The sequence below is a fragment of the Hibiscus syriacus genome, unplaced genomic scaffold (genome assembly GCF_006381635.1).
Source record: "Hibiscus syriacus cultivar Baekdansim isolate YM2019G1 unplaced genomic scaffold, ASM638163v2 tig00117046_pilon, whole genome shotgun sequence".
Lineage (NCBI taxonomy): Eukaryota > Viridiplantae > Streptophyta > Magnoliopsida > Malvales > Malvaceae > Hibiscus > Hibiscus syriacus.
Window position 1 is genome coordinate 66,213 of NW_024063536.1, and position 68,034 is coordinate 134,246.

The window sequence follows — 68,034 nt, forward strand, 5'->3', positions numbered from 1 at the left end:
TTTCCCAGCAAGGACATTTTGAATAAGCATAAAACAACATGTCTTACTCTAACAAGAAATATCTCAAACCCCTAAGCCACATTCGTATTTCAGAAAACAAATTTGATTCGAATTAACTCTAATGCCCTTAGCAGAGGTATCCTCCCCCTTCTAAAAGAACTGCATACACAATTGCTCAATTATTCGAATAACACCTTTGGGAAGAATCAATTGCTTGAACCAAAAATTTGTAATACTCAACAAAACCTCCTTAACTAACTGAAGACTACCCCCAAAACTAAGCATCATATGAGATCAACCACTAAGTTTATCCTTAATTTTTCTCCAATAAAGGCAATCAATCTTTCTTAGTTCCCAGTTACCAAAGACACCCCAAGTGCCTTACAGGAAACACTTCCCTTTTAAACCCCGTAGCAGCTCGAATGCCTTCAAGAATCCTATCTTCCAACCCACAAACAAAGAACTCGGTCTTCTCAGCATTCACCTTCAAACTAGACATACTATAGAATTTCTCCAGCACACTCTTCACCCATTGATACCTCTGTAAAAAGACTATGTTTTCTGTCTTTTACTTAAGTTATTGTGTGTCTAAAAGTCGTTGTCATAGCATTTTAGTTGCATTTAGGTCATATTTGCATATGGTGGATAAGTTTTGCCTAGGCAAGATTTATTTGGATTAACTGATGCTACTGAGGAGGAAGGTTCTTTATTGGCTTTGTTGATGGAGGACATAACTAAGGAAGAATTTATTTGCCGAGACAAAACTGTTTCCCAGGGCTAGAGGAATATAAGAAGACGACAGTGAGAAATAGATTTTTCTTGCCGAGATAAGATTTATCTTACAGATCTGACGTGGCTCAACAACTGATGACGTCATTTGCCTAGCTTCATCCTCACGTGCAATCATGCCCTCATCAATAAAATTAACGACTTCCAACCGCTATGCAATTCATAAAATAGGCAAGTCAATAAGGGTATTTAGGGAATTTCTAAGGACAGAAAACCCTAGAAATTCCCACTATAAATACCTCATTATAGCCGCCCAAAAGAGATAATCAAGGAGATGATTTACCCTAGGCTTGGAGTAAGCGGATGCAACGCCTTATTTTCCATCGTTTTCCCACTCGACCGTCCTCGGTGCCCTCCATAGTCGGGTTTCATCGGAGCAGTGGTCAGACCCCCGAGAGAGGTTGGCCGCTGGAGAAGGCGTGGTGGTGGTAAGAATGTCATGACAGAGCTCTGTTTGGGAGTGTTTCTTTCTTTTTTCTTAATTTCCAATTTGCTTAAAGGGCTTGTACTGAATGTTTAACTTTTGGATGATATTTGTCGCACCATGAGCTGCTTTACTTGGTGTTGGTTATTGTTTTGATGAAACGTTATTTGGATGTTAATGAATGATGAAGTTTGCTCATGTTTAATGTTTAATGTTGTTTTGTTCATTGTTTTTATATTTTGCCTTGACATTGTAAGAGCTTTTGAGAGATTGACTGGTGCCTCGCCAAAATATTCCTAGACTTTGTAAGAGCTTTTGAGAGATTGTCATTTTTCTAGGAATAGATACCTAATATCGAGAGAGTTAGGGTAGATCTACGTGAAAAATGAAACTAATCTAGGATGGTGAGGTTCTAAGCTGCCTTAGAGATAAAGGGAGGGTTTTATTCGACTAAAAGGGTTAACTACTTGAGTAGGATAGACAACGACTACAGTTTACTCTAAGGGGTATTTCCACAACAACAGTTTGACAAACCAAGGGTTATCGTTCACGCCGAGTAGTATTGCTATAGAAACCGATCTTGAATACTCCAGTAATCCTGTCGGGCAACCTAAGCATAACAAACTAAGTCATTCTAGACATAGAAACATTTCTGGCCATAGCAAAACCAACCTAAGTGTTCTATAAAAAGTCTGATTGTGTAAGGTTTTTCTGAATATATTGAACTCAACACTTTTATTTTTCTTGACAATTTTTAGTTGTTTACTTTTGCAAATTTTCCTTGCCTCGACCAAACTTTTCTGCACAACATACTTCACAATATTTCTTGCCTTTACAGTACTTTTCCATTTATATCCTCTGATACTAATTGTTTTCTGTTTCGACAAGAATTTCAAGACCATCTCATGACATCTAGTTCCAACTATAGTAAAACATCAATAATTCCCACCAATCCCTGAGAAGACGATAACTCTACTTACTACTATATTACTTGCATTGATTTGTACACTTGCACGAATTTTTCTTGCCTTATCATATATATTCACAAGCGATCAAGTTTTTGGATCTGTTGCCGGGGATTGGCAACGGGAGGAATTTTGATAATTTCTGCTATAGCAAATTTTTATTTTCTTGTCATATTTTCTTTCTTTAGTTTAACTCATTTATTTTCTTTATTTTCTTTTGATGGTTTTTGTCGTTGCATGAATCTGAGATCTGCTGGTAAATCATTAGAACCGTTCGACTCTGAGATTGAACAATCATTCAAACAAAGGCGACGTAATCAGCGTGTCAGAGATTATATGAACGACTGCAGTATCAAGCTAACAATAATATGGAAGATCAGACATATCCGATGTAGCGGTAAATAATTGTTGTCAACTGTTTTTAGTAGAAACATAGTTAAGCTTTACATATCCACCATTCACCTTTCAGAGATAAAATGTTTATCGATCTCTACATGCTTCGTTTGATCATGATGAATTGGATTTTTTGCAATACTTATGGGAGACTTGCTATCATTTTGAAGTTTAAAATATTTGTTGTCACACAACTCAAGCTCAACTAACAACCTTTGTAACTAGATTCCTTTACAAATTCCAAGTGTTATCGCCCGAAACTTTTTTTCCGCGCTACTTTAAGAAACCACAACTTGTTTTTTTAATCCTTCAAGTTATAAGATTTCCCAAAACAAATGTACAATAACCTATGGTATACCTTCCATCAATCAATTCTCCTGTCCAACTTAAATCTGAATAAATTTTCATTCTATCCTAATTTTTCATGAAAATTAATCTATGTCTCAGTTTCATTTTAAAGTATCTTAGGATTCGATTCAAAACCTATAAATGTTCTTCTCTTAGGTCATTGATGTATTAACTTACTATTTTGATAGGAAAATCTATATCAGGTCTAGTAAGCGATGAATAGATTAATTTACCTACTAGCCTTTGGTGTCGTTATTTGTTCAGAGAACTTCCCATTTCCTCCCTTCTTAGTTTTAGATTTACTTTCATGATAGTTTCTATTGGCTTGTATTCTTTCATTCATGTTTTATAACAGATTTAGGATATACTTCCTTTGATTAATGATTATCCCCTCTTTCGATCTTGCAACTTCCATACGTAAGAAGTATCACAAAGCACCTAAATTTTTAGTCTCAAACTCACTCATCAGTAAATTCTTCAAATCTTTCTATCTCCATAGAATCATCAATTGTTAAGATGATATCATCCACGTAAACAACGAACATTTTCTTTTTCTTATTGGATGTCATTTTTACAAACAGAGTGTGATCATATTGAAATTGCTTGCAACCATCCTATATGATCATCTTTGTGAACCTGTCAAACCAGACCCTTAAGGACTGCTTAAGACCATACAAGGACTTTAGTAATTTGTATATTTGTCAATTTCATATACCACTCTTCAAATTTGGTGGAATTCCATATAAACATCATCCTCCAAATTCCCGTTTAGGAAAATATTTTTGATGTCAAGTTGATGGAAAACCCAATCTTGATTGACCAACAATGATAGTTATACCCTTACAGTGTCTAGTTTCGCCACATGAGCAAAGGTTTCTTAATAATGCACTCAATAAGATTCAATGAACCCTTTAGCTCCAGACTTGCCTTGTATAATTCAATACTACAATATATCTTATGCTTCACCGTAAACACCCTTTTACAATCAATCGATTTCTTATATTTAGGGAGATAAACTATAACCCCAAGTATTATTATTTTTCACTTCTTTCAGTTCTTTTTCTACCATTTTTTTTTCACTTAGGATCCCTTAATTCTTATTCAAGTTTCTACAATAATAACACTGTCTACATTAGTTGTAAAATTATTAAAACAATACATTAGCTTTCCAAATGCAACAAATTTATTAATCGGATGATTTGTGAATCTCTTTACTCCCTTCCTCTATGCAATTGACAAATCATTATTATCAATCAGGGCATTTAATTTAGTGGGAAAAATGATCACCTTCTTCATTTTTTGAGGAAGTCGGGCTTTATTTCGACTCTTCACAGTGTTCATGTTGTGTGGGAGTCTCGAGAATCAGTCTTTGCCTTCTTTTGTAAATAAGAAATTTGATTTTTTTTGATGGAGAAACCTGCAGTAAATTTGGCATTTTTTCTGGCTGTTTCGATAAGTTTTCGAGTTCTGCTTGGTTTGGTTCTTCTGACTAGTTTGGTGTGTTTGGTTCAGCTGACTTATTTGGTTAGTTTGGTTCAGCTTGATGTTTGACTATGAATGGATGGTGGTCGAATAACAACAGCTATAAAGTAGACTAAAAAACTAAAATAGATAAAGACTTCCCTTGAATTATAGATTTGAGCGATAAAAGTATTTTTTTAAGTAAAGTAACATCCAACCAAACAAAATATTTTTTTAGTACTCAGACAATAACATTTGAATCTATCTTGAGTTGAAGAATACCTAAGAAACACACACTGAACTGCTCTAGAATCCAACTTAGACGTGGATTTATCATGGTTATAAACAAACACAATGCAACCAAAGATTTGAAAAGGTAATAAAGAAGGCATATATTTAAAATTTGGAAAATGCTGAAAAAAATATCTCGTGGACGTTGAAACTGTAAAGGTTTACTGTGCTTTTGGTTATCAAATACGTATAAGTTAAAAAGGCCTCCCAAAAATACTTATGAACATTTGTAGAAAATATAAGTAACCTCAAGAATATGCTTATTTTTCCACTCAGTTATCCCATTTTGTTTAGGGGAATTGACACAAAAAGTAAGATGAACAATGCCCTTTTCCTTAAAGAATGACCCAAGATGTTGGTAAAATACTCACTACCATTGCCAGAATGAAATATCTTAATAGAACTTTGAAATTGGGTGTTGACCATTGAAAAAATGAAACCGTACAAAGATATCACTAGCCTTAGACTTAGTTTTCATGAGAAAGGCCAATGTAGTGCGAGTGTGATCATCAATGCATGAAATGAACCATCAAAACCCATGCAAAGTTACTACCCTAGACGAACCCCAAATATCACTATAAATCATGGCAAACAGTTTGGAGGATTTGTTTGGAGACGGGTGATAGACACTTTTGGTTTATTTAGTAATATGACAAATATCACATGAGAAAGTTTTTGGACTTTTATTGATAAACAAGTGTGGGAATAATTTTTTAAGATAAAAGAAACTAGGATGTCCTAAATGAAAATGCAACAACACAATATCTATGTAAGGTTCAATTAAGGATGATGTTACATGAGCAAAATGTGATAAGGAATCAATATAAGCTTGAGGTTGAAATGGCATATTTGTTGTAAGCATGTAAAGACCCCAGAAGCTTAGCTATGTCAATCACTTTCTCTGAGCTCGAATCCTGAAATTTACAATAATCAAAGTTAAATTGGGTAGTACAGTGTAAATTAACAGACAACTTACAAACATAAATAAGATTGTAAAAGAGATTAGGAACATAGATAACATATTCTAAAAGGATATTTGGGTTTATCTAAACTGATCCATGGCCTACAATACTAGAACAAGAACCGCCTGCTATTCATATATGAGAAGTAGACTATGCTGCTTGAAAAGTCTGAAAAAGCCAAAGATCACCTGTCATATGATCACTTCCCCAAAATCCACAATCCACGTAGGAGTTTCAATTTTGTTAGCTGAAGTAGCAAGGGAAATTCTACCTTAAGGAGTCGAAGAAACATGCATTGATTTAGAGGTAATATTCAACTGTCCAAATAATTATTGTAACTCCTCGATCTGTTTCTTACTAAATGAGCTATCGTGCAGGCCATTATTCGAGGCAAGATGCCCTTGTAACGCTCTGAATCCCGGGTTAGAAGTATTGGGCTAACCTGAGATGGGCCTTGGTTTAATTCCTTAACTTGTAGGAAGCCTTGAACCAAATTAAAGAAGATTTGAGCGTGAGGTAAGCCCAACAGAGATTAAAAAAGGGTGTTTTTAGTTTGTAACCAAAATCAGGATGACCAAAAGAGCAATTACACCATTGAGGATTTCAAAAGCTGAAAACCATTTTATGTACAATGATCTCATATCTGATTTCTTTCTCTCTCTCTTTTCTTCATCTTTGTATTTTCTCTCAAACTCCTATATCTTCTTCATCTTCTTCCTCAACTCTCTAAGTAAAGGTGAGAGCTTTAGTTACCTTCAGGTATTTTCCAACAACATCAAGGTAAGAAACAAATTCAATACTCCCCGATCTTTCTTTTAAGTTCTCAAACCACTCATTTCACCATAGTTATAAAAAATGGGATTTAGAAGGGTTTAATAAATTAGATGGTTCCAATTCGTTTTTCAGATATTTCTAACCTTAGGAAATGTTTTAAAACCCTCTTAAACCCTAACAAAAATAGTAATGCTTGCAATTGGTTTTGCTTACTGTAAGAGGTTGGAGAAGGCTCTAAAGCTAGGGGAAGGAAAAGCATACTTTGGGCTAAGTCTTTGACGTTTCCAGCAGCTTAGCATCAAAGGTAACTCACTTTTGACTCAATTATACCATGTGTAAGTCATTTAGATGAAATGTAGTAGGTTGCATGAGCTTGAAGAACTCTCATGGTAGATTTCATGTTTTAGAGTTATAAATATGTTTAAAGTCCTATTTATGCTCATTTGTATCTATATAAAACATTAATAATGTTTGGGGACCTCACTAAGGTCTTTGAGATGGAAGAATATGAATTTTTGCACCTATTTTTATGGTCTTTGCAGGTTGAGTTTTGATACTAGAAGGATAGTATCGAAACTTGTTCTTCTTCTCAGCAAACTCATGAGTTTGTAGGCAAGACTATCGATACTTTGAGTCATAGTTTCGAAACTCTCAGAAAGTATCAAAATTAGACGGTCCAAAATGTTTAAAAGTATCAATACCTTTATAAAATGTCAAAACTTTTGCAGGAGTATCGATACTCTTGGGCTAATAGAGATACTTTCAGTCTGTTTTGGGGAAAAAGGACAATTTTTAAGGGACTTAGACTCAAGGTACCCCAACACTTCAGTATATCCTCAAATAAGGCTTCAAGCGAGAAGAATAATAAATATAAAAATAGTAGAAACAAAATATAGCTAGGTTTACATAAAAATAGTGTTGTTTGATGCTCGGGAAATAATCAGGACACCCAAGTTCCTTTTAGCATAAATATGACAGTCAGTGGATCGAAGTCAGTTCCACTGCACTTCAGCAGCCGACTGAGCACCAGATGCCCCAAGACTCGATGGAATAAGTCGATGGGTGCACGCTTCTGATGTAGAATTTTGGATCTCAGCCAGGAGTACCCGATGGTGCTTCGGTAGTGCTAGAGGGGTGCATGAGCTCTGAGATGGTGCATGATCTCCGAGATGCAGAATCCCTCAGCCGCACCATGATGCCAGCCACAGATTAACAACCTAGTAGTTGTATACTCATACATGTGCCACTTTCCATTTCATATAGTGAACGCATATAATATAATATAGTTTTTCATGAGGCATTGAGCTCGTAAGATCGACGTTCGGAATGTGATTTCATGCGCATGTTCTTAGGGGTAGATTATGGGGAGCTATCGTCATTAGATATTCTAGTACAGTAGATCAGATTTCCAGAGACCTTTCAAAGTAGGTCTTGAGTCACCTTTAGAGGGCATGTACTGTTATGGACTCATATTATGTTTTCAATTGTAACTCTTTTTGGAACTCAGTATTTTGTATTATTTTTGTGGATGTATTTTGGGAGCTCCCCATTATTTGTAAACCCAATTTATTACTATGTTTTTATATTACATTATGGATGTCTAAAATTCAGAGGTTTACAAGCAGTTTTAAAATAAATTTTTTGGGTCACCATTTCAGTAGTCCCGTGTAACATTGTAATCCATAGATCTTTGGGTCTAACTAGACTAGGGTGTTACATCCCTTAAGAATCACAATGTTGATTCGACTTCGAAGATTTCACATCGGCTGATTTTCCATGCAACTTCCAACAAAAGTCTCGCACATGGCCACCTTCTATAGTAATCACACCGAGGTTTTCCCTTCTTTGGGTAAGAATTATGTTGAAAATGTGTTTAATGCTGACCCTTCAGCCGCCATATGATCATGAAGCATAATATGGCGTCAACTTTCTTCCCTTCAAAGTTTAGAAAAAACCTCCCGGATCGAAAGAAGAGGTTTAATACCCAACACTCTCCTCCGGACTTCATCGAAATCTTTATTCAAACTAGATAAAAATTGAAATATACGACGCTTCTCAAGAACTTGTTTTATCAACCTAACATCATCTCCACACCGCTAGTCATAAGATTAAAACAAATCAATAAGTTGCCATAACTAAGACATGAGGTTAAATTATTGAGCGACAGTTAAACCGTTCTGTTTGAGGTTCTTAACCTGACTTTCAATCCCAAACAGAGCTGTCGAATTCTCCACATTCGAATAAGTGTCCTTCGCAACACTCCAAATTTCAACAGTCGTATTGTATATCATAAAGTTCTCCCCCACTTCAGGAAGCACAGAGTTTATCATCCTTGACATAATCATGGTATTTTCACTAAGCCATTTTGAATACTCTGAATCTGTAGCAGCTGGAATTGACATAGTTTCCAAAAGCAAATGTTGTTTGCGTCGGCCAGTGATATAAAACCGAACAGACTAGGACCATGGAATATAGTTGTTGCATTTAATCAGTGACAAGTAATAGAGGTAGAGGATGTATCGGTTAGGGTTGTTAGTGAGGGATGAATGATAACATCATAAATAGCCTCAGAGTCATCTTTGGCAAGGGTTGCAAATAGGATCGATAACCTAAATTGATACCATATAGAAAATAGGACTATAGTAAAGTGAGAATAGAAAATAAAGGTAAGGTAAATTGAAAAACTTCACTGTCGTGTGTTACATTGATCAAGTTACAAGTTTAATAATTTACACAGTAGGTAAGAGTAAATATTTAATCTAAACTAAACTACCCCTTATAGTTTTCATTATCTACATAATCTACTAAGAGTTAGTGTCCCACTAAACTACTAACATATATACAAGCTAAACTACTTATCGAATAACTTAGAATTTGAAAATAGTTTAGGATGATATGGTTCAAATTTAGTCAAACAAATTAGACTTAAAATGAAGGACAAATTAAAGGAATAATGAAATCATACAAAATCAAAGGATTAACTTAAAAATATATATAAAACAGAAATTAAATATACATAGACATATTCTACAAGGTTTAGGAGTACAAGGTTCAAATTTGATAAAATATTTTGAAAGAATAAGAAAATTAAAAACCGTATCGCAAATCTATATATATATGTATGTATATATGAGTTTTGGTTGGATCAAAGTAAAAGAAAGAGAAAACAATGTTCCGAGGAAAAGAACTATCAAAAGCCATTTTCTTAAAAAAAATGCTTTTCTATTTTCTTAAATTAGATATTAATTTTATTTAAGATGTTATATCATCAACATAAATGGGAGCTATTAACGAAGTGATCATTTTGTTATATTTTGATAACATTAATGACCATATTATAACTTTTGTTACTTTAATGATTAAATAAAAAAACTTATACAAACATCAACGACTATTGTTATAGTTTAGCCGATAATTTTATATATCCACCCGTACTATTCCAAACCTAAACTTTAAAAAATTCAATAATAAATTTAGATTTCTAGCAAAAATTCCAAGTTGGGTACAGTTTAATTACTACAAGTTTTTTTTTCTTTTTTAATTTTAAATTGTTCTCTAATGAATGATGGAGATCAAACAGTGGATATTTAAATCAGACTTAATTTGGTGACTTATGTCATAAAATAATTTAGTAGTTAAAGGGTTGTTTTCATTATTTTCATAAAAATGACCAATAATTCATAGTTAATTAAATAAACAATAACAAAACCAATGATTTACTGCCTTTATTACTATGGGTCGCCCGCAAACTTTAATCTACTTTTTGTAACTATGACCCTCGGCCACAAGTGTAACAATCAGTGTCTCATCCAATTTTGTTATGATAGTGTGTACTAATTTCTTTTATTCAAATTAATAATTATGTTTAATACGTCAAAATGTAAATTCAAAATTTAATTTAGTTAATTCATTCTCTTATGTTTAGTTAACCAAAGAATGTTATTATTTGAACCCATAAAGTAACCTCAATAATAAAACGAGATTGTTTTCTCCCTAAAGATCTTGAGTTTGAACAGCTATATTTACAAAATATGTGTACGTTTTAAGAAAATTTTGAACGTATTTAAATACACATTAATTTTGTTCTAACTTTTTAGTTAGGCACAACTATATCATGAGAAAGTTAATTATGGTGATATTATAATAATAATTTCTTGTACAACAGTTTCTCAAACATAAGGGCAAAACCATGCATATATGATCATACATAAAAAAAAAGGCATTATTATTTTGAACATGCCACAACTTTAAATACATTGGCAAGGTCTCTTTCTAGCTACTCATCTCCTCTTTCAAAACGAAGCTTCATGCAATGGAGGCCTTTGGGAGAAGCCAAGGACAACCAAAAACAGCTAAAATTGTCCTAATAGTAATCTTTGTCACCTTAGTTTTCCTCACAATAATCCCTGCATTTTACCCTCTCCTAGGGTATCCTCTGTACCTCTTAAAGGCTTCATCCCCCAAGCCCTCGCCCGCCACCGCATACGACTCCCGAGAAGCCGAACTCCGTTCTTCGATAAGGATATCCGAAGGAGAGGACTGTGACATATTCTCAGGCGAATGGGTACCGAATCACAACGCGCCGTACTACACCAACACGACGTGTTGGGCGATACACGAGCATCAGAATTGCATGAAATACGGAAGGCCCGACACGGAGTTCATGAAATGGAAATGGAAACCTGATGGGTGTGAGCTCCCTGTTATGAACCCAGCTCAGTTCCTGGAAGTCGTTAGGGGAAAATCTTTGGCCTTTGTGGGTGACTCTGTGGGTAGAAACCAGATGCAGTCCTTGATATGCCTCCTTTCAAGAGTAAGTCACATTTGTTTTCCATCTATATATTTTTTACTACTTCACTCAACATATGTGATAATTACATATTATGGATTTAAACTTATAAACTTTATAATCACTTTATTTAAAAAGAAATAATTACGAAATATAGAGATAAATTCAAAAATACGTTTGAGTGTTAGTATACAAACCAATATAGTTCGTGAATTCTTAAAAAAAAAGTAATTTGTAGATGGATTGATACAAATCAAATATTAGGATAAACACAACCAATAAAATAAATAATAATAAAAAATTGAATTTTAAGATAGATATTTATATGCCTAAACAAAGGTTGGGTCCACTACTGCGGTAATATTATTGCACGGAAAATAAACCCCGGACAAACAATATACATACACTATTGCTTCATATAAGTTGATAAAAAAATTAATTAAAGGAATTGTAATGGGTTTTTTGTTTATAATGATTTTAAATCTTCATGTATTATTATTGAATTAAAAATACGATATTTAGCTCTAATTTTCCTGCTTGCACATATTTGCATGTATGCTTGTGAAGCAAAATTGCTAAAATGATTAACATATAGTTGTTGAAATTCTATCCTTAGATTTAATATTAGAGTTGATGCATCAAATATATATATATTTATGATTTTTTTTATATTTTAGGTGGTCCTAAAACATGTATCCAATCAATTTTAGTAAGTAGCAATGTTAGTTTACCTAAGCCAATATGTAAAATCAAAGCTTAGGTGAAATTAGGGGGTGGAATCTTTAGCAACCCAGTTCAATTATTAGTTCGCATAATTAAAAAGCATCATAAGTTTTATGTAAAGATATGACAGCTCGAAAATAAAATAAAAAGCTGAAAATATTGGGTTTTATAATATTATAATAATTTCAAACTATTCATACAGGGAAAAAATCATATTCTTTAAAATTATTCAGCTAGATACTAACAAAAACATAATGCCAAAAGAAGAAAAAAGGTGAACAAGCTAATAATTAAGACAATTTGATTTATATTCATTTTAATATTAATTACTTTTTTAGAAATAAAATGTTATGCAAATATAATATATTAATTTATATATATTTATATTGTATTTGTGCCACGAAAATAAAAGATAATGACACTATAAATTGAAAAATCGAAAATTCATTTTTTTAATAAAATGTAGTAAGACTAAAATGAAGTTATTTAAAAACAATGATGGAATTTTTAAAATAATTTTATTGTCTTCATCTCTAATAATTATTAAGATGCTGGCTGCTATCTAAATGTAGACATTTCATCTAATTGTATTTTTATGTCAAGTTTTACTTATGTTAACAAAAATGGCGAATTTGATACTTGATGGCACTAAAATCTATCATATTCCTTCCACGATGTAATATTTTTAAACATTTTTCTATTTTAAAAAAATAATAATAAATAATAAAGATTTGATAAGATTTCTTTTATTATGTGAATAAATTTAATTAAAATTCCAAAAATGAAATACTAATTATCATTTTTTGTATAAAATAAATTATGATAGAATGAATATAGTACATTAAATTTAAAGAATAGATTTATAATTAATATTTAAAATATTTAATTTAATTAATCGATTAATAAATTAGATATAAAAATTATATCAAAAATAAAAATGATAGGATAAAGAAAATAATAAGAATGGAGATGTTTCTTTAATGACATGAATACGCTAGGTTTGATATTGAATGATTAAATATTTGCTTTTGAATAATTATCACTACAAAACGATTCCCATCATGGCCAGTGGTCACAAAATAATTTAATAATTATTAAAAAAAAAGCAAAAAACCGAATAAAAATAAGTTTTCAAATTTATAAAATAAATTCTATATACATTTTAATTGAAATATTTTATAAATTAATTATATACAATTGAAGAATTCTCTGTTAGATTTCGTCTCTCAGTCATTCAAAATCTAAGGTTAGTTAAATTCTAATGGTAAACTGAACTATAAATTTTATTTGTTAATTCTCCTTTCAGTCTGTTGGATTAATAATAATAATAATAATAATAATAATAATAATAATATTATTATTATTATTATTATTATTATTATTATTATTATTATTATTATTATTATTAGTATTAGTATTATTATTATTAGTATTATTATTGAAGTTGACGTATTTGCATACAGTTATAGGTAACATGGGCTCGTTTGTCTGGTATAAACTTGCTCATAGATTTTTAATATGTTTTGTCGCCAAAACATTAAATTATTTGGTCTAAATTCTATCTGTATCCGATAATGTTTTGCTTTGATCCACACCATAGGTTGCTTTGTTATTCATCATCGACTCTTCCCAGTACTTACTGGATAACTGGATAAGGTTTAAACCACTAAAAATCTTTTGCTATTAAAGACTAATACAATATTGGAATAATATTTTTTTAATATTTATATTATTAAACTTAAATGAAATTATTATTAAATAATAAGTTATTGTTTCAGGTTGAATATCCAATAGATGTTTCGCAAACACCAGACGAGAGATTCAAACAATGGAAATACGTGACTTACAATTTCACCGTTGCATACTTTTGGACACCACATTTGGTGAAATCAGAAGAAAGAGAGGACAACAGCGGTCCGACGCAGACCGGACTTTTTAATCTCTATCTCGACGAATTCGACGAACGATGGACAACCCAGATCGAAGAATTCAACTACTTAATCATCTCCGGTGGCCATTGGTTTTATCGTCCGTCGGTTTTCTACGAAAATCATCGGATCGTGGGTTGCCATTACTGTCTTATTGAAAATGTCACGGACTTTACCAAGTTCTATGGGTATCGAAAGGCTTTCAGGCCGCTTTTAAAGCTATTAACAACTTGGAAAACTACAAAGGCATAACGATTTTAAGAACATTCGCACCACCACACTTCGAGAATGGATTGTGGAACAAAGGTGGGAATTGTGTGAGAACGAAGCCGTTCCGAAGCAACGAGACCGCATTGGATGGTGATAACATGGAGTTTTATATGATTCAAATCGAGGAATTCAAAACCGCCGAAAGAGAAGGTAGAAAGAAAGGGAAGAAGTATCGGTTAATGGATACGACGCAAGCGTCGTTGTTGAGACCGGACGGTCATCCGAGCCGATACGGACATTGGGCACATGAAAACGTGACATTGTACAACGATTGTGTGCATTGGTGCTTGCCTGGTCCGATTGATACTTGGAACGATTTCTTGTTTCAAATGTTGAAGATGGAAGGAGTAAGATCACATAAGGAGATGCTTTTGAGAGGTGACAGAAGAATGAGATTCTAATAAATATTTTAAGTTTGTTTTGCCTTTTAATGTTTATTATTTGTTTCTAATTGTTTATTGTATGGTTAGTACTTTTGTTATTGATAATTCATGTAAGTTGGGTCGAAATTTTAGTAAGAACAATTAGAATTTCTAAGAGTGTTCTTAGAATTTCTAAGAGTGAATTAGAGTATGTTGATAATGCTCAATTGAGTATCGGATAATGCTCATTCAACTAGCATTGTAAATATGCTCAAAATTGTCATTTCTTGATAATGCTCAATGTTGATAAAGATAATGCTCATTCAACTAGCATTGTAAATATGCTCAAAATTGTCATTTCTTGATAATGCTCAATTTTGATAATGATAATGCTCATTCAACTAGCATTGTAAATATGCTCAAAATTGTCATTTCTTGATAATGCTCAATTTTGATAATGATAATGCTCAAATTAGGTTATTCCATTAGTATTGGAAATGACAATTTTGCCCTCACTATTTAGCCTATAAATAGTGAGCAATTTCATTCATTTTGATATATCTCAAGCAAACATATGCTTTGAAATACTCCTATCTTTTGAGTGTTGTTTGAGTTGATTGTTGTTTGAGTTGAGTGTTGTTTGAGTTGAGAGAAGAGCAATACCACCAAGTTCACTCCAGTTTTCGGGTGTACGAATTCTTGGAGAGTCGTGTTAACCTCGGGGAACGGTCCACCTACTGTAGCGATTATAAACATCGGGGCGATTTCGTTTCTAAGGCAGTGGTTTTATCACGACACGGTTTATCAATATGTTTCTTTTAAATTAATATTTATTTTTCCTGTCAGTGCTAACGGTGTTATTTTGCAGTCCATATTTCCAACAATTTAGAAACGAATTCCTTTATACTGCAACCATGACAACATCTTTGAGCAAACTGATTCTCGATTTTACCAAGCTTGATGCACTTGATGGAAAGAATTATAGAAGATGGTCCCAAAGAATCCTGATATTCTTCGAGCAGCTTGATCTTGACTACATGCTGCTCAAGCCACCAGCTATCATGCCGCCAACCCCAGCTACCGGTAATGATGCGTATACGGTCCTGAATGATGATGCCTTAGCAACTGCAGTCATGCACTCTCTACCTACGAGAAATACGAGAAAGACAACAAAACGGTGCGAGGACATCTGCTCAGTCACATGTCAAATAAATTATTTGATATGTTCCTTAGAGAAAGGAGCGCCAAGGCAATATGGGAAACTCTAGAGAAAAAGTATGGTGCGGACAATGCGGGATCAAAAAGTACGTTGTCGGTGAATGGCTTAAATTCCAGATGACAGACGACAAGCCGATAATGGATCAAGTCCATGACTATGAGAACTTAGTCGCTAACATCATTGCCGAAGGGATGCAAATATGTGAGGTATTGCAAGCCAATATTCTCATTGAGAAGCTGCCCAAGTCCTGATCCGACTATCGCAATTCTCTTAAGCATAAGAAGAGAGAAATTTTACTTGAAGAGTTGGTGGGCCATATGAAGATTGAAGAAGCCAATTGTTTAAAAGATAAGGTTACTAATTCTCTGAGTAATTTATCTTTTAAAGCTAACTTGGTTGAGTCTAGATTCAAGAAACGAGGGGATCAAGATAAGAAGACAAAACCTCAGAAGGCTACCAACTTCAAGAAGTCAGAAAGGCCAAACCTAAAGGAAAGACATTCAAGTGCTATGTTTGTGGTTTAGCCGGCCACAAAGCTTACCAATGCAAACACCACTCAGACCGCCAGAATGACAACAAGCGCAAATGCATGTTGTAGAAGAAGATGATGAAATCATTGCTGCGGTGGTCTCAGAAGTTAATCTGGTGGAAAATAGTTCGGAATGGGTAGTTGACACTGGCGCTTCGAAGCATTCTGCGCAAGGAAGGAGTTTTTCACTGAATTCGAGGATGGGAACACAGGTGAACGTGTGTACATGAGGAACTCTAACAGCTCTGAAGTGCTAGGCAAAGGCAAGGTTTTACTCAAGCTGACTTCTGGTAAAACTCTGGCTTTAAATAATGTTCTGTATGTACATGCCTTGCGTAGAAATTTGATAAGTGGTGGGCTTCTGAATAAGGCAGGCATTAAGTTAGTTTTTGAGGCAGATAAACTTATACTTTCCTAAAATGGTGATTATGTTGGGAAAGGGTTTTTAAGCAATGGTTTATTTGTCATAGAAACTCAATTTAATGAAAATAAAGCTATCACTTCTACTTAAATTGTTGAATCCATTGATATGTGGCATGCTAGATTAGGACACGTGAATATTCATGCTTTAAAGAAATTGATGAATATGAATGTTCTGCCTAAACTAGACACAACTAGCTTTAACAAATGTGAGATTTGTGTATAAGCTAAGCATACTAGATCTCACTTTAAGACTATTTCTAATAGAAAGACTGAGCTGTTAGAACTCATTCATACTGATCTAACAGATTTTAGAAACACTGAAAGTAAAGGAGGAAAACACTTCTATATACCGTTTGTAGATGATTATTCAAGATATACAAAAGTTTACCTCCTAAGAACTATAATGAAGCTGAAAATTTCTTTCTTATTTATAAGGAAGAAGTTGAAAATCAGTTAGATAAGAGAATCAAATGGGTTAGATCTGATAGAGGTGGTGAATATGGAACTAATTTCTTAAAAGATATTTGTGAAAATAATGACATCATTCATGAAACTTCAGCCCCCTATTTTCCTCAACAAAATGGTATAGTCGAAAGGAAAAATAGAACTTTAAAAGAGATGATGAATTCTTTACTAATAAGTTCAGGGTTATCATATAATATGTGGGGGAAACCATTCTATCGGCAACTCATATCTTGGACCGAGCTCCTCATAAGAAATTAGATTATACCCTATATGAATTGTGGAAATGATACACTCCTAATTTACAATACCTGAAAGTGTAGGTGTGTCTGGACAAAGTGGGTTTGCCGACTTTAAGAAGTCCATCATCGGACCTAAAACCGTTGATGCAGTGTTTATAGGGTGTGCTACGAATAGTGTTGCATACAAATTCATGTTTTTACAAGATTATTCTATTTGTGAGTCAAGAGATGTTGTTTTCTTTGAAAATACTTTTCCTTTAAAGGAACCGAGACAAATAGAATATATTTCATCAACTTCTTCTAGTAATCCTGCTAGGTCTTCTGAACAAATTATTTTTGAGCCTAGAGGAAGTAAAAGGCAAAGAGTTGGAACCTCTTTTGGACCAGACTTTATTACTTCCTTTATTTCTGAGATAAATGATTTAGACTCCATTTCAGATCCTATAGCTGAAATTTTTCTGTTAGATGAGGATCCTAAAACTTTTGAAGAAGCTATAAGATCTATCGATGCAAGTTTCTGGAAAAGCGCTATTAATGATGAACTAGAATCGATAATGTCTAATCATACTTTGGAATTATTTGACTTGCCTAAGGGATTTAAACCAATCTGCAATAAATGGGTCTTCCGGAAGAAACTGAGGCTAGATGGTTTGATTTAGTGGTACAAGGTAAGGTTAGTCGTCAAAGGGTTCACTCAAAGGTTTGGTTTAGATTACTTTGATACATACTCTCCCGTTACGAAAATCTCAACTATTCGTGCATTATTTGCGCTAGCCTCTATTCATAAGTTGTTGGTACATCAAATGGATGTTAAGACTGCATTTTTGAATGAGGATTTAGATGAGGAGATTTATATGGAGCAGTCACTAGGTTTTAAAGGACCTGGTATGGAAGGCAAAGTCTGTAGACTTAAAAAGTCACTTTATGGGCTTAAGTAGGCTCCTAAACAGTGGTATGAGAAATTCCATAAAAATATTCTTAGTTTTGGTTTTGTTGTGAATGGTTCGGATGTTTGTGTGTATTTGAAGATGTTTGGCACTAAATGTGTCATCATAAGCTATATGTTGATGACATGTTGATTTTCAGTTATAACATTGAGTCCATTAACAACGTAAAAAATTTCTTGACCACAAAGTTTGAGATGACAGATTTGGGAGAAGTCGATGTAATTTTAGGAGTCAAAGTTATCAAAACTGAAAATGGATTTTCTTTAAATCAAACACATTATATAGAGAAAGTGCTAAAGAAATTTGACAGTTTTGATGTCGTCCCTGTTCAAACTCCTTGTGACCTAACATACATCTCTTTAAGAATAAAGGAAGTAGTGTTTTCCAAACTGAATATGCTAAATTAATCGGAAGCTTAATGTTCTTAATGAACTATACTCGACCTGATATTGCTTATGCTGTGAGTAGACTGAGTAGATATACTCATAATCCAAGTAGTGAACACTGGATTGCTCTTAAACGCTTACTGAAGTATCTTAAGGGTACTTTGGATTGGAAACTTGAGTTTGTTGGCTTTCCTGCGGTACTGGAAGGATATTGTGATGCCAACTGGGTTTCTGATAATGATGAGGTAAGCTCCACGAGCGGGTATGTTTTTACTTTAGGTGGAGCTGCAATCTCGTGGAAATCATTAAAGCAGTCTTGTATTGCTATTTCTACCATGGAGTTAGAGTTTATAGCTCTTGACCTAGCTGGGCAAGAAGCCGAGTGGCTCAGAAGCTTGTTAGCAGATATTCCATTGTGGGGAAGACCGACTCCTCCGATTTCTTTATTGTGTGATTCACAAGCTGTAATATGTGTGGCTAAAAACCAAGCTTACAATGGTAAGAAAATACACATTCGCATAAGACATGAATCAGTTAGACACTTAATAAAGAATGGAGTGCTCTCTTTAGAGTATGTGAAGTCGGAAAGGAACCCGGCAGATCCACTTACCAAGGGTTAAGTAGGAAGCTGGTCTTAGATTCGTCGAGGGGGATGTGTCTAAAGCCCATTGGTTGAGGAATTCATGGTGGATACCCAACTTAGTTATCTAAGTTCCATGTGGTCAAACGAAACCTAGAAAGACTCATAGTGCACATTCCTACTGCCTATCCCTATGATGAATAATGTGCATGCCCAGGATAAGCTTAATTGCTCTTAATAAATTCATAGCCCATGCTTTGGGTGGTCTTAGTGAGAAAGATTTGATGAATTTACCGATTTTGGTTGAATATTTATTCTTAATAAGTTCATAACCCAGAGTTGAGTGGGTATTTCTAATCGCGAAAGACTAGATGAACTTACCACTTGAGAGGATGAGTTTTCTTAAACTCTTAATGAATTCAAACCCAAGAGAATGGGAGTTCCTAGTGAGAAGGACATATTGAATTCACCGAATTATGAGGTTGAATATTTATTCTTAATGATTTCTTATCCCAGAGTTTGGGTGGTTCATTTTTAATGAACTTGAAGAAAGTCACCATACCCTTTATGTGGTTGAGCTATTATAAAAGCTCTTAATTATTTCATAGCTCAGTTTGAGTGGTTTATGTTGAGATAAACTTGATAAAATAACCCACGTAAGTGAGAAGGATTAGCCACCTTCTATGAAAAACATTGGGCCATTTTTCTAGTATACTTATTAGAATCCTGAGGAAAAAGGGCTAAACATATATACGCTTTTGTATATACTCTTTGTAGACACATCGAGGACTTTGGTGGATGAAGGGGTTAGTTGTGTGTTATGAGTTTACCCCCATCTTAGAAAGTTCAAGACTAGTTTCACTTATATAAGAGAAGGATTGTTCATCATCATTATGTACTAGTTCCAGATACGTTCACTAGTGCTTAAGCAACTAATCTCGCTATTGCTCTTCTCATGTTCTAACTTCATTGCTCTCATCTTTACGAAATAATTCTTTCGTATTAGTAGGGTAATGTTGATAATGCTCAATTGAGTATTGGATAATGCTCATTCAACTAGCATTGTAAATATGCTCAAAATTGTCATTTCTTGATAATGCTCAATGTTGATAAATATAATGATCATTCAACTAGCATTATAAATATGCTCAAAATTGTCATTTCTTGATAATGCTCAATTTTGATAATGATAATGCTCAAATTAGGTTATTCCACTAGTATTGGAAATGATAATTTTGCCCTCACTATTCAGCCTATAAATAGTGAGCAATTTCATTCATTTTGATATATCCCAAGCAAACATTTGCTTTGAAATACTCATATCTTTTGAGTGTTGTTTGAGTTGAGAGAAGAGCAATACTACCAAGTTCACTCTAGTTTTCAGGTGAACGAATTCTTGGAGAGTCGTGTTAACCTCGGGGGAACGGTCCGCCTACTGCAGCGATTACACACATCGGGGATAATTTGTTTCTAAGGTTGTGGTTTTATCACGACACGGTTTATCAATCTGTTTCTTTTAAATTATTATTTATTTTTCATGTCAGTGCTAACGGTGTTATTTTGCAGTCCATATTTCCAACAGTCTTCCAGTGATCGAGTGTGTCATCAGAGTATTAGAAAGAATTCACGGTTATGAGAGTAGCAGGTTCGACCTTTTGCTGATATTCGAAGATTTTGAGCTGATAAAAAAAGTACAAAATAAAGGCTCTTGCCTTTGAGAAATTGGTTTGAACTTTGAAGGGCGATCGTTTGGTCTAAGGACGTGGTGTTAAAGAACCATCATGTATGATTGTCTCTTCAAGGAGTCAGGGCTCGTGTGGAGCTTTGAAACATTCACACTAAACAAAATCGATGTGTAAACATAGTAAAATATTTGTATAAAATCGGAGCTCAAAATATGATATAATCTAGATAAATTTAAAGAATAATAATTATAATGCTTCAGAATATTACACCGTAATTTTAGGCAACCTTAGGGAATCTTGCGTGTTACGTTTGTGCATGGTTAACCCTTTACCACCAGATCCAGTGGTGATTCGGCCTGTCATCCTGGTTGTTTTGGAGCAGTCAATTTCTCTGAAGGAGGAGGGTAGGCATCCGCTCAAGTTTGATCCAGCTACCGATCATACTAAGAAAGTTGACGTTTTTGTTAAGGTTTCAACCGATGAAGATAATCTCATGTAGGACTAAACAATGATTTCTTCTGAGGATATATAGGGTTCCGTAAATGACAATCGGTATAATGAAAATAGTCGTAAATGACAAGTGGTGATACTTGTCATTTACACCTATTTTCATTACATCGATTGATTTTTACCGTTTACATTGTTAATTTAGTTAAGAATCGATACTTTATATATGTGTATCCTTCAATTATTTTTATTATTATTACAATGTTTAGCCCTCAATTCTAGGGATTTTTGGCTGCCCTTGGTTGCATTTCCCGTATACCACCCAAATCATAAGTCTGAAACGTTTCTGACGCTTTAACTATTTGAGAATCAGATGCATCGCCATCAAGATTTTAAATATGCATATGCTTCTACATCAATTATGTTTCTCTTCTACGGTTTCGGTTTACGGTTATCCTATCTTTATGAGCTGGATGAAATGGATCCTATCCGAAAGACATTCTTCACACATCTAATCTTCTAGCTTGTGCCTCAAAATTATGATGGTCGAGATTTCCCTCGCGTTTCATGTAGGAAAGAAACAATGAAAATTAGGATTAATCAATGATAACATGAAAATTTTCTAAGTTAATAAGAAAATAATCTTACAAATGACATTTGATGTTACCTCCCGAGGCAATAAGCATGTTGTTGTTTGAAGGGAACAAAGGTTGGCAAAGCTCATATTTATAGTGGAACTCAAATTGAAATTAAAATTAAAATTAAAATTGAAATTGAAAATTGCATAATTGTTTCATACTATTCAAGTAACATGTGTTATCAGCCAAAAAGCAAGGAAATACAATACGGGTTCAGTTCAAAGCTGAGTTGATTCACAGAAATAAAGCAGTCACGCTAATGGAAGACAAGACAAGATAATCAGATTGGATTCTTTACAGTGTCCCATCAGAATGTGATCTTTACTGCATAAGTCACATGTTGTATTGTAGAATATTAACATACACATTTTTTGTTTTATATGTTTAAGTACATTAAAATTGAAAATAGTGCATTATGTGTATTGATACAAAATATACACACAATATAAGTAAACCAAACATACAAAACAATGTTATACATAACAATGTTCTAATAGTCTACCCATAAAGAAATTAAACTGAAGAAAAAGAGTTATTTCTGACAAAGTCTGGAACATTAGGCGCCTTCGAAAATTTTTCAAATACTCGCGTATGTTTCCTTTTACTGAGGACATATATAAATAATTGAAATTAGTAAACGAAACATGTTCAATAATGTAATAAGAAACCAATTTCGTATAAGTAGGCATAAATTTGTGTCATACCTAAAGCATTGTTATCATACCCCCGACCCGTACCCGACTCGGATATGAATATGAGGTGTAACATTGACTTTTCAATGCTTTGACTCTTTGAAAATCTGATTAAAATTTGACTTTTTATCTTTATTTTAGTGGTGAAGCCTTCGATAAAACAAGTTACTATAAAAATTAATATTAGACAATGAAAATAAATATTTTCATATATATACATAAACTCTAAATAGTATAGTTACAAAACAGATCAGAGCATTTGCGATTTAAACATTTGTAGTACATTTATAATACATGCCAAAACTTTCAAAATAAACAAAAAAATACCTACTGCTCAAATCGGTCAAATTTGATCTTATTAAAAGGGTATGTTGTCCTAACCTAGCTTTACTCTTCGAACTTCTTTGAACCTACGTGTGAAAACACTCGCACGCTAAGTCGAAATGAGCATAATAAAACATTAACACATTTGCTTAAACATTTCAAGAGAAACATTTAATATGGAAAACAAGATACATTTCATATAAATAACATATATTGTTATACATTGTTCACTTCATATTAACTTGTTTAAATAGCCCAACGCATATCACTGAGAACTCAAGGTATGTGAGTACTTTGAGGTTGTGCACTGTAATTGCAGTCAAAACTGCCGCGTAGAATTTGCACTGAATAGAATATGCACCGAAGTGCCACATAGATTTGTCTCGAAGGATCGCGTAGAATTGTCCCAAAGGACCACATAGAAACCCCCGACTCTTGGCATGCCAATTATACATCTACTTCTCATATTATATAATTTGGGCTTTAACCATTTAAGTATTTCACATAGCATTATTTAAATGATCATTTATTCAAATAGAACATATTTACTCATAGTAACGAAATCAAAACAGTGTTTCAGAAATACAATTTAGGTAAAACATTATAAAAATATTTCAGAAAATAATTCAAATTATTTTTCAATCGAAAACCTTCGAGGTTGGCTCATCGCAAGCCTTCCTCATATCGAATATAAAATAAGTAAGTTGCACTCACCTTTGCCTCACTTAAGCCCTAAGCAAAATCCTTTTCACTTTGATCAATCTCTTTACTACGTCGATTCGTTCGGTACTTGCTTTCGATCAAAATATACGCATTAACATTACCAAAATAAATATTGGAGCTCAATTATTTGATAATCAATAAGCATTTACATAAAGAAATAAAACCTAATTCACAATTTCAGGCTAAACAGTATCGACACTCTACACCCAGTACCAATACTTCCCTTCTATGGTATTAATACCTACCTCAGTACTGATACCTACCTCAGTATCGATACCTGATAACTCCGTAAAAAGACTTAATTCCTAGTCTTTTCACTTAAGTTATTTCTCGTCTAGACAAAGTATGAACTACATTTTAGTTGCATTTAGTTGCATATAGGTTATATTAGATTGTGGTGGATAAGTTTTGCTTAGGCAAGATTTATTTGGTTTGACTGAAGCTACTGAAGAGAAAGGGTTGTTTGGGTTGTGTTTGTGCAGGAATCCTACAGAGGAAGAACAATTCAGTCGTGACAATGTAAAAGTGAAGAGGCCAACATAACATATGAGAACGTGAGGAGCAGATTTATCTCGCCAAGGCAAGATTTATTTGAGGAAGTCTGAAGCAGGTGTGGATAAACCGCATATGTCACACACCAGCTGGATGACCTAATTCACATGCAAGAAAGCCTCAATTATTCTGACAGCCGCCTTTCCTTTTTAAGTTCGAGCAATTAATAACGGCTAGTTAAGGAAACTCCAAAAGTAGACAAAGACTTAGGAGGTCTTTCCTTATAAATAACCAGTCGTAGCCGCCAAATAGGGGAGGCAAGGAAGAAGAGAGAAGAGCTTCACCTAAGGAATGAGCAAGCAACTGCAGTGCTTTCCCACCGTCTACCCACCAACCTTCATTGGTGTCCTCCATAGCCAGACGATAGCAAAGAGGTGATCAGGCCTCGAGAGAGGGTGATCATCAAGGCAGGCGCGGTGCTGATCAGGATTGTCGCGACAGAGCCCCTGGTTTTGGGAGTCGTTCTTCTTTTGTTTTTAACTCTTTATCTATTTGAGGTTGTATTAAACGTTGAATCTTGGATGATCTTTGATAGCACCAGGAATGCTTTACTTGGTGTTAAACTTTGTTTTGCCTGAACAATATTTTTATGTTTATGAATGATGAAGTATGTTTCGCTTATGACTGTTTTGTTTATAGTTTAAATATTTTACCTTAGCACTGTAAGAGCATCGAGAGATAGCCTTGGGTTTTGGTAAAACATGTCTTGGCATTGTAAGAGCATCGAGAGATAGCCTTTTTTTTCTAGATAAGTGATTCTTAAATTTGAGAGAATTAAGATAGATCAACGTGAGTAATGGATTGCATCAGGGATGGTGAAGTTCTAACTTGTCTACCTTAGAGATAAGGAGTGAGTTTCAAACGACTAAAAGGGATAGATTCTAGAGTAGGAGAGACTATGTGTATAGTTAACGCCAAGAGGTATTACTGTAGCAACTGTCTAAGAATACCTAGTAATCCTGTCGGGCAGTTTTAGTGAGTCATAATAAGTCATTCTAAACTGAGAATATTTATTGTCGAGATAATGGTTTAGCATAAGTGCTCTGTGATACGTCTAAATATGTGAGGTTGTTTGCATTATATTTAAACCATCACTTATTTTATTAGTCTGCATTTTAATTTTGCCTCAACCAAACTTTTCTGAAATCATTGAATCATTTTTCTTAGTTCATTAATATTAGTTCTTAGGATAATACTTAGTAGGACTTAGCTTGTGACATTAGTTCTAGTTGTGGTAAAAATATATTTCTAATCCAATCCCTGTGGAGACGATACTCACTCACTACTATATTACCTGCATTGATTGTGTATACTTGCACAGATTTGCTTGCCTTAGCATATACATTTACAAGCGATCAATACCCAAATTGCATTCTAGAATTTCCTCTTCAATTACAGTATTGGTACCTTACTATTGGTATCGATACCCCCATTATCGATACTACCCCTTCAGTATCGATTATGTTCATCCGATTCAAACAGTATCATTACTGTTCTTACACTACTGATACCCTTGCCCAAGATTCACTTATTTCACTTTGAATTTTACCCAAAACTCACCTAAATCTCATACTTCTAACTCCATTCAAGCTCTTAAACTCAATAACATTTATCACAACCAACTTATATCCATTAAATTACCTTTAACATCCAAAATTTTCACTAGAACATTTAAAACTAAAAATCACACCCATTTTTCAAATATGTTTTCATTCCTTTCTAATACTTCAAACATCTTATTCAGACCTTTGACAAGTCAAATATATCTTTAAAATCCAAATACTAATCATTTTTCATCAACTCCCTTAAAAACCCATTTTATCAAATCATCATTAACTCATCAATCTCATAGCTTCTAATCATCTTTAAGCTTTCTTAACCTTCTATACCACCCAAAGACTTAAAACCAATTCAAAAATGAAAGAAACAACCAACTTCAAAATCACTTACCTTAGCAATAGAAGTTCGTGATAGAAATTAAGAAGAAAAGATGAAGAGAATGCTTCTAGGCCTTTATTTTCCTTTATTTTCTTCTTTTCCTTTTCCCTCACATGTTATATTATATAACATTAAAATGAATTTTAAATTCATTTCGTGCCAAAAGACCAATTTTCCCTTCCATACTTCAATCTTTAATAAAATATCCTAAATATAATTTTCCAAATCAATCCTTGAACATTTCAATTTATCAAAATCAAATGGCTAAATTTTAAATTCTTACACTTTAGTCACTAACCCGATGTTTAGGATAATACAATTGTCGTTACAAGATGAAGCATCAAATGGATGTTGACATATGTAATTGTTTGCTATATAAATACATAAATTATAAATCAACCAATGTATGAACATATAGCTTAAAAGAAAGAACATATGGAAAACATGTAACTTACTGGATTATAAATCATTTTTTTGGCTGAATCATCCACCAACAGTGTATTTCTCGGGTATTGAGGAAACGCATTCCAAACATCTTGCAGCTCTTTACAGTAGGTAACCGTATCTTTTGTTTTTTGCACTTTCCTTGATCCTGTTTATAGAAACATCAAACATAAATTTATAGGAATCATAAACAAATAAAAGTAAGCAACACAAAATGACATGCATCTTACCCAAATGAATATAAAGTGGTAACACAATAAAGGTAGTTTGTCAAGTGCACGATCAATATTATGCCTCAGATTGTTAACAATTTCTAAGATTAACATATAATTATAAATTATCCATTTATCTATAGTAATTCATTTGCTTAACAGTGCTTACCTCAACTTGGAAGACCAAATGGCAACAACAAAGTTTTCTAAACAAAAATAAAGAAAATTATCTACTCCTGGTCACAGTATAACATCTACAACATGAACAAAATGACATTAAAATTGTACGTTTATAAGTTAAAATAATGTATAGAAATGAACTAATTTAAAACCTTTGGGATTTTTTTGAAAAGAAAGCAAGGACTCATTGACATAAAAATGACAAGTTTTCTTGTCGTTATTGTTGCATACACCATATATTTGTTTGGATTTTCATCCTCGTCATCATCATCTATGATGTCATCATCTTCATTCAGCACTTGGTTGTCCACTGCTGTTATAAGAAAAGCAAATACATTTTACAACATATAAATATTTAGAACTTAAAGAATGAATTACCTAACTTGTATGATGTCATTGACAGAATTCGTTATGCAAGTTGGAGACTTCATCAGGCAATGATGAAATATCGGCTCCTATTTCCCCAAGTTGGTCATTAATGTGCCCCACACGAGAATCAAAATGCTCACAGAAATTACCCATGTATTCCATCACTAACTTCATTGTAATATCCTCTTCAGCCCTAGTGTCTTCCATCAGTTGGTGGTCGTCATTGTCAATGGGGTCCAATTGCTCTTTCTCTTGTTCTACTCCAATGCCATCTTTTTTACTTCAACTGACATTTTCAATAAATTCGTATCCGGATTTAGTCATGGATAACATGTCAATCTTCTGGGATAATCGAACAGGGGAGTCAAGTGAAAAATACACTTTATTCTTCTTCAACAGATGGATAATGACACATCTATATGGTAGTGAAGTTGTAATAGATTCACCATTTCTAACTAAATTAAAAAGTGTCTCAAATATCAGTTGTGCAATGTTTGGAGTGGTTTTTGAGCTATACTTTGCTAACCACCAATAAACGATATCTCGAATTACGAAAAACTTTCCACTGGAAGGCCGAATAAACCAAGTGAGCATTTTGTGAAACACTCTGGCCTCCACATCTAGGTGAATGGGGTTATTTCTATCCACACGTTTAATTGTAGGATCTAAACCAGTTTCATCGGAATCCCCTTTATTCTCAACACCTATACCTGCGGAAATAGATTATCTTCCCCATTACATGAGTATTAATTCTGATGATGTTGTTCCTATTAGGCTTACGGTGGAATGAAGCATTATTGTAGAACGTTCGAATAAGGTTAGGGAAATGTTTTGGTTATACACCGATAAATTCAATCCAACCCCAATCTGTAAATATCTATTTAAATTCAATTTTATATTTTTCATCGAACATGAAATCCATGTCAATAACACGTTCGGGACGAATCTTTCTTTCTTTGAAATGTCGACAAAAGTTTTCTTTCTCTTTATCGGTTCTAAAGTTTTTGTATCAAACAATCTGATTTGGTTAGAATCCCTTAGTTGAAAAGAAGACCTTGGTTGAGAAGAAGGTTTTGATTGAGAAGACTGTGTCTCAGACGTTTTAGAGCCATTTGTAGGAGTGTATATAGAGGTTGTTACATGGAACACAAGCACATTAAGGGAAAAAAACAATCGATTCCCTAAATCACTAAAACCCTAATTTAGGAAAATATCTGAATAAATTTACCTACAAATCTTATCGTAATAGTTGAAAGAAATGTGTCTAGTGGAAGATATTGTAGGAAGCTTAAATGGTGTAATATTTCTGAACGTCAGTATTCATCGGAGTGGAAGAGTTCTCTTATGCCTTTTGGGGGAACGATATTTTGATTACAAGTAGGGAGGATCAATTTTTTTTTAAATAATGAAGATGAAAAAAATGTGGTATCGATTTGTTTATAGGTTAATAATACTGTAAACGGTAAAATATTGTTAACCTAACCGGTTAATTGGTTTAATATTGGTAATTGTGTTGAAAGTATCGGTGTTGTTTAGATTGATAGTATTGATACCTATACAAAAAGTATTGATACTTTATGTTTACGCCTATTATCATTAAACTGGTAGATTTTTACCGTTTACATTGTAAATTTACCTATTACTTTAAAGTAATAGGTTTCGAAATTATAAGTATCGATACTTGTGACATGTGTGTCGATACTTTCTGCATGCATGTTGTTTGAGAAGCATGCTGGACTAAAAGTATTGATACATATACAAAGAGTATCGATACTTTATGTTTACAACTATTATCATTAAACCGATATTTTTTACCGTTTGCATTGTAAATTTACCTATTACTTTAAAGTAATAGGTTTCAAAATTATAAGTATTGGTACATGTGATACGTATATCGATACTTTTTGCGTGCGTGTTGTTTGAGAAGCATACTGGACTAAAAGTATCAATACCTATACAAAGAGTATCGATACTTTATGTTTACGCCTATTATCATTAAACCTGTAGATTTTTACCGTTTACATTGTAAATTTACTTATTACTTTAAAGTAATCAGTTTCAAAATTATAAGTATCGATACTTGTTATACATGTATCAATATTTTGTGTGTGCAAATTGTTGAGAATCATACTGGACTAAAAGTATTTATACATATACAAAGAGTATCGATACTTTATGTATACCCTATTATCATTAAACCGGTAGATTTTTACAATTTTGATTGTAAAATTACCTATTACTTTAAAGTAATAGGTTTCAAAATTATAAGTATTGATACTTGTTATACGTGTATCGATACTTTTTTGCGTGCAAATTGTTTCAGATGCACACTAGAATAAAAGTAGTGATACGTATACAAAGAGTATCGATACTTTATGTTTACGCCTATTTTCATTAAACCGGTAGATTTTTATCGTTTTCATTGTAAATTTACATATTACTTTTAAAGTAATAAAAGTATCGAAATTGGACATTTTCATAATTTGCATACATTGTTTCGAAATTATAAAAATAGATACTTACAAGCATATTGTAATAAAAGTATTGATATAATTACAACAAGTATTCATACTTACAGAAAACAAGTTTAAACTTATAATCAAAGTATCGATATTTACATTTGTGGTATCGATACGTCTAGTTTAATTTATTAAATTCGGTATTTATTAATTGTAAAGACCTAAATATGTCCTAAGAAATAAATGTTGTACCCACCCTTCAACTACCACCTCCTAATATAATTGAAAACACCACTGAAGTATGTTGTTTTATGAACATATACTCATGTCAGGACCACTGAACTTTCCTAAAACAAGCAAACTTTTTTCGTACTTTTGAACCATTAGTTATGGACCATACTGCATCAGACAATATTAAACCGAGCGAGGAATGCCATGAAGTACTTATTGTTGATGAATCTGAAAGATCAATTGGTCAGCTCTTCTCTTCACGTGAGGAAGCTTGGGACTTTTACAAGGAATACGCACGAAAACATGGTTTTAGTGCACGTCGGGGAACAACATACCTTGATAGGGAAGGGAATGTGAAACACAAAAATTTTATTGTTCAAAAGAAGGGTTTCGGCTATCTAAAGTTAATATTGTTGATCATCAATGTGCTCATACACCAGTCACAAGAACCAGATGCAAGGTAAAAGTCCTGATGACAGCAACAAATACAAACGATCAATGGGTTCTACGTAAGTATTTTTAGGAACATAATCATGCATTGTGCACAACTGTTATCACACCATTTATGCATTCAAATAGAGTTGTGAGTAAGGCTGGTGTGGATGAGGCAGCAACATTGAAAGATGTTGGTGTTGGGACATCACAAGTAATGAATTATTTCATGCATCAAGTAGAGGGTTATCATAATATTGGATTTACACATGAAGACCTCTACAATGCACTTTAAATAGGTAAAGAACGTGAAATCATCAATTGGGATGTCAATGCACTAATTGCTTACTTTGATTATAAGAAACATGATGATCCGAGTTTTTTATGGCATACTCAGTAGATGAATCAGGGGCATTGCATAATCTTATTTGGGTTGATTCAACATCAAGAACAGATTACACGTGCTTCGGTGATGTAATTGCGTTTGACACAACGTACAAAGATAATTTGTATGGTCAACCAATTATGCATATTATCAGTGTCAATCATCACCATAGCACAATAGTGTTTGCTACTGCTATCATTGCTGAAAACGTCCCAATCTTTCGAGTGGGTGTTGAAGAATTGTTTACAAGCCATGATGAATAAATCACCTCGTTCAGTTGTTACCGATGAAGATGGGGCAGAGAGCTATCAAATCTATTATGCCTTTTGCTAGGCACATATTATGTTATTGGAATCTTTCTCATAATGCACAAGCTAGCATTGGTGACCGTAAATTTACAACATCATTTTCTACATGCACGACTTTCTGGTAGACAACATAGGAATTTGATATTCAATAGCTTTCAATTGTTTCAGAATTCAATGTCGAAAAGCATCCCTAGGTGATTGATAAGGAAAATATTCGACACTTATGGGCACATGCATATCTAACCTGTCATTTCTTTACCAATATTCACTCTACACAAAGGTGTGAGTCTATAAATGCTTCACTCACGATTGCACTGAAAAACACGAAGACATATTTAGATGTTGTTCATGCAATTAAAGAATGAATTAGTAAAATGCGTATCAATGAGTTGAAAGCATGTTACTTAAGTTTCCAGACAAAGCCCTTCTAGATCACAAAACTGATTGACCTAGAAAGTCATGCTGAGAAATTTATACACGTGAATCATTTCGTTTGTTCCAAGAAGAACTTCAACGGGAGACCTTGAACCGGCTTCAGGAATAATTCAATCATTATCAGATGAATGTCAAAATTATATTTTGACAAAGTACAAAGAAAAAAACAAGATATTTGAAATTAGTTTTGATGTAGGTACGAAAACCCTAACATGCTCGTGTAGAAAATTCAAGACCATAGGAATTCCATATCATCATCAACTTCACGTTTTGAAGCACTTGGATTACACATCTTTTCCTAAGTCTTTCATTCTAATTAGGTAGACTAAGGATGCGAAGGCTTACGCACCAAGTTTTGTTGACTTGAATATACCCCCAAAAGTTATGCAAATGGCACGGTTAGCTTTCTACGTGAAATGTCAAGTCAGTTATGCTACATTTCATCAAAGACAATGTGTACCACAAGAGATGAGATGAAAAGACTAAAGGCCGATGTTGAACAATCATTTGGTTTGAAAGATTCAGTCAACCGAAGCAATGTAGTAAACAACATTCACGACCCTAAACAAAAACAAGAAAAGCGAAAAGAAGTACAAAATAATAAGGTCGAGAAGAAAATTAGGCGATGTGGGTTCTGCAACGGTGAGGGACATAACAAATTAATATGTTCTCAAGTCAATATCAGTTTGGAAACAAGCACATATCCTACATCAACAGATTTTTTTGAAGATGGAATGGAATGGTCGAACGGTCCCACAAATGATGACAATGATGTGAGTTAATATGTTTATTTTACTATAATGTCTTCAATTTTCAATGCTTATTTATAATTTCAATCTGTCTATTACGTCTCAGGAAAATAAAGACATTTGGAATACTGCAAGTCTCAATCTACATATATCGTAAGTATCATATACACCTGGTATGTATAACAAACATGTACAACAACATATTGCTAACTTTTTGATCACGTACATAATTTCATTCCCATACAAAATTTGGTTTACATCATCACATACGTTTTTCCATGTGTCTCATGCAGGCAATTGTCAACAAATCTCTCCTTTTATTTTGACTGTGGCTTATGAGATCGTTTAATATTCTCATACGATCATGTTGAAAACATTTTGATGTTTTGATATAACAAATTAAGTTAAATGAATTTTAAGATTTTACAAAAGATTTTCTAAGTATATTCGATGTAATTATTCGAATATCAAAATATTACTCCAAGTCTTTCAAAGTTAATTTTAATCCTTACTAAAGTGTAAAATTATGTTTTATACTTAAACTATTTTAAAACAATTTTACAAAGTATTTCGAGCCTTAATCGAGCCAAAAATATTTTCTTTTAAAGGGTTTCAAGAAAAATCAGATTCCCCCCAGGGTGAACAGATTCCCCCCAGGGGGTACCATTCCCCCCTGTCTAACAGTCAAAAACATATTGCACTTAGGGAACCGATTCCCCATGAGGGGGTACTGATTCCCCCCACGCTCCAAGCTGTTTTATTAATTGTTTCTCATCCCCAAACGGCTCCAAAACATCCCCAATGACTATATACGACTTCAAACACATTCCAAGCTATAAATACAAACTAAGGACACTTGAAGAAGCAATAGAACAATTATCCAAGCAATCAAACACAAGAGAAGAGTTTTTCATTCTTATTTCATCTTTCTCTTGTATATATTTTGTTCTTGTGAGCTCAATCTTGTAAACACCTACCTTAGAGAGGTTTTCTTGTTTACATTTCTTATCATTTTGTAAAGGGAAATGTTCTAGCTAATCCCGTGTAAAATCTAGGGAAAGGTTCTAGTTTAGCCCGGAAAAACTAGGGAGTTTGTAAGGTTACTCTTTATCCTCAAAAGAAAGAACAAATTAGTGAATTTGTTGGAAAATCCTTGATGAGGAGCTAAGGTAGTGGACGTAGACTTTGATTGAGAAAGTCGAACCACTATAAATCATTGTGCAATTATCTATCTTTCAATCTCCTTACTCCCTAAACACAAAATCGTTCCGACCCCTCTTTGCAAACCGTTCCGGTTGTCGATTCGAGCTTCTAAAAATCCCAACAATTGGTATCAGAGCCAAACTCGTTAAGAAGATTTAACCACCTTGAGACGGTCCTCGAAGAAGATCTATCAATTCCCGACGCAACCGACAAAAAATGACTTTTTCCTCCGATGCTTATTATCTTGAAGAATATCCTATTATGGATTCACAATCGGTCAACAAGCCACATTTCTTCAGTGGAGCAAATTATGCACATTGGAAGAATAAGATGATGTACTTCATTCAATCCTACAATCTAGGAGCTTGGAACTTAATCATGGACGGTTACTCCTCTCCACCCGGCAAGTACAATGACTGGAGTAGAGAAAAGCATAAATATTTCCAGCTTAATTCTAAGGCTATACATATTCTATTTTGTACTTTAGGCCCAAATGAATATGGAAGAGTTTCATCTTGTTCCAGTGCCAAAGAGATTTGGGATAAGCTCCAAGTCACTCATGAAGAACCGACGAAGTGATGGAATCAAAGAAAAGTCTTCTCAACCATAGCTACGAGAACTTCAAGATGAAACTCGATGAAGACATCAAAGCTATGACAGATAGATTTTCCGTGATTGTCAACGGTCTCAAGGGATATGGAGAAGTAATCCCAAATGAGAAACCTGTGAGGAAGATGATTTACTCTCTTCCAAAGGAGTGGCAATCAAAGAAGACGGCCATTATCGAACCAAGAAACCTAAAGTCTCTCACTCTCGACGAGCTAACTGGTTTCCTTCTCACTCATGAGATGATGGTAAAGGAAGATGAAGAAAGGGAAGAGAAGAAAAACAAGAAGAAGAATGAGGACGTAGGCATCAATGAAAGCTATCAAGATTCAAGTGATGAGGTGGATGAAGACGATGATGAACAAAAAGAAGAGATTGTCAAGCTCTTAAAGGAACTCAAGAGATTCATGATTTCCAAGGAAGTGAAACATGAATCAACCAAGAAGAAGAGTCCCCGGGTATGTTTCGATTGTCAAAGAAAGGGGCATGTCATGTATGAATGTCCTCTTCTAAAGAAAAAGGGGAAGAAGGCATTTGTTGCATCTTGGAGTGATGAAGATGATTCCAATGATGAAGATGAAGTAGTCAACCTATGCCTCATGACCACTCAAGAAGAATTCGAGGTATCTTCTAACTCAAATGAATTTAATTCATTTACTTTTGATGAGTTACAAAATGATTATAATAGATTGTATTTAGGATTTGAGACCATGAATTCCAAATATACGAAATTAATTTCAAAAGTCAAAAATAAAGATAATTTGATTTTGAAAGCAAAAATTGATTTTAAAAATCAAAATGAAATTTTGAAAAATAATTTAGAGCTTTCAAAAATCAAAATAAATGATTTAGAAAAAGAAAATTTTGAGTTGGGTGTTAAGTTTGAAAGCTTAATAAAAGAAAAATAATTAATTTCTAAAAACAACCTATTATGTTTAAAAATGGCAAAATGCTCACATTGTCATTATCATGGTCATATGGAACATACTTGTCCTTTGAATAAAGGAAAACGTTTTAAAATTAGGCAAGTATGGGTTCCAAAATCCACAAGGGGCATTGTAACTAACGTTCAAGGATCCAAAGCAATTTGGATACCAAAATCTACTTAAATGTCTCTTGTAGGTGTGTGAAAGCAATTGTGATGAAAATGATTATATTCATGATGCTCTAGCCACACATGAAAAAGGAATGGGTAACCTCTAAGCTTAATACTTTTAATTTTGGATTATTTGGTTGCTCATTTGATTTTAAGCATGCATGAGTTTTGGTTTTAAATGATTATGCATCATTGTTTTAATCTCATGTATGTTGAAAAGATGATTATGATGAACATTTTAAAGTTGTAATGATTTTTCAGAATTTTTAGTTCATCATAATAAAATTTTGGTCAAAATTTGTTTTAATGGAAATGATATCTCTCTAACAATTGATATCATCTTTTCAAATACTTTGATTTTATAAATCTTTAAAAAAATTGACCTAAATTTGAATTTTTATGCATGCGGTTTAAATAAAAATGATATATCTCTAATAATTGATATCAAAATTTTTCAAATGCATAACATTTTTAGAAAACTTTATGCATATGATCTTAAATTCAACAATTGATATTGCATAAAGTATTTTAGTCTTGGATATATTGAATTTCATATGCTACTAACATGTTTGTTATTCTTTGTTGAAATTCAATTTTGTTTAAGTGTCAAGATCCTAAAAGCAAAATTTTATTTGGAATGCATTTATTGAGGGGGAGCTTTGATTTTTTCAAATGATTTTTAAAATGTCAAATTTACTACTTACTCTCTAAAGTTATTTTGAACTTCAAAGATTAGAGTCTTTTTGATTTAACAAAAAGGGGGAGAAGTGTTAAGGTGCTAAAGGGGAGAAGTGTTAAAGTAAGAGGGAGTAATTTCAAACTTTATTTCAAAATCTTAAAATTACTCAAATGTTTTGTTATATCAAAAAGGGGGAGATTGTTGAAAACATTTTGATGTTTCGATATAACAAATTAAGTTAAATGAATTTTAAGATTTTACAAAAGATTTTCTAAGTATATTCGATGTAATTATTCGAATATCAAAATATTACTCCAAGTCTTTCAAAGTTCATTTTAATCCTTACTAAAGTGTAAAATTGTGTTTTATACTTAAACTATTTTGAAACAATTTTACAAAGTATTTCGAACCTTAATCGAGCCAAAAATATTTTCTTTTTAAAGGGTAAGAAAAATCAGATTGCCCAGGGGTACAGATTCCCCCCCCAGGGGGTACCGATTCCCCCCAGGGGAACCGATTCTCCCCCATGGGGTACCGATTCCCTGTCTAACGGTCAAAAACATATTGCACTTAGAGAACCGATTCCCCATGAGGGGTACCGATCCCCCACGCTCCATGCTGTTTATTAATTGTTTCTCATCCCCAAATGGCTCCAAAACATCCCCAACGACTATATACGACTTCAAACACATTCTAAGCTATAAATACAAGCTAAGGACACTTGAAGAAGCAATAGAACAACTATCCAAGCAATCAAACACAAGAGAAGAGGTTTTCTTGTTTACATTTCTTATCCTTTTGTAAAGGGGAAAGGTTCTAGCTAATCGTGTAAAAGCTAGGGAAAGTTCTAGTTTAGCCCGGAAAAACTAGGGAGTTTGTAAGGTTACTCTTTATCCTCAAAAGAAAGAACAAATTAGTGAATTTGTTGGAAAATCCTTGGTGATGAGCTAAGGTAGTGGACGTAGACTTTGATTGAGAAAGTCAAACCACTATAAATCGGTGTGCATTTCTGTATCTTTCAATCTTCTTACTCCCTAAACACAAAACCGTTCCGACCCCTCTTTACAAACCGTTCCGGTTGTCGATTCGAGCTTCCGAAAATCCCAACAGATCCCAATCTCCAACAACCTATATTCAAATTGTTAGTATGTTAACCACATCATTCAATCTATGACTTTTAACATTTTATCCACAAAGTAATTTTTCATTCCACTTACCAAATCATTTGTTGACCCTCTAGCAATGATCCCTTCCATCTGCATCATCACATAAATGCCACAATCATGTTTATTAAAAAAATTGAATACCAAAGATGTCAAATATGAAACCCTTATAAATTGCGTCTTCAATTTATACTAACATTACATACCCATTCAATTGCGCATTCATTTTATGCTCCACAAATTTGAAATCTTTCAATAAGACCTTCAGTTGCCCACATACATTTACAAATATCTCATATTATATTTATCTAATACAGTCATCTGCGTGAAAAATATCAAGTTATATTACAAACAAATTATGTATTATAAATTATTGTTTCCTTTCATACATACCAATTTCCTCCCATCTTGCACTCTCTTTTTGTCCCTTGGCGTTGTAAATAGACTATCATAAACCGTTGCAACATAAGAAACCATATCCAACACCAATAGATACCAATGGGTCTGACTGTCGTTTATTGTAATAAACATTGACAATAAATGTCACACCCAATTTAACAACATACAACATTTCTTTATAAATATTTAAATACAAAACAACATTTGCAAATCATATGGTATCTTACTGTGTCACAATTAAGTAATTTCAAATAGTCTTTCAATATAGACTCCCAAAAGCCCACAACATGGTCAACACTTGGCTTGTGTTCTAACGTCATATTCTGCATTTACTCGACAATCATTATTAATTGACCATCAATAAAACTACTTTTCAAATTTATTAATTTAACTTGTCGATAAGTTGTAAGGAAGGTAGCCAATCTTTCGCTTCTCCGGTATCTTCTTCGAATCATTAACCAACACCCACCTACCAAATCAATAACCTAACAAAATTAATTACACAATTACAACATATTCACTAGGTTTTAACAATTTATATTTTCTACTTACCACTCCGTTAACACATGCCATAGATTTTAACATTGCAACGTCGAATATTCTGGCGTATTGATTTCCCAATTCGATTACAATATCGCTGTATAATAAATTGGATTAATGTTTTGTCATGAAATATTTAAATATCACTCACAAAAGAATATATATTACTGACCTCCATAGTAACCCATTATCTTATATATATTCACATATTCCACTTTCATATGCACCAATTTCTTTTGGTATTTTCACTTTTTCAACCTACAATTTTGATTACAAATATTAGTCACAACACAATAATAAAATTCAAATTCAATTTTCTTTTATTCATCTTACCTTCTGCTTCTTCTTCTTCTTCTTAGGTGCAAGACATTCTGAATCCATTTCAGCATCGATTACAATCTCCGGTGTCCGCATAACATTAACATCCTTCCTCCTCACTGCATCCAACTTTTCTTCTTCATCTTTTTTAAATTCATCATATTTTTTCTCAACATAACTCTTCATATATTTTATTTCATCCCTCATTTTTCCCATTCATCGATTCTTTTCAACCTTTCCCATCACCCCCTTAAATTCACCCCTCAATTCCATCACTTCTTTCACCACTCCATCAAATTTTCAACCCACTTCCCCCTTAAGGCTCTCAATTGCCTCTTTGATTCTAGATTGTCTTTGCAAACAATCAGAAACGTCTTTTTTTAGCTCCGCCAACTCAGACATCAAAATGTAAAATTTACTTGAACTACCATGACCATAATCCCCCTACTATCTTCTACCTTCTCTTCTTCCTCCTCCTCCTCCTCTTCCTCCTCTACCTCCTTGCCAATAACCTTCAAAATTAAATTATAATATTAATACATTTTTTATATTCTTAATATTATATAATTACTTTATTTACCCTTTCTTTCTTGCGCGGTCTTTCCGACTTTAAATTTGTCATCACTCGAACTACTTCTTCCTTCTCTATGCACGGATACGTGCCACTCCAATTCTTTGGAATTTCGGCACACTTGCATAATCAGACTAAAAATTAAACAATATAACCTGCATTTATAATAAAATTTATCATTTTCTATAATAACTATACTTACAAGTTTTCTAACTCAACACATCCTTCAACTCATTTACATCTAAGATTGTTATGCACCCTTTGATGTATGTCTGACTTCGGCCCTTTTGAAAGATAATTATTGATTCAATCAATCTTTCATGGAAATATTCAGCCCAATTCAATTCACCTTTCAACCCTTTATTGCAAATCAACTTCATATTGTCCTTGCTCGGGGATGTATCACCCGTTGGACAAAGAAAAATTTCGACAAGTTATAATAGTAATCGGGCCTTCAGGTTATCCCCGTCATAAGCTTCGCTTTTAATTTCCTCCTCAAGTCCAGCATATGTCACCTTGGGCTTTAAATCATATTTCTTCGCAAGTGTTTTCCAGTTCTTCGTCTTAATGACTTCTTCAACACTATTGCTTTATCCTCTAGCCCCAATACGACTACAATACATGGGACCCCCCAGAGGAAATGAATAATCACCATATTAAACTCTACATTTTTCTATATCAAATTCCTCCATCAACGATTGACACAATTCCCTCCGAATAGGTCGATCCCTCACTCTAATCAAAGATCCAAACCTCATTTCTTCCAGTACATAAACTTTATTCTTCTCATTCGGGTGTTCAATTATGGAGTTCACTCTTTTGATGCTACAACTTGTCGACACTTCCTACATTTTTTTAAAATATATAATATTAGTGTTTTTATATATTTTTTATCACAATATTTACAAGTTTAATGAATACCTTCTTTTCATGTTCTTTCTTCCAAGCTTTATATTATTGTCTATCCTTTTTGGACCGTGTCACATATGGTTCCTTCTCACTATCACTCATCGATTTCCATTTCTCCAACACCTCATGTTTCACCTGAAATTAAGCATAAACATTTCTTAATCAACGCTAAATAATACTCAATGTCAATTTCAGTTTACATATCGAACCGATGTTGTAATTATTAGCTTCCTTCATCTTTGGCATTCAATCATACTGTCAAGATTTGAAATTTCTAATCAATTAAAATTTCTTAAATACTTTAATCCAATTACCATTTCAACAACAATTACACAAATACATTAATAATTACTAGAAGTACATATATCCACCCAGTGGTTGTTTTCGATTTACTTCATTGTTAATACTCTCATACTCCATTTCAATGTCATCTTCGCAAACAACAATTTCAAGATCCATTGATTTTATTTTTCCTTCATATATCAGTTTATGAACATTTAAGCATTAAATTAACTCAAATCAAATCAAATACAAGTTACATACACAATATACAAGTATCGATAACTAATCCTATAGTAACCTGGTTTCCTTCAAAGGAATGAGAATACTCTCCACTACAAGTATCGGTACCTTTATACAACCTACAACATCATTTTCTACCTATAATATTTTATAAAAGTATCGATATTTTATTTTCTACTTAGAATACCACTTTCTACCTGTAATCGATCTCAAATCCTTCTTTACTTTGAAAACCCCAAACCCATAAACATAATCCATATTTTCGAATAATGTAATACTAAAAAAACTAGGGTTTCGACAACATACCTTTCGATTCGATTGCAACAACAAACAACTAAGCTTTCAAAAACTTCTTGCTTCTATTTCGCAGCAACTAATACGCTTCGATTTCAAAAACTACGATCGTCTTCTATCTATTTCAGATAAATGTAGCAATGCCTTTGATATAACCAGTTATGTTATTTATATTTAATTGATATATTACCCAAGTCTCGATACTTTTGTGTAAGGTATCGATACTTTCGATACATTTTCATTTTTTTCATTTCTTTTCAATTCCTAAAGTACTGATATTATTATATATATACTTATAAAAGTATCGATAATGTCAACATATCCTGTAGCGTTTTACCCTTTTTGTCATATTGAAACCGATTTTGTCAAATTTTAACATGTTATATTGTCATATATCGATACATGTGTCTCATGTATCAATACTTTATAGGTGTTATTATTGCAATTCTTTTAAATTTCTAAAGTATCGATACTTTGGTGCTTATACTTATAAAAGTATCAATACAAATTTCAATCATTCTGATATCTATTTACCGGTTTTGTCAAACTGAAATCGGTTTTGTCAAACTTCAACCTGTTATATTGTCAAGTATCGATACATGTGTATAAGGTATCGATACTTTTAAGACATTTTCTTTTTTTCATTTCTTTTAAATTCCTATAGTACTAATACTTTGATACATATACTTATACATGTATCGATACAAATTTCAACAATTTTGGTAGCTCTTTACCGGTTTTCTCAAATTGAAACCGGTTTTGTCAATTTTCAATCGGTTTTGTCAAATTCGTTACTTGTTTTGTCAACTTGAAACCGGATTTCTCAAATTTCAACCTGTTATATTCTCATGTATCGATACATGTGTGTAAGGTATCTATACTTTATAGGCCCTTTTATATTGCAATTCTTTTGAATCACTAAAGTGCCGATACTTTTATACATATACTTATAAAGGTATCGATACATGTCTACTTTTAACCGGTTTTCATCACTTTTTATATATTACTATATATATTGATACTTCTGTGCACGGTATCGATACCTACCGATAAGCTAAGTTTGTCGGTTGCCAATTTTTTTAATATTTCATATTTCCACCTACAACATTATTATTATTCAATATTTCCAGTAGCGCTAAACCGACTTTGTTAAGTATCTTATTAAATTTCCGGTCACACCGTTTCTTAGCCGTATATTAGTCGTCTTTCTGAAAGAGCTCTCACTTTAAGCCTTCTGAAAAGTTTCCATTCGCCATTGCCACTTCCCAGAAGCTTTGACAAAAATTGTGATGTTTTTAAGGGGAAATGGGAGCCTTAACCACAGGGTCCTTATTACAGTAGCAAAACTTGTCGGCTGATGATCGACCAGCAGAACTGCATGAAGTTTGGGAGACCAGACAGTGAGTTCATGAAATGGAGATGGAAACCAGATGAGTGTGAGCTGCCTCTGTTTGATGCAGCTCGGTTCTTGGAGATTGTGAGAAGGAATTCAATGGCTTTTGTTGGGGATTCGGTAGCAAGGAACCAGATGGAATCATTACTGTGCCTCTTGGCTCTTGTAAGTTCTTAACCATTTTTTGCGCATAACTAAAAATTCGACTTCTGATTCTTGTTTTAAATAGAATTATGGAATCGAGAAAATAGGAGATCCGATCTGTTCGAGTTTTTAATTCTTGATCTAAAGGAACGGAAAAAATTTTGAGTATATTCATGTCAGATATTTACTTATTGACAACTGAACTTTAACATATGCTTTGCATGCTTACATTTCAGGAAGCTTATGCGGAGGATATAACTCGAAAAATTTCAGCAGAAAAACTATTTCAAGCGTTGGTTCTATGCTGATTACAAGGGTTTTAAATAGAGGTCCGCCACCGCGATAGCGCCCGTGGAATAGCGGTAACGCTGCCTTCCGATATACCCGTTAAACCGGTAATAGCGTCCGCTATGGCCGTAATCGCGATAAACGCGACCGCGATTTGAATACCTGTTGATTACAACTTAACCTTTGCAGCATTTTGGTCACCATTTTTGGTTAGATCCGGAGCTCCAGACATCAATGGCCTCATCAATGTTACCTCGATGAAACAGATGAAGCATGGGCAAATGAGATCGAGAAATTCAACTACTTGGTCGTTTCGATAGGCCAATGGTTTTTTCGGCCACTGCTACTCTACGAGAACAGTCGACTCATCGGATGCCATATCTATAACCAAAACAACATCACAAGCATTTCCAAGTACTATGAATACAAGATAGCTTTCAACACCGCTTTCGGAACTCATCTGAGCCTTAAAAATTACACAGGAACGACGTTTTTACGGACCTTTTAGGCATCGCATTTCGAAAACGGAGATTGGGATAAAGGAGGAAACTGTGGTAGAACGAGGCCTTTTACTAGAAATGAAATGAGGCTGCAAGAGTTCAGCATGGAGTTTTACTGGGTTCAAGTAGAGGAGCTGATAAAAGCAGAGGAAAAAGGGAAGAAAAATGGGTTAAGATTTGAACTGATAAACGCTACTGAAATCATGTGGCTGAGACTAGATGGACATCCAAATGGTTATGGATACTCCATGAAAAAGAATACGCCAGTCTATGATTGTGTTCATTGGTTTTTGCCAGGACCCATTGATACACTGAACGAATTTTTGCTCTATTTGAGGGAAGTCCTAAAGTTGAAAAGAGAGTTCATGAGAAATGCCTGATCAAAATTCCATTCTAAATCGTTTGAAAGATATATAAAAGATATGTGGATTTGAGATTGTGTTTGAAGTACTTTCACGATTTGTGTTCGATGTTTATGAGTGGCGTCTTCAAGATTCGAACTCACATTCTCGTTTGGGAGTGTATCCAACACTTTAATCAAGATATGAAGATGAAACCATTGAATCAATTCATTAAGCCAATAACAGAATAATTATGGGAGAAAATTAAACTTGGAAAAGATGCAATGTACTTGACAATGTGCTCTATACACAAATTTCAAGTAAAACACGGTATTATATTACAATAGGAAAGAATACGTCTTGTTCTGTATGCGGAAAAACATTACCATACCGATTAGAGTAATCCAGATGTACTTCAAAACGAAATCCTGATGAAGACCACAATGTGCAAAACTAAAATGTAGAGCACGAAAGCTGACCTGAGTAGCATGAGCCTCTGCTGATTCTCACTCCGTCCTCCAGTGTAATAAGGTAGCTTGGGATGATAATCAGCAGAAAGATCCGAGGAAGATCCCTTATCAGAAGAACCTCTTCCGAATCGGTTTCGGGCAGCATTTCCCTCAGCATTACTACTATCTAACTTTGTCCACAAACCGCTCAACCTCTCCAGTTCCTTCTCTTTCGAATGAATTTCACCTACAAGTCCTTCTGCTTGTGCCTAAAACAACATTTAAAATGTTCCTTCTGAAAATGACAACATAAAAGAAGCTTATACCAATGCCTAAGCACCTTTTCTTTTCAGACAATGACAAAAAGGAAAGTGTTAACTTGTTGGGAATACATATTATAAGGGAAAGCAATAAAAAAAACCATAAATCCAATTCCAAAGTACCTCGGTTAAAACAGCTTTAATACATATGATAAAATTATGAAGAGAACAACATTTAAAACTGCTTTTCTTTTTGGACAATCAGAATAGATAAGTTGACTTTCAAGAAGCACATATTAAAGAGAAAGCTAATCAAACCCAAAATTTTCAATTCCAAAGATCCACTTTTTTTTTCAATAACCAAAGTACCTCAGGTCCTCAGGTATGATCATGAATTACACAGCACATTTGGGGTATGCGATTGATGGCATGAGAGCCTGGAGTGAATCTTAGGAGTAACATTTTTATGCATATAGTGCAATCTGCAATAAATTTTTTAGGATAAATTAAATAACTAACCTGCTTTGCAGCTAGTTGCTCAATTAGGCTGTGAAGCTGTTTGTCCAATGCTTTCTCTCTTTGAGCTGCATGACCGAAACTGATTAATGAAAATTTTTGTTACATGAACTCATGTGTGAATGTTGATACGTGTCTGTTTGTCTAACACAAGTATATTTTTGTTCCAAGTTTTTCTCATGTATTTGGGGGGATCCTTGAATAATCATATCCAGATGCATGAGCAACACTAAGACACCAGCAAAACAATTTTTTGCAATTTCATTTGTTACATATTCCACCTAGTTATTACTCTTTTTTTTCCCTTCCAATATCCAATCAAAGATCTGATTTTAATTTTCATGAGGACCATCAAAGTTTTATCCTCTGAAAAACCAGAAAGTAACAATTAGAGGGGGGGGGGTAATAATAACAAGGAAAGACCATATTTACCAACAAATTTAATGGCAAGCTGAAACAACTGATGATTGAAAAAATGTCATGATACAACAAGGTAATGTCTCATTGGCATTTATAAACGAGGGCAGTGAGCTCATAAAACAAGCACTGAAAGAAGGTTTAGGATGCAAGATACCTGGAGAAGGCTGCTTCAATGCTTTATTCTGAATATTTTCCCATTTATTCTCTAAATCTTTAACTGTATCTTCAATTGAGCTCTGAAAATATTATGAAATTTCATCAGCAAAATAAAAAGCCACAGCAGCAGCAACTCAACTAAAGTAAGTTATATGAGAAAAGAAAATGCATATAATGTATAACATAAAATCAGAAAAGAGATAAAATGGACCAATTCTTTCTTCTTCTTCTCTAATTTGTCTAGTAAGTCAGATTTTTTTGAAGCTTCAGCATTTGATTCATCTTCAGCACTTATTGTGGATTCAACCACAGGGTCAGGCCAATTTTTTAGAATGGCTGGCATCCAAGGAAGCCTCTGCATTTTCCAGTTCAGCTCTCAGATTTTTCTCGATTTCATCCATCTCCTATAAGAAAATGCAAAGATCTAAGACGTCATAAGAAAAAGAAACTCATGGGGAACTGAGTATGCTAGTTGAGGAATAAATATTCTACTAGTTTATATTTAATTGTAGCTTTTATGTAGATTTGAGACATTTAAAAATATTTTTAGGTTATTTCCTTTCTAAGCATAAGGTTTTAGGCTCATATTCTGGCATTCTTCATGTTATTGGAGTTTTAGGTTTAGTTATAGATAGATGATACCTATATTATTTTAGTTTTAAGGGGGCTTGGATTACAAATTATGATATTTTCTGGACATTTGGGTATTCAGTATCGATATTTGAGAAATTGAATTATTTTTAGTGTTTTTAAGTTCTAAAATATTTGTTCTGCATCACAAATGACTCTGGCTTCATTCTCATCTAGAATGACTTCTAAAGCCATGCAATAACGTTGCATACAAAAACTTAACTGATTTGGTCGAACTGAATATACAAGCATGCCATAGAACTAGGGAAACTTTAAAAACAATGCTTTACCATGATTATAGAGAATCCTACAATATCTAAAAAAAAGGTATCAAGTATAATTTGATGAATAATAAAGCAGTCATGAAAGATGCATAAAGAACAAGTTTTGGGACCTTCGGCCTGACCTTTAACTTTGAATGAAGAATATCTGCTTCCTGCACTTTCTCGTGTATTCTACTCTCACAATCTGAGATAGCCTTTTCATAAGCAGCGTTTTCTTGTTGCAATGTCTCCTCTCGCAATTGGGCCTGATCATAAGAAGAGCCAAACGGTTAGCAGGGAAAACATAAATAGTACTCCCTGGATCTGGTATTTTGTTGGGAAAAAACCTCTCCCATGAATCAAAACAAACCGAAAAACAAATAATTAGCCTCAACAGATGCTATCGAGTAAAAATCTTTTTTTTCTTCACTCCTATGTGCATTATTCCCCGTTTGAGATAATAAGATCACAACCTAAGAAATGAATTTCCAACTGCAGCCTTTGTTCTAAATTACTCGATGTCACGGCTAATAGCTATCATCAAGCTACATCGAATGCCAGAAAAAGGTGTTACAAGCCCACAAAGCAGCAGCAGCAATTTTGCAGAAATTTATTAGCCAAACTCTCCATAAAGAATTTATTGTACATAACAATTAGACCAATTTCAGGGGGGGGAAGGAAAGGAAACTCATTGCACAGATATAAATAAAATCCAAATCTGAAAAACCGAAAAGAAAAATACCTGCTCACGAGTAGAAGAGTGAGCGTTGAGTTGGAGAGCAAGGGCAGCGTTGGAAGCGAGGGAATGGGCGTGAAGATGAGGGAGGCGTTGAGAGATGTCCGGAGGAGGCAACCTGAGACGTAGATCTTGGATCATATGGGTGAGAGAGGACGCCTTCCGATCCAATTCTTGCACGTAATTTTGCTGCTCCGGGGAGAAAATTATTGGTATATTGTTGAAGTCATCGCCTTGGTTGTTGCCGCCGTGACCCCCAACTACATCCGCCGCCCATGCTAACAGTCCCGCCATATTTCTTTCGTTCCTCAAATCTCAAAGCCCCAAGCTTTGGATCTTCAGGCTTTCTAGTTTGGGACTTCGGTTCTCGTCGCAATTCTTGGGTATAACATTAATATATTTGTCTAGTTTTCCTAAATATGTAGCTTTAATTTTTTATCAAAAGTCACTATATAAGTTTTTTTAAAGTAATTTGAAATGATTAATATGTAATTATTTAAATTTAAATGTTTCAAAGAAAAATAATATATTTTTGTATTAATAGTAAAAGAAAATGAACATATATTATCTTACCTTTACTTCAAATAATCAAAAAACATCATCTTATATCATTGATATTTTTTAATAGGTTCAAAGTTATAGTTTAAAATAATTAATTTAACACCTTTTTAATAAGTTGGTTCATGCTTTAATCGACCAATTGATTTTTATTTAGAAAAATATATAATTTTAATTTCAAAAACTAATTTAAAATTAGAAAAAGAGATTAAAGAAAAAAAAGTTTAATTCATATTTCTCCCAGGATATTCCATCATTCATCCACTCCATAATATCTTAATCAACAAACTAACACTTAATTATTTACATTTACTCATGAAATCCGATTAATAGAGTTTATGAAACTAATGTGAAAAAAAAAATTGATAATCACTTATACATCTTTATAACTCAAAACCACTATGACCTACATTTGTTGATAGTAATGGATCCAAAAATATTTTAAAGGATGGGCACATATATATTAATAACATAATTTTTCGTATAGGATGGATAAATAAAATTTCAGGATGGATACCTCAGTAAAATAAACTACTAACATAAAAAAGTTTGAATTTAAACAAAGTCTACTCCACCGCTTGCTCGCTATCTGATTAATGGGGTTGACAAACCCTAAATTTTGAATCATAAATAAATCATGATTTTTATATAGTGGATGTAGGCTTTGTCTAGGCTCGTGAGCAAGCACTAAAATATGTATTGAACCTCACTTTGCGAGTTTTTAAAAATGGGAACCGAAACCTAATGACATCAAAACCATAGTTTTCGGTTTGGATTGATTGTTCGGTTCGGTTCGACAATTTTTGTTTGTTCACTATTTTAAAAACTCAACCTCCAAAAAAAGTAAATTTAAAAACTTAAATCGAGTACAAATATATAAATTTAAATTTTAAAAAATATTGTCAGTTTTAATAGTTTACTTATTTAAAATTTTCTTAAAATAAATTCAAAATGAATGTGTTCTGAATACTTAATTTCATTTATTTTTTTTATTCAGTTTAATTCGATTCAAACGATTTTCATATGAAAAAAATTAAAACCGAACCATACTGCATATTTATTTTTTTTAAACTGAATCGAAACCGAACCGTAAATTAAAAAACTTGAACCAAACCAAAAAGTCCAGTTCGGATCAAATTTTTTGATTTTTCCGGTTCCGTTGCTCTGCCCTAATTATAAGCCTTAAATTATGAATCATAAACTCTAAACTTTGAACCTTAAACATTAAACATTAAACATTGAACCCTAAATCTCAATCCATGTACCCCTAAACTTTAAACCTTAAATATTGAGTCATGAATCCTAAAACTTAAACTGTGAATCATAAAACCTAAATTCTAAACCTAAATCCTATACCATAAACTTTAAATTATGAATCTTAAACCCTATACATTAAACTCTAAACCTTAAACACTCAACTCTAAATCATATCATAAAACCCTATACACAAAACTATAAACCTTAAACACTAAACTCTAAACCATATCATAAAGGAAAAGGTAAAAATCATCCAAAAAAAACTTGAACAAAATATAAATACGAATATATCTGGCAGCACCGATAAATGAATCATAATAGAGGATTAAACTACTGAAAGATCACCCAAAATCACAAATCATAATCAAACACCAGAAGAAAACTATCTCGAAATGCAAATCACGTATCCAAATTGAATCTAAGGGTCTAAAATAGAAAAGGTAAGCATGATAACAATTAAGTGTCATCGCGACATCAAATCCAACCCTGAAAAAAACAAACAAATAGACCAAACAAACAATTGATAAATAATAGTGCTAAAAGGCAAAGTGGAACATGTCATAAAATCATAATTATTAGAAAAAAAATGTGATATAAAAAAGTAAAAGAAAAATAATGAACGTCCATGATTAATGACTAATACCAAAACTAATACCGTAGCCAACCAAATAAAAAAGAAAACAAACGCAAATTATACGAATTTTAGTCTCTTACATTATCGGTCCGTTTAATTTTAGTCTACAATTGTTAACACCCGTTAACCTTTTAATGGAAGTGTTACGTGATAATTAAAAAACAAATCCACGTTGCGACTCTTTTCTTCTTCTTCAACTAATACGGTTTCAAAGATTTTATGCCCCAAGTCTATGCCAAATATATTTTATGTTAAAGCATCGGAGTAGATGGAAAGGAACAGGGGAATAAAAAATCATTCCAACAACACCAGTGAAACATCAACTTCTTGTATTGATTGCATGAAAGACAAGGGAATAAAACAAACAGGGACAAGCTACTGTCGTTGGAATTCAAGAAAGTAAAAGAAAATTCATGAAATGCAGGCCTCAAATGTTTACGAGGAACAATAATTTCGATGATTTAAACTTTGAAGTTATGATGTTCAATAATTATTTCTATTACATTATACCTAATTAAAGTGAAAAATTTTATCCAACTGGATCAAAGCAAGGTTCAAATTTTACAGAAAATAGCATAAATATTCAACTAAAAGCTCTTCACTTGAACTTTGTAAAAAAACATTGGATTTAGGTGCAAAAGAAAAGCTTTGCACCTTCTTATCTTAACAAAGTGCAACATAATTTGAAGAAATCAAGGTTTCATGAACTTCTTGAACAAAAGAACTGAGACATCGCCATGTCCTCTAAGATTGCAATGGTAAGTTCAACAACGGCCCATGTAAACAAGCGGTCATCAGCAGATTTTTAAACTCTAGATCTATTTACATCAATGATTAAGATGATCTCTATTATTTACAAATCATTGTTTCTAAAGAAACTCCATCAATCAAATCCCCTATTTAAGGGAAGACACCCAAACCACCATCACATCAATTAGTCTAATTCTTTCCTTGGATAGCTGATCACACTTGATATGGTAAGATTACCCCCACAATCTCTTCTAATTTGTTGTCTCTTGCCATATCTGCGTTGTCTATGTGGACACAATCTGATAAGGTGCCACTTTCCTTGTTTGTACGGCCAGTGTAAACGGATTCCACAACATTCTCCAACTGATGGGTAAAGTCTTGTGGTATTGGCAAGTCCGATACTCCGTATTCAACCTCTTTATCAGACATTTACACCAATGTTCCAAGCCTAACTCCGCGGCCTGTGACATTATGAACAGATGTGCCAAAAAGAGCAAGCAGATGCAAGTATGACTATCCGGGAAGACAAGGTCAACTTCCCTCCTGATAATCAAGGGAGAAACGACATAGCATATATACCTTGTCTAAATTAGTTCAATCTACATGTTGAACTTTAAACTTGATTATTCATGTTTAATCTCAAAATTGAGTTCGTGATTAAATTTAAAAATATGTTAATTAAATCAAAAATAAAAACTCAATTGTGTTTCTGAGGTACTTGAATCGTATAATTAAATATTAGAATTTTATTCTTATTAATTCTGCATTAACATTTTTCATTGATAAAATCATCTATTCAAAGAACACGGTTAACTAAAAAATAATTTTAAAAAAGTGTTTGATTAGAAAATAATTTGGGATTAACTCAATTTCTTTAATTATACAATTTGTATATATTTATATCTATAAAATAAACATAATAATATTATAATTAACCATATAAATGGAAAAGTATCCATGTTTTTCTCTTGCTTTTTACTATCTCTCTTGTTTTCTTTTTGGGACAGAGAATTTCCAATTAGATTTTGTAAGTTTTTTTTTTGAACAATAGATTTTGTAAGTTTTTTTTTTTTGAACAATAGATTTTGTAAGTTCATGTGTAAAACTAAAAGATGTCTCATGAGAAAGATTACGTATGTTGTATACAATTTTACTTTTATGTTTATTTTATGATTATTTTCATTGTATCATCATCGATTAAAATCACTCGATTCACTTCAAAAAACAATTAAAATCATCCGATTTATTTTTTCAAATTTGAAATTATTTTTTGGTTCACATGCCCACAACCTTGTTCAAAAGGAAGAAATAATTATTTATTTTCCAGAAAAAAAATAAAGCTTTGTTTAGCTTAAAATTGAAGGTACAGTAGAAGCGCGCCCGCTTTCATGATTAGCTCAACAAACCTCAAAATTAAAAATAATAAAAACCTTCCAGCTGAATTTAATAGAACATGGTGTGATTTGAAGACCAAACACGGCATTATTCGACACAAGGTTGGAACCAAAATATATAAACCTTCACATTAATATCAAAATATAGGGGAAAATAGTAAAATTTAGTATAATATGTTAAAGAAAAATGAAAAAATAATTTTTTTGCACACCCATTATTTTTAAGAAAAAAAAATTAAAATTTTAAACTATCATTCTTAAATTTTTGTATCTATTACTGAAACATATACACGAAAAAAATATATAAATTTATAATATTTACAGTAGCATGCTTCTTATTACTTTTTCTTTTTCTTTTTCCTTAAAGTGGCAGGTAGATAACACTAGTTTTAATATTAATCCTGTTGAAACGGTCTTTTTTCTTAAGGAAGCGAGATTTTGAAAACCACACTGTTTTTAATTATCTTCTTTGTGATTGATTTTTAATTAAAAATAAATGTGATTTTAGAAAACCTTTCATTTCGAAAATTTGAAAATTCCTTTACGATAGAAAAAATATGGTTCGAGGAGTCCCTACCAATCTTTGATTAGGGTGTGATTCAACACCATAAAAATATTTGTCATTTTAATAAAATATTAATTTTAATTAAAAAGCAAACTTGGGCTCTGCGTTACCAAAATTTGAGTTCGGGAGTCGATTACGTGTGGAGAAGGACTAGCACCCCCACAACGCCCTAAATCGGTACCTAGTCGATTAATTAATTGTCTTTGCAATAAAATGTACAAGTTCGAGTCTAATATGATTTAAGATCCCCTAAAATAACATTTTTAGAATTTTTTATGAAATATAATAATATTAAATTATTTCCTATCGAGTGGAATCGATCTATCATACCTTGAAGCAATCAATTCTTACTCCAATCGAAATAAAAAAATATTAAAATTTCATTCTAAATTTTAAAATAATAACACCCAAAATAATTTTTAGAGATAAAATAATAATATTTAATTATTTATTATCGAACATTATTATTTTGAAAAACCTTTGAAAACACATGCAAAAGTAAAAAAAAACTATCAAGCAATTGATTAATTATTTATTTTTACCAATATTTAATGAGAATAAGGATATTCAATTAATTAAATATCAAGAGACGAGACCATAGATTCGATCTAACTGTCTTTTCTCGATGAATTTAATTAAAAGAATACGATCTTTTCCTCAATCCCCAAATTTTATAAAATGGATTCGATTTAATTGGTGTCACTTAGCGGGATAAACTTTCATTTTAAAATTATCGAAAGTAACTTTCTTATCCGTTAAGACAGTCACTTTACAACAATATTAAAATGCTCGAATATTACCCTTAATCCAATTATATAATAATGTCGAGTTATGCAAATGAAGCTATCATGTAAATCATACAATATTTAATTAGTGAAATTATGCACCACTCTACTTATTAAATAAATGACATAAAAAATGTAAAAGTAAAAGCAATTATACATATAATATAATAAAGATATATTAAAATTGATCACGTTTGGGATTGATTGAATATAATATGTACTCCAATAATTTAGAAAAAAGAAAAAAATCTACTAATCCATATTGCTAGTATATTTAACAATTTAAATAAAATAAGACATGAACAATATTTATAAATCACTATGGTAGGACCAACTCCCAAACAAAACACGTAGCCAAGAATAAAACCAAAAGTTCAAATGGAATTCAAAGGTAATTTAAAAGTTATTATTCCACTCACCACAATTGTATTAACCTAAGGCTAAGTATTGTCGTTTTACCCAACTTTCTTAAAGCCCAAATTAAATTAAATTTGACCTAAAATCAAAACCACACTCTGTCAAACCTAAACCTTTATCCCCTCTATACGTCGTTTATACTCTTTCAAACAACATCTCTCTTCATTTTCTTCATTTGTAGTACACAAAACCAGATTCCAGCAGAACCAAAGCCTCCTCAACCTATTTCCTAAAAGCTACCCAAAATCCGGGTTCAGAACCTCAAAGTAGGAAAATATTTACCCTCAGTGACCTATGATACCTAACTACCGAGAACTACCATGACAACAGCCCCAACGCTCGGTCAAGATAAGTTCTCTTTCTCTCTCGCTCTTACTAATTTTAATTAAAAAAAATTCATTTACTAAGACTAACATCATGGTTTTTTCTTTGGCGACTGAATCCGAACGGTTATAGCATGAATTTTCCGATTGGAACTCGAACGATTCAGGTAAATCCACCCCATCATCTTTGTTTTATTATTATTTTAATATCAACCTACTTATTTTGCTTATGATCAAACATGTAATGATTTCTTTGGGTTAATTACTGGAATATGAAAATAGTTACAAACATAAAGAACATATTTTTTTACTGCTGATTTGGGTTCGAAATAAAAAGTAATAAAGCAACATATACTGGAAATTTAAAAAAACGAAACTAGGATTACCTCAAAAATGCTTTTATTGCTTTCGAATAGAGAGATGGAATATTTCCCTGTTTACAATTTTTTTTCAAAGAAAAAAAATCCCCTCTTTTCCCTTTTTTTTAAGATTCGGATCCCCCCTTTTTTATGGTCGAGAGCCCCCTGTTTTTTTATCTTTATTTTCTTCACCAAATTCCTTTGTCGTTGCATGTTGATTTTCTTCATTTTGGTGAGACTTTGATTGGAGTAGGTAAAGTGAAATCCCGAAATTTTCGGGATTAAATTGCTTTCTTTTTCTTCTGACTTTGGTTGATGTTGATGATATTTTGATTTCTTGTTTGCTATTGGGTACATATTTGGTGGGGAGAATGGCGTGCGTTACTGGCTTCACGTGGGAGGCATGAGTGGTGGCAACCTTCTCTCATTTTCTTCTATTCCCCTTTTTTTAATCTCCTCATTTTCAATCTTGCGTGTAGTTGGAGTTGTTGAATTGGGGTAGATGAAATGTTGACAGGACATGGGTCTACTCAATTGGTAGTGCTTCACATAGGGTGCTACAAAATATGTAATAATAATAATAAGTAATAATAATAATACTTATATTTAGGACGGAAAAAACGAGTGTCAACAGCTGCCCCTCTTTGTTCTATTTTTGTGTCAACGAGAATAGGGCAAAGACGAAGAGACAATGAGTTTTTTTGTCTGATTAACTTCATGGTTTGAAATATGATGAGGGATATGTTCCGCTGTCACTCAGGGAATATCAGATCTGGGGATGTTGATCTATTCCATATGAAGGGAATATCAAATCTTTGAGAAGAGAGACATGTTCGTTTACTCTGAAGGGACTATCAGATCTGGGGAAGTTGATCCATTGAATCGAAGCAGACTTGTTCCACTTACTCTGAAGGGAATATCAAATCTTGGAAAAGAGAGACATGTTCCGCTTACTCTGAAGGGAATATCATATCTGGGGGAGTTAATCCATTGAATCGAAGAAGACTTGCTCCACTTACTCTGAAGGGAATATCAAATCTTAGAAAAAAGAGACATGTTCCGCTTACTCTGAAGGGAATATCATGTCTGGGGGAGTTGATCCATTGAATCAAGATAGACTTATTCCACTTACTCTGAAGGGAATATCAAATCTTAGAAAAAAGAGACATGTTCCGCTTACTCTGAAGGGAATATCATATCTGGGGGAGTTAATCCATTGAATCAGGATAGACTTGTTCCACTTACTCTGAACGGAATATCAAATCTTGGATAAGAGAGACATGTTTCGCTTACTCTGAAGGGAATATCAGATCAGGAGGAATTGATCCATTGAATCGGGATCGAACCTGAAAAGTAAACATTAACCTTTGTTAGTATGTGTTTGACGATTCAAAAACATCATACCTGAAAGACTTGGGATGATAATTTTTGAAACATATTTCTCTTGCGGAAGCTTGTCTTGCCACGACCAAACATGGAAATCCAGATTGGGTATTTTTATATTAGGTCTTTATATCTCTGTCCTTTCTTTTAAGAGAACCTACAAGCACTCATTATTATGCATTTTATGTCATGATCCTGTTTATGCCTAAAATGTGTGCAATGATACATTTATTTTGAGGGTATTTTCTTTTCAAATGGGAATTTTCTTTTGTTAACGGGCTTGTAATTCAGTCTGATTTGGGCACACACAAAAAATCAACAGTTCATCTCGATCGATAACCCTAGTTGGACACTCTTTGGTTGAGCCTGACTTTGATTATTTTTAAACCCATATGCTTCTCATGACTCGATATTTGATCAGTGATAAAACCTCTTGGGTTATCCCACATTGTTGAGCATTCGTGTGTATCTCAAGGCTTTAACTTCTTGTGGCCTGACATTGTGTAAGCCTTATGCTAAAACCATTTTCAGATTCAGAATATCTGTATTTTCCAAAAATTTTTGTACAATAATGCACAATGATCTCATGTTTCTCGAGCTATTCTACATGTTTTTGTTTTTATTCAGGATGTTTGCAACGTGGCTAAAAACATATTTTTATTTATAAATAAAGAGTTTTTTGGATGAATATATGACAAACTTTTAACTGGAATAATCAAAAGAAAACACAGTAGGCGTCATCAGACATCAATAGTACGAATGCTTTTGAACTGGCACGCCGTAAGAGGACCCGAGTGTAGCTTCTGTCAAGGGGATATTGAGGACTATGGTAATTTGTAAGGGTGTGAAGTTCCCCCTGTACTACCAAATTCCCGACTATCGAACTACATAGGTCAGTGTTTGAATCTCATTTACTTTCTGGTTACCCAACTAATTCAACTCCACCATGCACAAATTCTGAATTTACACAATTCTCAAGCCGCCCTTTACAGGTTTTCAACCTGAGACCTTTTCTGGTTTCAATACGCCCTTTACGGGTTTTCATCTTGAACCCTCCTTTTATTTTTTTCTTTTCTTTTTTCTCATTTTTTTCTTTCTTTTTTCTTTCATTTTTCATTTTTGTCTTTTTCATTTTTTCAGGCGAAATATTTCTTGACTATATCAGCATTCACAGGGTTATGTAACTCTGGTCCATCCATCTCGGTGAGGATCAAAGCTCATCTAGAAAAGGCCTTCTTTACCATATAAGGTCCTTCCCAATTTGGCATCCATTTTCCTCGAAAGTCTTTCTGAATTGACAAAATCTCTTTCTTAGCACCAAGTCTCCTTCTTGAAACTCTCGTGGACGAACATTTTTATTATGTGCCCTTATCATACGTTTCTGGTACATTTGCCCATGACAGATAGCTTTTAATCTTTTTTCCTCAATCAGGTTCAATTGATCATACCTAGCTTGCACCCATTCTGCTTCATCTAACTTAACCTTTGACAACACTCGTAGTGACGGAATCTCAACCTCGATGGGTAACACAACCTCCATCCCATAGGCTAAAGAAAATGGAGTTGCCCCAGTAGACGTCCTCACTGAAGTTCGATAGGCAAACAGAGCGAATGGTAGCTTCTCATGCCAGTCTCTATAAGTCTCAGTCATTTTCTGTATGAGCCTCTTGATGTTCTTATTGGCTGCCTCTGCCGCTCCATTCATCTTTGGGCGATAAGTGGTGGAATTATGATGTTTAATCTAGAATTGTTTACATACTGACTCCATCATCTTGTTATTTAAATTAAGGCATTGTCAGTGACAATCCTTTCTGGTAGCCCATACCGACAAATAATTTCTCTCTTCAAGAACTTGCAAACTGTTGACTGAGTGACATTTGCATAGGAGGCCGCTTCTACCCACTTAGTGAAATAGTCTATTGCCACAAATATAAAACGATGGCCATTAGAAGCTTTGGGTAAAATTTGCCCAATGACATCCATGCCCCACATAGAGAATGGCCACGGAGCAGTCATTACATGTAATGGATAAGGAGGGGTGTGGAGCTTATCTCCATAAATCTGGCTTTTCTGATATTTTATGGAGAAATTGATACAATCAGTTTCTAGGGTTGACCAATAATATCCAAATCTCATTATTTGTTTAGCCATTGAGTGTCCATTAGAATGAGTACCACATACTCCTTCATGCACTTCTTCAATAATCATTCTGGCTTCTTTGGCATCCACACATCGCAACAAGACTTGATCATGACTTTTCTTGTACAATACCTCACCATCAAGCACATATCCTGCCGCCATTCTTCGAATAGTTCTTTTGTCATTCTCAATGGTATGCTTAGGGTAGCTTTGATATTTAATATATTGCAGGATGTCGTAATACCAGGGATTTCTATCCTCTTCCTCTTCTATGCTATAGCAATGGGCTGGATACCCATAAGCTTCCATCGTAATAGGCATCATGCTTGAATATTCATTGACTTTGAAAGATGTTTCCAAAGTGGCCAAAGCATCCGCCATTTGATTATCTTCTCTGGGGAGATAATGGAATGTCACCCTCTCAAATTCTTTAATGAGCTCTAGAACCAACTTACGGTATTCCACCAGCTTTGTATCCTTTGTTTCCCATTCACCTCTAAGTTGATAAATTACCAGGGCTGAATCTCCGTATACTTCGAGTATTTTCACTTTATGCTCAATGGAAGCTTTAAGACCCATAATACATGCTTCATACTCGGCCATGTTATTTGTGCAATAAAAATTCAATCGGCTGGTGAAAGGATAGTGTTTTCCGCAAGGTGAGACGAGAATTGCCCCAATCTCGTGCCCTAAAGCATTAGAGGCACCATCGAAATTCATCTTCCACTGGTTATTAGTAAAGGAAATTGCCTCCTCTGTTGAAATAACCATTAAATCTTCGTCTGGAAAATCGAAGTTCAGTGGTTCATACTCTTCAAAACCCTACTTGCAATAAAATCGGCCACAACACTTCCTTTAACTGCTTTTTGGCTTACATATTGGATATCAAATTCCGACAATAAGATTTGCCAACGAGCCAATCTTCCAGATAAAGCAGGTACACCCATTAGATATTTCAGAGGATCAAGTTTAGATATGAGCCAAGTAGAGTGATACAACATATATTATCTGAGCCTTCAGGTAGTCCAAACTAAAGCACAACACAACTTTTCTATTGGTGAGTACCTTGTCTCGCAATCAGTAAACTTTTTGCTGAGGTAGTAGATTGCTCTTTCTCTTTTCTCAGTTTGATCATGCTGCCCTAATACGCACCCCATTGAATTCTCAAAGATTGATAAGTAGAGGATTAATGGTTTGCCGGATATTGGTGGCATTAATATTGGAGCATTCGACAAATATCCTTTTATTGCTTCAAAAGCTCCCTGACAATCATCATTCTATACCCCTGGGTTATTTTTACAAAGAAGGCGAAAAATGGGATCGCACTTCTCAGTTAATTGCGAAATAAATCGGGCAATGTAGTTTAATCTTCCCAGAAATCCTCGAACTTCTTTTTGTGTTTGTGGGGGTGGTAAATCCTGAATAGCTTTGACCTTGTCAAGATCTACTTCAATCTCTTTTTTGCTTACTACAAACCCCAAGAGTTTTCCCGATGTTACCCCAAAGGTACACTTACTTGGATTGCGTTTTAACTGGCAGCTCCTTAATCTTTGGAAGAGTTTCCTCAGATTCTCGATGTGTTCTTCCTCCGTTTTAGCTTTAATAATCATATCATCGACATAGACCTCTATTTCCTTGTGCATCATATCATGGAATAGTGTTACCATGGCCCTTTGATAGGTTGCCTCTGCATTCTTTAGTCCGAACGGCATCACCTTGTAACAGAACGTACCCAACATGGTGAAAAACATAGTTTATTCCATATCATCTGGATGCATCTTTATTTGATTATAACCTGAAAACCCATCCATAAATGAAAATAGAAAGTTTCCAGTTGTATTGTCCACCAGGGTGTCTATGTGTGGCAGAGGGAAATTATCTTTTGGACTGGCCCAATTAAGATCTCTGTAGTCGACGCACATGCGAACTTTCCCATCTTTCTTTGGTACTTGAACGACATTTGCTACCCATTCCGGATACTTGGCTACTTTCAGGAACCCAACATCAAATTGTTTCTTTACTTCTTCTTTAATTTTAAGTAGCATTTGGGTCGCATCCTTCTAAGCTTTTGTTGTAACGGTTTATATTCAGGCTTTATTGGCAATTTATGTACCACTAATTCAGTATCTAACCCTGGCATGTCCTCATACGACCAAGCGAACATATCTCTGTACTCTCGAAGTAGCTGAATTAGACTTTGTCGTCCCTCAGTAGATATGATGGTGCCAATCTTTATCTCCTTTTTATCCTCCTCTGATCCTAGATTCAAGATCTCAATGGGCTCTTCATGAGGCAGAATTTGTTTATCTTCTCTTTCTACCATTTTTAGTAGTTTAGAAGGTAAGTGGCTTCCCTCATCACTATCATAACCTTCAATTTCCCCTTGACATATGGGCAACTCGAAATCTATCTTCAGGTCAGACTCATCAGCATTCATACTATTGATATCGGAGGTCCTGAAAGAATAACGAACGAGAGGATATATACATATACAAATACAGGAGAATCTATCCCATATCAAAATAGAATGAAATAATAATATATAAAAAAGAAATAAATAAATAAATAAATAAAAAAGAATGGAAGGGATGATGTTTGCCATTTCGTGAATTAACAGGAATGCATCATTTATTAAAATAAAAAGCAGATAGATTAACCCCTTACAAGAGATCACCTATTGCCTCAGGTTTTAGACAATAGGGAAAGTTTTTGTGCATTACTCTGAAATAGTTTTGTAAACTATAGGTAATTCTTCTGCAGTCCAATTGTTTAGCACAAAGCCTGGTGGTGCAGGATAGATGCCCATAGCCCTTCCGTCTTCGATTCCTTCCTCTGATATCACATTTATGCCCAAATCTTTCAGGGTATTTTCAATAACAGACTCTTTTGATGATCGACTCCCCTGAAACATATGGCCCCCATATATGAAGGTGTCACGCAACAATGGGAAATTCATGGGTTCACACTTAATATCTTCCCCGACTAACCTGGTTTTCCTCCTTTCCTGGCTCTTTTGAACATTTTTCAACTTTTCCTTTAAGGTGGGCGATATCCCAGACCAAAATGATCTCGCTTAATACCAGGGAAAACTGGACTAATATTTCCCTGTAGGTGGCTTCCCAGCCCTCTTCCAATCCTGGCTCCTCTTCCCATAGTCATTTTAGCTCCATTTTGGTACAATTAGATAACATAGGCTTTGGAATTTTCTTTCTTTCGGCAACAAAGGTGGCATTAATGAATTCCAAGGCTCTGAAAGAGCACTCGACCGCATCTTCATCTATTTCGACATATGGAGCGGTAGTAGATATGGAAGCAATGATATCTTCCTCAGCATTAAGGCATACCAGTCTCCCCTCAATTACAAATTTGAGTTTCTGATGCAAAGTAGATGGCACAACTCCTGCCTGATGGATCCAAGGCCTTCCTAAAAGCAGTTATAGGAAGGCATTATATCCATTACAAGGAATTGGACTTCATAGGTTGATGGGCCTATGGTTAAAGGAATATCGATCTTCCCCAACACCTCATTCTTTGTTTCTTCAAAAGCTCGAACGATGCTTTGGCAATTTCTCATGTATATACTATCAACCGGCAGTTTTTTCAATGCCACTAATGGCATCACATTCAGGGCAGAGCCATTGTCGATTAGTACTCGCAATAACACATCCCTTGCACCTGATGGTAATGTGCAGGGCTTTAGGATTGCCCATCATTCCGGATGGGATCTCATCATTAGAGAAAGAGATGAAATTATCCTCCTGAATATTTGCAACCAGTCGATCTATCTTTTCCACTGGCACATCTTTCGGTACGAAAGTCTGATTCAAAACTTTCAGCAATGCATTTCGATGTGCCTCAGAGCTTAATAGTAGAGACATGATTGAGATGCGAGCTGGCAACTTGTGTAGTTGCTCGACGATGATGTACTCGCTATGCTTCAAAAATTTTAAAAACTATACAGCCTCGTTCTCTATTACCGGCTCATTAATTGTTGACTCATCTTCTTTCATCATTATCTCGACCCTTTTCCTTTATCAGGGGCCACTCTTTTCTCAGGTTCACTGGTTTGGTTAGGAGAATAACATCTCCCACTTCTAGTGAAGTGGCCTACCTCATCCACCTCTTTCTTAGCATCTTCTGAACTCTCAGTATTCTCTATTTGGCATCCATACCTCCAAGGGACCTGCTTGTTGTCTTTATAAGGAAAGGACGACGGAGGCGTGATCATCACTTTTGGATTTAACCTTTCTATAGTCTGAGCTTTTGGTGTGATGACTAAAGGGTAGTTAGTATTGTAAACTCCCTTGGATGTGTCTTCAGAAGCGCAAATCTCTTTCTCTTTCTCTTTCGTAGCCTCATGGTAAAATTCCATGTCTTTACTATCCATCAACCTTTAAACCAAGGCCTTGAACTCGTCACAGTTTTGAATGGTATGATCCTCGCAACAGTGATAGGGGCAAGCATACTTATTCTCGTTAGCATTAAAGGTCAACCAGCCTACTTTGACCATTTGCCCCCATACCCAATGCATGGGTGACTTCACTTCATTGACTTTGGTTATGACTTCATTCCATTTTCTTCAATAACAACATTAACCCCTGTTCCTGCATGGTTCGGCAGTGGGTTCTAGCCACATTAGGCTGCTCACTATCACCGAAGTTGATAACATTTCTTTGTCTTAATCTCTGCACCAACTTTTTAAAGGCCAGGCAGTTTTCAATTGAATGCCCCGATGCCCTCGCATGATACTCACATTGAGCATTGATGTCAAACCATTTTGGGTAAGGAGGTTGTATTGGAGAAGTGTGGTAAGGTGACACCACATGTTTGTCATACAGGATCTGGAATAATTCTTTATAGTCATGGGGATAGGGTCAAATTGAACCCTTTCCCTTTCCTGTCTTGGTTCTTTTACTCCTTGCTGGACAGGATTTAATATTGACGACGCAGTGGCCGGTGGTCGAGATACTGTAATTTTATTAGAATCATATTTCTTCACATTACTGACCTCATTATCTTTTCTTCTCACTGGAGGCTTTCAGCTAGATTCTCCCCCGTCTAGCTTCCCACTTTTGATCGCCATCTCGATCATTTCTCCTGCATTAACTATGTCAGCAAAATTCTTGGACAAATTTCAATGAGATGTCCAAAGAATGGGGCCCTCAGAGTATTTATAAAAAACATATTGGTTTCTTCCTCCTCTAATGGTGGATGAACTTGCACAGCCACATCTCTCCACCTTTGGGCATATTGCTGAAGCTCTTGTTAGATCTTTTTTCCATACTCTGTAACAAAATTAGGTTCGGCCTCACATCTTTTACATGCTTATATTGCTCTAGAAAAGCCTTAGCCAAATCCTTCCAAGATTTAATTTGAGCCCGACTTAGCTGATTGTACCAACGGATTGCTGATCCTGCCAAACTTTCTTGAAAAAAATGAATTAATAGCTGATCGTTTCCCACATAGCCTGTCATTTTTCTGTAAAACATGGTAATGTGTGCCGAAGGACAACTGGTGCCATCAAATTTCTCGAAGTTAGAAATTTGAACTTCGGTGGCAGCACTAAATCGGGGACCAGACTTAGTTCTCTGATGTCAATTCAATATAGGCTAGCATCTTCTTTCATAGCTTGGAATTCATGTTTCATTTGTTCCCATTCTTTCTTAATCTCATTATCCTGTTCTTTTTTGTCTTCCTCGTCCAAATCAGGGGCATCTTCAATTGGTTGTGGGTTTCTCGAAGAGCCAGGTAAGTTCACTTGTATTTTTTTCGGTTGGATGGTCGTGGCTTGTTGTGTGTGGATATACGGTGGTGTGAAGCCAGGGGATATAAAGGTTCCTCAGCAGCAGGACCGATAACTGGAGCTCTCCTTGGACCACACTATTTCCCTGTAGCAAACTAACCAACTTTGCCATCATGTCATCTTGAGCCTTCATTATCTTTCGCGCATTTCCTCTTGCGCTTTCTTTAAATTCTCTTGCATTTCAGCTTGAACCTTCTCTATATTGACAATTCTATCATCCATTGCCTTTTTTCGCGTGTTGTATGGATGCTTATAAGTGTCCAGTATTCTGCCACAATATTTTTTATTAATCATGGTGTTTTATTAATGAGGTGTGAAAAATATGATTAGAATGTTATTTATAAAAGGAAATACAATGTAGATGCAATATGAATGCAAGATGAATGCAATACGAGGTGTTGATTCTGGGACGATTCCTTAGAACAACTTTTTATATAGGAAACGAAGCTCAATTACAAGGATTAAACAGATCACAGATAAAATAGAGCTATCTCTCTTAATTGTTGGATATGTCCCAGTAATTCCACTATCTTCTGGTTTTCTTCTGCCTCTGGATCCAGTTCTTCGATCACAATATCAGCTTCCTGTGACAGATCAACTAAGTGCTGAGCCACTCCTTGAGCTTGTTGTAGGTATCTTGCAATGAGATCCTCCCTTTGCTTAACTCTCCACTGAGCCTGCTCCCAACGATAGCGCCATTGCATAACTCCTTCATAAGGGACCAATGAAAGTTCATTTGCTCTTCTTTGCAAATCTTGAACTAAGGCCTCGAGTTCATTCGCACACTTCGTCAATCTTTCCACTTCAGCATGTGAACTACTTTCTCGACTTCTATATCATTGCAAAACAGTCTCTAAGCTCAAACCCTATTCTTTAATTTCTCATTCTGGGTCTGATTATCTTGCAATTGTTGTTCAAGGGCATTTTTGTCTCTCGAGAGTAATTTGGCCTGATGTCTACTCCGTTTGAGTTCTTCACTGCTTTCCCCAACTTCTCTTTTTAGTCCTGCCATTTCTTGCCTCCATTCAGTAGAAGACTTACTAGAGCTAGCAGATGCCTGATCTTTTATCATTCGCTGGTGTGATAAATGGAGGTCATTGAAATCTAATCTAAGTTGATTCTCCATTTTTTCAATCCGATCAACCCGACTCTTTTGGATGTCAATCTCCAGCCCTTTCTGATACACTTCATCTTCTAGCTTTTGCAAAGTTACTCTCCATTGTTTTCTTTCTGCCTCAAAATCAAGCCTGGCTTGCTCGAGCGGAGATGGGATCACCCTGAGGTGTTCTTCCATAGATTGGATATTCTCTTGATTGCCTATTGGAATGTTATCATTGACTCAGTTGCTTCTCCACTCCTCGTATCCTCGAGATAGCCTTGACTCAAAAGTAAATAGATTTACCCAATGGGTGTGTCTCCAAGCATCAGTGACCCCTTTAACTTTATTCTTATACAGTTCTCCCCTGAATGCGAACTCAGACTTAGATAACTCCTTTGTTACCGGAATAAATTATCTCGACCCAAATTGTCGGGAAACCAATAATGGGGCATACCCTACAGATCCCCAAATACCAGGTAATAGAACCCAATCTCTGTCTCCACATCGATACAATATGTCGGATGAGACATTCCATGAGGTACGCCATAGAATGTTACTGTCTTGGATACTTTTGAAAATGACCATCCACTTTTCCTCAGTAAAACCCCCAGGCCACTGTCGAGAAATGAAATCCTTCAACGGTGAAAAACATCTAAGAAGACCCGACCAGGTGCTCTCTCGAAGTGTTTGAAATGACTAAGGATCCATGTTAGCAATAATGGTGCACAACCTATGAATCGTCCTTCCCATTCTCTTCGGCAAGAGCTCAGGGAACGAAATGTTTCTGCCAGAATAGCTGGAACAGGATCCACATGTCTATCCAATCTTTCAAACATGTCAACCACTGATACATCAATATGTCTGAGAACTCCGGAAAAATGACCAATCCATAGATACCTAGAGCAAAGAAGTCAATCTTTTTTCTTCGATCAGGATAACAGTCAATCAAATCTCTCAGAAGGGTCCAAGTAACGCATTCGCGGTCTCCTTTCTTTTTTATGCCTCTCATAACCCATTCTTCACTCATGCCAGTCATCAAAATAAGTTTCTTCTTAAAGGAAGGAGTATTAAGGGGTTTGGTGTACACTTTGTCTATCTGGAACCTCGAACAACGAATCAAGGCACGATACTCCTCTATAGTAGGCGTCATGTCTTCTCGGCCAAATGTAAAACAACTATAAGAGGGATTCCAAAACTGAGCTAGAGCTCTAAACAAATTCGATTAATCGGGATATCAAGGAGATATGAAATGTCACCATGGAGTTGATAAAACAACTGCTTATCGGATGCTTCCCATCTTCCCCAAATCTCTTTCAGTTCGTTCAGATCATTCTGACAAACGTTGATATGAGTATACCCTCTCAGCTCTGATATATAACTGGTGATAGACTGTCTCCATTTGTTAGTTGAGACTGCTCGGACCATATCAAGACGTCTGCATTGTCCTCTACTTTTTGAATAATCGTTCCATAATACTAGTCTTCTATATGGACATCAGTCATGGATCAACACCAATGAAATGAATAGTGCAATGTAAGATGAGGATAAAGTAAACAAAAAGAAAGAAAATCAGTCAGTAATCATAAATGAATTGATTAAACATAATTCAATTTATCGATGAAACCTACCCCACATGTTAGCTACCCAATCATGCTTTAGTAGATCATACCCAGTCATGATTTCTACCCATATGCTTTGTTTATAGAACATCCTAACCTCATGCCGTCTAGTTCGCATACTTATCCAAGAAATTAAACCTATATGATTTCTAGTTCGCATGCATTTATTCAAAAATTAAAATTTCACTAAAGAATGCTTATATAAGCTTTTTCTTGTGTACTCTCCTCACAGGATCATATGGTATGGGAAAGGTCGTATCTGGGTTATAAGTTTACTACATGCTGGGTTTGGTTCTAAAGTAATGGGTCCTCGAATTGTCCTTTGTCGGTGCCCCCTTGGGCTACCGAACCCTCAATCCTAACCCATCACAGACATTTGGATCGAGTTCAATTCAAGGGGACACACTTCCTTATGTCATTGCGGAGGTGAAAACCTCACAAGGATCATAAGGCGTGAGCCCAAGGAGCATTTCACTATCCCGCACGGAGGTGAAAACCACACGAGGGAGTATCTTCTTACTCCTACTTAAATAGGATGGAGCGGGGTTTTAGCTCATGTTATGCAAATGCAACTGTGCAGTGTGTGAGGAAAAGCGTAAATAAAACAAACAACACTGAACAGAAAACTCAAGACCCTGAAAAATGATTTAATCTGAAAACATTACAAACAGATAAGTACAACTATTTATTGGTTAATCAAATTCTAAACAAACAATATTAAAACCAAATAGGGGGATCAAAACCAAATTAGAACGAACTTGTAATTTTATTTGCAACGACAATTTATTAATCGACTAATGGCCTGACTCTCTAAAAAATGTTCCTAGTGGAGTCGCCAAGCTGTCGAAACGGTCTTTTTCTTAAGGAAGCGAGATTTTGAAAACCACACGTTTTTAATTATCTTCTTTGTGATTGATTTTTAATTAAAAATAAATGTGATTTTAGAAAACCTCTCATTTCGAAAATTTGGAAATTCCTTTACGATAGAAAAAATTGGTTCGAGGAGTCGCAACCAATCTTTGATTAGGGTGTGATTAGGCACCATAAAAATATTTGTCATTTAATAAAATATTAATTTTAATTAAAAAGACAAACTTGGGGTCTGCGTTACCAAAATTTGGGTTCCGGAGTCGATTACGTGTGGAGAAGGACTAGCACCCCCACAACGCCCTAAATCGGTACCTAGTCGATTAATTAATTGTCTTTGCAATAAAATATATTCGAGTCTAATATGATTTAAGATCCCCTAAAATAACATTTTTAGATTTTTTTATGAAATATAATAATATTAAATTATTTCCTATCGAGTGGAATCGATCTATCATACCTTGAAGCAATCAATTCTTACTCCAATCGAAATAAAAAATATTAAAATTCCATTCTAAATTTTAAAATAATAACATCCAAAATAATATTTAGAGATAAAATAATAATATTTAATTATTTATTATCGAACATTATTATTTTGAAAAACCTTTGAAAACACATGCAAAAGTAAAAAAAAAACTATCAAGCAATTGATTAATTATTTATTTTTACCAATATTTAATGAGAATAATGATATTCAATTAATTAAATATCAAGAGACGAGACCATAGATTCGATCAAACTGTATTTTCTTGATGAATTTAATTAAAAGAATACGATCTTTTTCTCAATCCCCAAATTTTATAAAATGGATTCGATTTAATTGGTGCCACTTAGCGGGATAAACTTTAATTTTAAAATTATCGAAAGTAACTTTCTTATCCGTTAAGACAGTCACTTTACAACAATATTAAAATGCTCGAATATTACCCTTAATCCAATTATATAATAATATCGAGTTATGCAAATGAGGCTATCATGCAAATCATACAATATTTAATTAGTGAAATTATGCACCACTCTACTTATTAAATAAATGATATAAAAAATGTAAAAGTAAATGCAATTATACATATAATATAATAAAGATATATTAAAATTGATCACGTTTGGGATTGATTGAATATAATATGTACTCCAATAATTTAGAAAAAAGAAAAAAAATCTACTAATCCATATTGCTAGCATATTTAACAATTTAAATAAAATAAGACAT

At 34.0% G+C, this 68,034-nt stretch overlaps 3 pseudogenes; 2 read left to right on the forward strand and 1 right to left on the reverse strand.

Annotated features, from left to right (window-relative positions):
• Positions 1-10,657: 10,657 nt before the first annotated feature.
• LOC120197094 lies at positions 10,658-14,654 on the forward strand (annotated as a pseudogene).
• A 15,665-nt stretch (positions 14,655-30,319) lies between these two features.
• LOC120197105 lies at positions 30,320-43,475 on the forward strand (annotated as a pseudogene).
• A 279-nt stretch (positions 43,476-43,754) lies between these two features.
• On the reverse strand, positions 43,755-57,954 carry LOC120197092 (annotated as a pseudogene).
• Positions 57,955-68,034: the final 10,080 nt, after the last annotated feature.